Source organism: Dendropsophus ebraccatus, chromosome 1 (assembly GCF_027789765.1).
Source record: "Dendropsophus ebraccatus isolate aDenEbr1 chromosome 1, aDenEbr1.pat, whole genome shotgun sequence".
Taxonomy (NCBI): domain Eukaryota; kingdom Metazoa; phylum Chordata; class Amphibia; order Anura; family Hylidae; genus Dendropsophus; species Dendropsophus ebraccatus.
This window is the reverse complement of record NC_091454.1, coordinates 58,173,947-58,243,967: the sequence shown is the minus strand read 5'-3', so window position 1 is coordinate 58,243,967 and position 70,021 is coordinate 58,173,947. Positions and strand designations below refer to the sequence as shown.

Genomic DNA, 70,021 nt, shown 5'->3' with positions numbered 1-70,021 from the left:
TGAGTGACATCCCCGTATACTCTGCATAGACTGAGTGACATCCCCGTATACTTGGCATATACTGAGTGACATCCCTGTATACTGTGCATATAGTGATGACATCCCTGAATACTGTGCACATACTGAGTGAAATCATTGTAAACTGTGCATATCCTGAAGTGACATCCCTGTATACTGTGCATATACTGAGTGACATCCCGTATACTTTGCGTATAGTGAGTGACATCCCCGTATAACCGTGCGTATAGTGAGTGACATCCCCCTATACTGTGCCATATAGTGAGTGACATCCCTGTAAGTACTGTGCATTAAGTGAGGCATCCCCGTACACTGTGCATATAGTGAGTGACATCCCTGTATACTGTGCATATACTGAGTGACATCCTGTATACTGGTGGCATATAGTGAGTGACATCCTTGTATCTATGCATATAGTGGGTGACCATCCCCGTATACTGTGCATATACTGAGTGACATCCCGTATACTGTGCTATAGTGGAGTGACATTCTTGTATACTGTGCATATAGTGAGTGACATCCCGTTACTGTGGCATATGTGGAGTGACTCCCCAGTTATTGTGCATATAGTGGAGTGACATCCCCGTATACTGTGCCTATAGTGAGTGCATCCCAGTATATTGTGCATATAGTGAGTGGCATCCCTGTATTACTGTGCATATAGTAGTGACATCCCGATACTTTGCATATAGTGGTGACATCCCTGTATACTGTGCATATAGTGAGTGACATCCCCGTATACTGTGCATATAGTAGTGACATCCCCGATACTGTGCATATAGTGAGTGACATCCCCGTATACTGTGCATGTAGTGAGTGCATCCCCGTATACTGTGCATATACTGAGTGACATCCCCGTATACTGTGCATATCTGAGTGACATCCCCGTATACTGTGCATATACTGATGACATCCCTGTATACTGTGCATATAGTGGATGACATCCCTGTATAACTGTGCATATACTGAGTGACATCCCTGTATACTGTGACATATACTGAGTGACATCCCTGTATACTGTGCATATACTGAGTGACATCCCCCGTATACTGTGGCAATAGTGAGTGACTCCCCGTATACTGTGCATATAGGATGACATCCCTGTATACTGGTCATATAGTGAGTGACATCCTGTATACTGTGCATATAGTGAGTGGGCATCCCTGTATACTGTGCATATACGGAGTGACCTCCCCGTATACTGTGGCATGTAGTGGAGTGGCATCCCGTATACTGTTGTCATATAGTGAGTGACATCCCCTGTATACTGTGCATCTAGTGAGTGCATCCCCGTATACTGTGCATATAGTGAGTGACATCCCTGTATACTGTGCAATACTGAAGACATCCTGTATACTGTGCATAGTGAGTGACATCCCCGTATACTGTTTCATATGTGAGTGACTTCCCCGTATAATTTGCATATACTGAGTGACATCCGTATCACTGAGCATATAGGGATTGACTCCCCGTTACCGTGCAATATAGTGAGTGACATCCCCGTATACTGTGCATATGTGAGTGACATCCCGTATATTTTGCATTAGTGAGTGCATCCCTGTATACTGTGCATATAGTGAGTGACATCCCCGTATACTTTGCATATAGTGGTGACATCCCTGTATACTGTGCAATATTGGAGTGACATCCCCGATACTGTGCATATAGTGAGTGACATCCTTGTATACTGTGCATATACTGAGTGACATCCCCGTACACCTTGTGCATATAGTTGAATGACACCCCCCGTATACTGTGCATATAGTGAGTGACATCCCCGTATACCGTGCATATAGTGAGTGACATCCCCGTATACTGGTGCATATAGTGAGTGACATCCCCGTATACTTTGCATATAGTGAGTGGACATCCCTGTATACTGTGGCATATACTGAGTGACATCCCTGTATACTGTGCATATACTGAGTGAGATCCCTGTATACTGTGCATATACTGAGTGACATCCCTGTATACTGTGCATATAGTGAGTGACATCCCCGTATACCGTGCATATAGTGAATGACATCCCCGATATACTGTGCATATAGTGAGTGACATCCCCGTATACCGTGCATATAGTGAGTGACATCCCTTATAGGCTCGATTTCACACGTAGTAAAAGTGTGCGTCCGTATGTACGGTAAAAATGTAATGCGGCCGTATATTTGATGTTTCGTGTGTATGCTGGGAAGTATAGGATATGCGGCTGCACAGTGCACACTCCGTATGATTTCTCTGGCCTGATTGTATCCGGGTCCCGTAAAAAATGAGCAAGACCATTATTTCCGGGCCGAATGGTCCAACGACGCGTAGGAAGTAACATTCGGGCCTGACGGAACCTCTGATTACTGCCGGATCATCTGGAGTCTCATTAGAATATTCATCAATGCGTAACGCCCCTTCAGTTTAAAAGGCCCAGTGAATGGGCTTCACTAGGTGACCATCCTTTTAGGTGTCCCGATCTGGAGCGATGGCACGGCGAGCGTAGCATGGTGGTGCTGGTCCGTGGGCGACGTGGTTCCTGCAGCGGGACATTGATGTTTCCACGCCTGATCGCAGAGTAAGTTTGATCGAAGAATTACCCTCATCTTTCTAGAATGTTTTACTTCGAAATTAGGATGTGTATTCTCTCTTTCTGTGTATCTATTTATCCCTCTCTCTCTATCTATATATCTATGTAATATATGTCTAAATAATATGTAATGTATGCGAACCCAATACATATCTCTGTTTATATTTTATGTGATGTGTTAAATGTTTTACTTGGACTTAGAAATGCACATGGTCGTCTCGGCCAACCAAAACGCACCTAAGCCACATGTAACACACATATGAATGTCAACACTGTTAGTGGTCTTAATATAATCGTTTTAGTCATGCGACACGGGCGTGGGAATGTGGCCTGCAAAAAACCACAAAGTATCGTCATGTGTTTCCTTATCTGCTATAGTATTAATTTCTAGTGCAGTTCCCATATCAAACCACTACTTACATATGTCGAATTTAGTATCCCCTATTGAGTGTAGGGTTGTTGTATTTCTTACATGTATCAATTGTATTTAATACATGACATGTGTACAAATGTAGACAATTTTTCTGCACAAATCAGTATAGTGCGTTTTTGATGCGTTTTTTGTGTGATATAGTGCATGTGAATCTGAGTAAGGCGTGCGCACTACACAGTACACAGTATAGTCAAGTAATGGTTTGTGGAATATAGAGCAAATCGAGTCGAGCAAGGTTGCGTTTTTGATGCGTTTTTTGTGTGATATAGTGCATGTGAATCTGAGTAAGCGTGCGCACTACACAGTACACAGTATAGTCAAGTAATGTTTGTGAATATTGAGCAAATCGAGTCGAGCAAGGTTGCGTTTTTGATGCGTTTTTTGTGTGATATAGTGCATGTGAATCTGAGTAAGCGTGCGCACTACACAGTACACAGTATAGTCAAGTAATGGTTTGTGGAATATAGAGCAAATCGAGTCGAGCAAGGTTGCGTTTTTGATGCGTTTTTGTGTGATATAGTGCATGTGAATCTGAGTAAGCGTGCGCACTACACAGTACACAGTATAGTCAAGTAATGTTTGTGGAATATTGAGCAAATCGAGTCGAGCAAGGTTGCGTTTTTGATGCGTTTTTCATGTAGCTCGTTTTGCACGTAGTTTCATGTTATTGTGTGCTCCTCCCAGAATGTTCGACCTAATGCTATACCTAACCTTACATGTATTTAATTATTAAAATATATTTTTCACTCTATATCAGCGACTGTTTAATACATAAATGTTGACCATAGTTATTACAAAATGTCGAGATCTCTAACCATAGTCGTTGGGACATGTTTTATCCACACACTAAGATAACCAAACACCACACACACACCAGAACAAACACCGCAGCAGTGAAATAGTTAGCTTCACTCGTTTGCACATGTGTTCATGTATTTTCTAAACAATGTGGATTTGCTCTTTCATCAGGTGTGAATGCAAAGCTGGCATTGATCTGGTCTTGTGGCCTACTAATTAGTGCTAGTTAAGATCCAAAGCCTTTCCTAAATTCAATCATTAGACACCAATCTTGGTATGTTTTCAGAAGTGTGTTCAAAGAGTTCTGGCATTCCTTGGTTTAGTGAGTCTTGGCTCAGTGTTATTAGGTTGTGTTCCTTAGATTACACAGGTGGTCTGTTGGAATCCCAACACCACTCTATGTAATGTCATAATGGAAAACATGTTCTTATTCTAATCGATGTAGACACACAGAGAGGTGAAAGTCAGATGGAGATGTCTAGTGATTTCTGTCTTTCTATATAATTGTTCAGGTGCGGTCCCGTCCCCATTTGTGGGACTTGACTGTGCGTGGCTACCAACGACCGCGTCCTGCGTCGCGAGACGTGGGAGAGTATAGGCGGCTCTGGTAGTCCCACAGTGGGGCGATGTGACGGACAGCGAGCAGCTGCGGATGGGTATGTCGTGTTGTCAAATAATGTATGACATAAAATTGTGAGAACAATGTCCGATATTTCTACAAGACCGTCGAAATATATATCAATTATTACAATCTATCTATTTCTAATAAATCTTTGCTTTTGTCAGTCCGAGCAGTGGAGACACGCTGGTCTAGTGTCAGGGACCAGTACCAACGGGCGATACGCACGGAGGAGAGGGGTGGGGAGCCGATCTCCATGCGCTATGCGCCTTTGTTGGATTTTATCCCGAGCCGCAGTCAACGGGCAGTAAGTATATTTTTCTTATTCCATAATGTATATAGTATCATATAGTGTCCAATATGTAATACAATCAGCTAAAATTTTATATGGGAGTAATGAATTTTAATTCTGCCTTTGGTTGTTCAGCAGAACCTGTCCATACTCACTAGCAGATAATCTCATCCGATTTCACCAATCTTCCTCTTTATGTATATGTTTTATAGGAATGTGCAGACAATTATCTTATGTATCCCGATAATTTGACAACATACACTATTGCCATTCTTTATAAGGCCCTAGTTGTGTCATGTTTGTTAGCCTCATGCTGTGTATGTGACTGTCCAGAGAGGGTTAATGTATCCTGACCAATCACAATAGTCCCCTTTGCTCACACTCAGAACAAATGCTTACACACCACTCTGACTCGTGCTTCAACATCCTGTCATTTCTCTAAAATATGTTATTTCTGTCATGGCGCTAGAACAACATCTCGTGATTTTGCAGATCACGGTCACTCCCTCAGTTGTTTAGCGTGTGCTGTAGGTGGCAGAGCCATAAGCATGGTGAATGAAATGGCTGTTTCTATGCAGCGGATAATGTTTTTTGTGTCTACAGTACTAAGCAGTCCGAGAGCTGTTCTCCGGCCCACACTATTCACTTCCTTTATACTCAATGCTGAGCGGCCTGTTGCTCTGTCACTGTCTCAGTGTGGCCTGCGGGATCTATGACAGGTACACAGGCCTCTTACTGGCCGCTTGTGTATCTGGTCACATGACTAACTCAGGCCCCTCTCCCTGCTGGGCCACATTAAAAAACACTTGTTGTTGTGTTGTCACCAGAATGGTTCCATGCCCACAACATGCTCTGAAGATGAGAGCATTGTTTACACACTCAGAAAGGGGAACATTTTGGGCAAATGTTTTTTGGTTTAAGTTTATTAGAAAACACTAATGTGAATGAGTTAATATAGTTGTATGTCCTAACATAGGATGCTCATAGTACTACATAATGTCTTCGTGTTACCAAAACACACATTTCGACATACTGTATGTTATCAAAACTTAAACATTCGATATATGAAGTACCTTTATGAATGTGTCCATATTAGCTAACCTTTCTGTCTCTCCACAGAACCAGTGGCAATTTCTCAGACCCACCGGGAGGACAGGATGCTGCTGGTTCTGATGTTGCAGCATCACAGCAGGAGGGGGATAGTGGCACGCCACCGCCATCACAGGAGCCTGGCAGTCCTACTCTTTCTGAGGGCACGGAGCCGATGCCAGGACCTTCTGGCTCGACTTCCATGCACGAAGAGGAGGAGGCTGCAGCACCATCAACATCTGGTGCAGGTCCTAGTGGTGTGCCCCTGGCAGCTCGGCCACGTCAGCCACTCACGAGGCCCACTACTACCACCACCAGGAGGCGTCGGGAGCAAGAAGAACCTCATTCAGCACTGAGTGAGTTGGATCAAATCTGTCGTCACTTTGTCAGGCGGTTTGATGGAGGAGATGATCAGAATGATTTCTTCTGCTACTATCTGGGAGTCCGTTTACGGAATCTCCCTACTAATCTGGCACGTAGTGCGCGGATGGTTACAGAAGTGCTGCTGTCGTGTCACGAGCAGATTGACCCCGATACTTTCCCCGACCCTTGCTATGTGGGCGTCCTCCTACAATCTGTGTATGGGTTACACTCACGGAGGCCACATATCCCGCCGGAGGGCTTTCTTTTCCCCGAGACCACTGCGCCCCCACCTGTGCCCCCACCTCTCTCCCCCCTTGTCCCCCCAGCATTGTCCCGAGAGCCACCTGGTGCCATGCCCCCTCCATCTGAGGGTACTAGGGCCGTTCCTAGGCGCCAGCCACGGCGTGGACGGCGCTCTCGGCCATCTCGTTCCTCACGACGTTTATGATTTATACTATGTGATGTATGAGGCAATACATCATAATAATTTTTTTTTTATTTTTTAATTTTTCTATTTTTTTTTTTTTTTTTTTTTCTTTGGTTTATGGCAAGTGGTCTCCTTTTTCAGGCCCAGAGAGGTCATTTTGTGTTAGGGTAGAGTAGGGTCCATGTCCCTGAGGACACCTTACCGGGGTGACATGGTACACTCTGTTTGAAAAAAACAGTTTGCTAAGATCCTCATTTAAAAGAATCTATAGAAAAAAGTAAAATCATAATGTTTGACTCAGCATCTTGCACAGAAGGTTGATTTGTGAAATGTATCCTTTTTTTTAACCTTTATACACAATAATGTGTTTAATGTGATATTTCAGACAGAACATGCTGAGTTTGGTGTAAAATTCTTTGAGATATAATATTTAATTCAACATTATAGTATTTTAATGATCAACAATAAATCCAAACTAGATTTGGACTGGAGAAAACAATGCTACATTGTGTGTGTGTGTAAGTCGAATAGTTGACATTCTTCCACACACATCTGCGTTGTTCTCTCTCGATTGGGAGGTGTAATGTAGTGATTTGGCTCAAGGTTACTAAAGTACCGCGCGCTTACACAATGTACTGTATCCTATAATAAACTCCCCATTTTCACACATGGAGAGGCCTAAAGCCTTGCCAAGGATACATCAAGGATCTATTCACATGTTTTCACTTTAAAAAGCAAAAAATTTTCGATTATTATGTTTGTATTGGTTTGGCCTTTGCGCATAGTGCAGTTAATGGATGTGTTCACGATATATATGTAACATTTCCCCCAAGTCTCATGCTTTTATTAACATGTTGTGTCACTACGCTAATCATTGACTCAGTGTGTGCTGGATGAATATCTGATAGTCTGCTCCTAGACTGGCCCACGAGATCGGCCTTTGGGAGCCTGCAGCAGAATGCAATGATCTGTCTGCAGTAAGCTGCAGCTTCATGCGCCCTTCCCCCTCTGTCCTAATCTAACTTTGACTTTACTATAGTGACATCATATTGCTTGGCAAGTCTGAGAATGTTTTGTAATACAATTCCTTGTGTATTTATATAATCTCTCATTTTTTCAACCTCTCCCTGAAAAAAGCTTAGCTGGTTGTGCACTTTGTTTCGCGTAATGATTTGCATTAAATGCGACATGCCTATTTTAGCCATGTATACAGATGTCAACACTTTATCAGTCTGAATACAAAGCCTCTATTTCATATGGTAATTCACAATTTCTTAACCCTGTCAGTAACCAAAGTGAAAACTAACGTTGATTTCTAGTCAACAGTGGGCTTTGCCGCCAAGGCTGGTTATTTGCATATGTAAATGAGTGTGTTCGCTCACATATGGACATAGTGGCTGGGCTGATCCACCGGTTCGGTAGCTCCAATATAGAATGGATCACAGAAATAGTGGGGCACAAGCGGCAAGCAGGTACGACATGGTGCAAACAAAGGGGTGTAAGGAATGAATCTAGGAATAACAAACGTGAGGATGAGTCATCGGACGACGGTTTCCAGCACCTGCCTCAGGCCTTCTCTTTGGGTGACGCTCCAGGCTTCATCTATTACCCGGATATGCCGCAGATCTGCAGGAGATGCAGCAAGAAGGGTCATCAGGCGAAGGACTGCAGCGAAGATTCCTGTAGAGTCTGCCGAGTGCCGGGGCATGGGACCAAGGACTGTCCGAAGGCAAAAACCTGCAACCTCTGCGGCCATGCGGACCACAGCTACAGGGCCTGCCCCCAGAGGGAAAAGAGAACGTGGGCATCCGTGGTTGCCAAAGCTCCGACCGGCCAGCAGCCGGCCGTAGCCCAAGCAGCGCAGAAGCCCAAGGAGAAGGAGAAGAAGAAGGAGGGTAAGAGGACGACGGCCCCTAACCCTCCCCCCACCCCCGCCCTCCCTACCCCTTCCCCCTCCCCTCCTTCCCCCCCTCCCCCCTCTCCCTCCCCGCCCACCCCCACTGAGGAATCCCTCCCCTATCCCATTGCCTCAGTGGGTCCCCTGTCCCCCGCCCCTACCCCCACCCTCCCACCCCACTCCCCCAACCCAGCAGCACTAACCTTCCTCCCGCTGCTGTGGTTCTCTCCTTGGAGGATTTTCCCCCTCTTGTCCCCACAGTGGTTCCCGACAGGAAGAGGAAAGTGAGGGACAGCCCATCGGCTGAGACCTCCAAGAAAAAGATCATCGAGGTCTGCGAAGATGACCTCCCGGAGGAAAGCGACATGGATCAGGTGGTGGAGAATCTGGTCGACGAACCGGAGGCTTTCGACTTCGAGGACGTCCCAGAGAATGCACACCTGAAAGAGGCGCTGGAGGAGTGCATACGGGAATGGGGTCGGGCCGGCGGGCCCCGAAGAAGAGGATCCGCCCGACCGGAGTGGTATCGTATGAGTCTGTGACTAACCCTTTTCTTTCTCCCCATGGCTAATCTTTCCATCTTTAGCTTAAATGTGCGGAGTATGAGAGATAGGTCTAGATTCCAGACAGTTCTTTCGTTTTTAAATGCTCAGTTGTGCGATGTGTATATGTTGCAGGAATGTGCTCTGTCCTCTTCTAGGTCCTACAACCATCTGGCCAGGCAGTGGTCCCACGGTCCCTCCTACTGGTCCGGCGGGGGCGACTGTAAGTCCGCAGGGGTCGCCATCCTGATCAGGGGAGGCAACTTTACACTTGATTCTGTTCAGGAGCTTGTCTGTGGCAGATTGCTAATTGCAGACGGCTCTTGGGCGGGGGAGCCCGTAAGGCTCATCAATGTGTATGCCTCTCCTGAGAAGGGTGCGCGTCTGGAACTATTCCAGGCCCTGCGGGCCCAGCTCGCAACCTCCAGGGCTGTAGTGTTGGGTGGGGACTTCAACTGCCCCATTGAAGCGAACGGACGCAGTTCTGGGACATCTGTCAAGTTGGATGTCACATCCAAACTGCTCATCGAGATGGTGACTGAAGCATCCTTGCAGGACGTTGTTGGGTCCATCGGGAACGGCTCTGTTAATTATACATGGAGCCGCCCCGATGGCTCGCTCCGTTCTCGGATTGACTTTGTGTTTGCCTCTCGAGCAGTCAGGCAGACTAGGCACTCTATGGTTCCCTGCTTCTTCTCTGACCACAGGGCCATTCTGTTTCAAGGGGTTCTGGGCCATGGTTTCCCATCTGGCCCAGGCTTTTGGAAGCTGAATTGTGCTCTGCTGGCTCAGGAGGAGGTTCTGGAGGAGCTTAGAGAGGCCTACATCGTATGGCGCAACGATAAATGTATGTTTGAGCGTGTTAGTGATTGGTGGGAATTTGTTAGGTTCAATTTCGCAGTTTCTTTCAGGCCAAGAGTCGTCAACAGGCGTGCGGAAGAAAGAGGGACTTCAGGAGGCTGCAGCGCGAGCTGCGGTCACTGCAAGACCTTCTCCGGTGCGGCTGGGACGTGAAGGAGGAGCTGGAGGAGACCAAAAAGAGCTTGCAAAGGCACTTTGAGGAGGAATCCAAGCGAATCGTCTTCCGTTCCAAGGTGGAGAACCTGGAGAAGGGTGAGAAATGTAACTCGTTCTTTTTCAGGAAACTCCACGCCGGCCACACGCCCCTGACTGAGCTGCGGGATGAGACCGGAAGTTTGCGGAAGGGCAAAGAGGACGTGATGGGGGTTGTCACTAGCTTCTACCGCAGCCTCTACGCCCCGAAGACCACCGACTCCGAAGTGGCCGACGAGTTCCTGTCAGGTATCACTAACGTTGTTGATCCCGCAGGTGCGTCGGCCATGGACGCCCCCTTGACGGTGGGGGAGCTGCTCTCTGCCGCTAAATCCTTTAGGCCTGGCAGGACCCCGGGCAGTGATGGTCTCCCAGCGGAGCTCTATGTGGCGCTGGGGGATCTCATTTGCCCGGACCTGTTGGAGCTGTACGAGGAGATGGTGGTGGAGGGCAGAATGCCTCCGTCGTTGAGGGAGGGTACGATCACGATCCTGTATAAGCGGAAGGGGGAGAGATGTGACTTGAAAAATTGGCGTCCCATCTCTCTCTTGAACGTGGACTACAAGATCCTCGCCAAGGTGCTGGCCAACCGGCTGAAGAAGGTCATCGGTCAGGTCGTCCATCTGGACCAGACCTGTGGCATTCCCGGCCGCAGGATCGCAGACAGCCTCGCCCTAGTGAGGGACACGGTCCATTACATCCAAAGCCGCCGTGCACACGCGGCCCTGGTCAGCCTCGATCAGGAGAAGGCTTTCGACCGGGTCTCTCACGAGTTCATGGGCAGGGCACTGCGTAGGTTAGGACTTGGTGATATGTTTTGTCGTTTTGTTAACTTGATGTATTTTGATATTTTCAGCAGGGTACTGGTGAACGGCTGGAAGACTGACCCCTTTCCGGTTCTTTCTGGGGTCAGACAAGGCTGCCCTCTCTCACCTCTCCTTTTTGTTTGTGTTATAGAATCCTTCGCGGAGGCTATACGGCAGAACGGAGAGATCAGAGGGATCACCGTACCCGGACCCGATCGACACGAGGTCAAGTGCTCGCTGTACATGGACGACGTGACCGTCTTCTGCGCTGACCAGCGTTCGGTGACCGCACTCGTCCAGACCTGCGAGAAGTTCGGAAAGGCTTCAGGGGCAAAGGTCAACTGCGGGAAGTCGGAGGCTATGCTCTTCGGGGAGTGGCACCTGGCTTCCTCCGCCCCCTTCCCGTTTACCATCAAACCGGACTTCATCAAGATCCTTGGAGTCTGGTTCGGAAAGGAAGGCGCGGCCCTCAAGTCCTGGGAAGAGCGATTGGCTAAGGTCAATACGAAGATCGGGCTGTGGAGCCTCAGACACCTCACCATTGAGGGCAAAGCATTGGTCCTGAGGAACGAGTTCTGCCTGTGCTCCAGTACACCGCACAGGCCTGGCCCCCCCATGTCACCGTCTGCAGGGCCATCACCAGGACCGTGTTTCGTTTCATCTGGGGCTCCAAAATGGACAGAGTGAAGCGCTCCGTGATGTACAAGGAACCCCGCAAGGGCGGAAAAGGTGTTCCGGATATCCCTACCTTGCTGCGGGCAGCCTTCGTATGTGACTGTGTGCGGAGGACTCTGCAACAGAAGAATGGCTCTGCGGGCAGGTCCATGTCTCGCCTGTTCCTCCTCCCCCTCTGGAGGGGTCTGAGCTGGGACAAGTGGGACAGCTCCATCCCTTACAACTGGCACACTCCCTGGTTCTACGGGGGCGTCGTCAAGTTTGTGAGGGAACACCAACTGGAGGGACTCAAGCCCGACTTGTGGAAGCCAAAAACTGTCCACAAGCTCATCAGAGCACAGGACTCTATGGAGCTCGTTCCAGGGCTCGCTGCGGCCACCGCAGAGACTGTATGGACAAATGTGGCTTCGGCAAAACTGACCAACGGGCACAAGGACTTGTCTTGGATGGCCATTCAGGGGGGACTGCCTTTGAGGTCATTCATGCATGCCCGCAACCTGTGCAAAACGCGGTACTGCCCCCGGTGCCCCTTCGTGGAGGAAACATCTTTGCACCTCTTTTGGCAGTGTCCGTTTGCTCAGGGCCTGTTGGACGCCCTGGAACTTGAACTCAGTGACTGTGTGCCCAGGAACAGGCTAACGCACTGCGCGGTGCTGTACGGCCTGTTCCCTGGGAATTTCGGCGATGAGGCAACCCGGGAGGCCTGGCGCCTTATGAACTGTTTTAAGGACGCTATATGGCTTGCCAGGAACCGCCTCATTCTGAAGAAGGAGAGGATGTCCTTTCTGGACTGCCGCAGGCTGGTCCACAGCCTGCTCAGAGACTATTCCATCATGGACAGATCGGACCAGGAAGAAGAGGATTGATACCCCTCTCCTTCCCCCTCTCCCCTTGTGTTGTGTTGTCTTTCAATAAAGCTTCGGGCCTGTGATTTCCCCTCCCTACCCCCCTCTCTCCCACCCCCCTTACCCCATCACTTGTCTGTATTGCTTTATTGTTTGTTGTTTTAGGATTGTTAAGGTATGCTGGAATGTTAGTGTAGCGGGTGGTATGATGTATAGCGTAGGGAGCCTGTGCTGTATGTTGTACCATGGTGCTGAGTATGTAGTGTCTTATTTATTGAACTGTGCTGCGTCACAGTTTATGTATGCCTGACGACGACTGATTGTAATAAAGATATTAAAAAAAAAAAAAAAAAAATAACAAACGTGTTGTTCTGTGGTCATTTCATGGCTGCGCACCAGTTTTCTCCTTCTGGAGATTACACCTTAGTTTGCAGTTAACTGACGACCAGTGAGTGCCTGGCCTGAGGGCTGGGTATGAGGTATCGTTGGTACAGGTGTGCTCTCGGCCTTGTCAGAGAGTGGACATGTGTCCTGGACCTTTGCAGGTGCCTTTTGGGCCGGAAGGGAAAGGAATGTTGTGTTCGTGGTCCATTTCTTGGAGAAGTGGCCAAATGTTATATAGCATTGTTAGTGCATGTATCTGAGTGCCACCCTGCAATGTGGCTAGTTGCACCTGTGTGATGAGAGCAGGATTGCCATTTGGCCTTGACATAGGATGATAGAAGAAAGGAATTATTTATTTGAAGCTTAGCCATGAGAGAAATATTGTTTGCCACACATTTCTCACGGTCTTATTTTGTAATTGTCCTTGTATATTTTTAAATATAACTCAAAATACAGGGATGAATGTAACAACTGCTTGTGCCCAGGCTTCACCTAGGCCGTGTCCGTGACTGGATGGAGATAACAAATGTATCATTTTGAGTTCCTATGTGTAGAAGCCAAGGTTATTTAGGATGTGTCTGCATTGTAAGAATCGGCACTTTGAAAACCGTCGCTGGAAGAAGAAGTGATTTGGACAACAAAGCCGGAGTGATTCATGGAGCCCGAGATGTATCCTGATCGGTCTGTTATAGCCGTCGGCCAGCTGATCAGTGAAGTAAGTATTTTCTGGAGCTGTTGGGAGTGCTTTATACATAGATAAGATCATCGATAGAAAGATTTCGATCGTCCTTTGGACTCGGAGAAGATAGTTGTGTGGCCGTGACTTAATGTATGACTGTCATTTGTTGTGTGAGTCACATTTACATACATGTAATTTACAAGTCTTGTATTTTATATCGGTTTGTGTGATGTCCAAAAGTCACATCTGTTATTGCATCCTGTTTAAGTGGGAAATAATTTTGTGAAAACAAATCGATTATGTAATGATCAATAGATGCTAGATAATATTTATTTTATGTGTACGATTGTCTATAGTAATTTAGTGGCACGATACATCGCTCCGAGTAGTTTATGTAAGTACGATTGTGTGTAATTCCTATGTGTTTGCCATCAGGGGGCGCTTGAAATCGAGCAATGACTGCATGAGTCTTTTCAGATGTGTGTGTCTCCTCCAAATCTGTGAATGTGTTAGCTCTTTCGGACCATGTAACGCACATCGTATTTTAGGCGAGATTTGTAAGTAATGGCTGGTCGAGGAATTTTCCTTGTAATAGCACATGTTGTTGGGCAAACAGGGCGTGACTTAGGATTGCTCTTAGCGAGATGGCCGTGCAGCGAACTCTCTCCCTCCTCCCTCCTCCCTCCTCCCTCCTCCCTCCTCCCTCCTCCCTCCTCCCTCCTCCCTCCTCCCTCCATGATGGTTGTTGGCGGCACATACATAGTAGAAATCCTCCCATATAATGTGCTGATAGTGTCATCATAAGGAGGTCGCTTAAATAGTACGCAAATCACGCACAAGATCCGGCGCAGGCTGATGATGCTATAGGCTAGCGACACAGCGGGGACACGCCCCCTCTCTGTAGTACATGCACGTCATCAGTGTGCGTAGCGGGGTTGTTGTTTAGCCGGAGTGTTTGGTGTGCTGTGCTAATTATGTTCACTGCTCGGCTAATGAGTATTTAGTCTTTTAGCGCTGCTCTGCTTTGTACTTTGTCAGGCGTTGTAACGTCGGAAGCACACACAATCCGCAGCAGCCACGTTCAAAGAGGCGTGGCCGACCATTAAGGCACTTGTAGTGCAGCGGCTTACGACGTGACAATGCCGGACAGAAATGGGTAAGCTGAGCATCGTTACATGGTGTCACATAGCAATTCGCCGAGCACACGACACGCAATAGTTAACCCCCCCCCACCCCCGCTACGCCCAGTGCTGAGGTGGCGAGACTACAGAGAGGAGGCGTGTCCCCCCGTGTCGCTATCCGATCCCAGACCCCCGCGCCGGATTGTGGCCTTCCATTCCCTAGTAGTAAGCACATATATTTTTGCCAAATACTATGAGGACATGATGTGAGTAGTAGTGTACTGTGTATATGATATGTGGCGCCAGCAAACATCATGGAGGGAGGGAGTTGGCTGCAGGTGAAGCTGGAGACCCCACCCACATAAGTGACGTACTATTTACAATCAAACATGGCGTGTAGCATGTGAAATGGGTGTAGTAGCTATGACCTTATTGACTAATAATTTCTAAGACGTTACTGTAATTATTTTGGATTTTCAGGTCCATGCTCGGCCAGTGCTATGGGACGGCCCTGCGCCTGGGTACAGAAGCCGGCTAACACGGAGTGCCGCATGGAGGGAGGTTGCCCGGATTGTATACCCAGATTGGGACCAGCATACTAGATTACAGCAATGGATAATTGGTAAGTTGTTTAGCCACTGTGGCAAACCATTAACTCGAGTGTTATGGTCAACTGACGCTGATATATTCCTAATGTGTGGATGCTTTTGTTTTAAGCTAACTATGTGGAGACCAGGTGGTCCAGTGTGAGGGACAGATTCATCAGGCAGCGACGGCAGCTGATGAGGCGTGGGGCCTCCCAAGAAGAACTGGCCGCTTTGCCTTTTGCCCCAATGCTGCGTTTCATTTTGAATTCCCCCAGACGCCGCAGGTAAGTGTGTGTGTTAATTGCATGTGTCCATGGTAGGAGCAGATGATGACGGAAGTAGCTCAGTGTCTTATGTGTGCAGACATAGACATGTGTTAGATTTGTATAGATTGTATACATCGAGGCTCCAGCAGGGGGAGCAGTATATTTAGTGAACACTTTAGAGTAATCTCGATTTCGGTAAGATGAGCCGCCCCCTGCTGGACACAAGATAACTAACAAATGCAGCCTGGCCTAACCGCTTTTCGAACAGCTTTTGCTCCCTCCAGGATCTAATCCAGAACATGAAATGCCATTTATGCCAATAGCGTGGACTGTCTTCATAATGTTTAAACAATGTACGCAATGTGTCCATAGAGTAAACTAATGTTCCACTCGGGTGGCCTTGTGAAGACCCACATTTTGGGTCAACAGTGTGTGAATATATTGTAAAAAGTTCTAGTGTGCCACCTCCTACATAGAAAATAGTGTGAAAGCAGGCAGAGTGTAATCCTGCATTGGATGCCTCCATTTTAGTTATCTGGCTAAATATGTCCTTAAACAAAAGTGCCATCTTAGATAGTGACCAGTGTTGTTTTCTCCTCAGACCACAAGTAGTTCAGCAACCAGCAGAGGCCTCATCGGATGAAGAGAATGAAGAACCTAATCTGGCAGAGGGGTTGGCCAGGACTCCACCACCAAGATGTCAAGGGGGTCCGGTGGAGCCTGGCGAGAGAGAGTGACATGTGCCTTGACCGTCCAACAACATTTGTGTTTGTTCCGCACTCCCTCTCCTCAGCTACACCAACACCACCCCTTGTCTGCTACACTGTAGGGCCTTAGTGCCAACCGCGCCTTACTAGCATTAATAATTTCATAACATTTGTGCGCACCAGGACCACATCAATAACACACTGTTTAGAAGGTCTGGCATCACATTAGCTAGGGATGACAATAACAGCTTGGGGGGATTGTGATGTCCCTTTTAGTTTTGTGGTGCCAGAATACAGTCAGGCTGGCTGTGTCCTTCACATATTGCCCACACTATTGCCTCTGCACACTATTCTAACTTCTGTCAACATGGTCCAAAGTAGTCTCCACACACCCTCGCCCACATCCACCCACACACACTATCATGTGAATGTTTTATTTTTGGACATGTAATAAATCCATTGCGACATATCTTGTTTCCCGAATTCTTATTTTTTACTTGTTTATGTTTTAGTGTTTAAGGGTTAAAAAAACAAATGATTATTGACTGCCACTAAGGAACTACGAAATACGCGTAAAAATACTTAGTGCACTTTGTTTGCATAGAAAGCTGTATTGAATGTTGCTATTGTGTCTTATTAAATTTTGTGGTATGCTTTACGTTAGTAGAAAATTAACACATGCTGGATGTCCTTCAGGAGGATATTTCTAATCATATGTGAGACATTGCTGTATGTGTTAAAATGAATGTGTCATGATAGGAAATATTAATGTAGTTAAGTATTTCATTTATCAGGCCAACACTCTCCTGCTGTGGCCACTTCCTGCCTTGGCCACAGATGGCAGCAGAGAGCACTGTCATACATGACAAACAAGGAATCGCAACATTCACTACATGTTCGTAGTAGGTTCACAATACGTGTATTTGAGTCAGTATATTTTGGTCAGTATTGTTAACAAAACCAGTAGTGGCTTAAAAACACAAAGGCTGTGTTCACACAATGTAGAAATAGAGTGGCTGTGCGCCATTTAAAGTGAAATATTGCTAAGTTTTTTTCAAAGAATGGATGTTATTTTGAAATGTCCTTAATTAGTGTTTTAATGGCGCACATCCACAACATTACAACATTGTGTCGAGATCCTTTGGGTGTTTAGAATCCACTCCTGTTTTTGTTAGCTATACAGAGTGAAATACACGGATTGTGAAGCCACTAGCGAAGATGTAGTGAATGCTGCGATTACTTGTTTTTCAGGTCTGAGCCTGCTCGATGCTGACATCTGTGGCCAAGGCAGGAAGTGGGCAGAGCAGGAGAGGCTTGTGATGAGCACTAAAATATTTTGGGACATTAATGTTCTTATCATGACACTATCATTTCCACATAGAGCTCTATGTCCGATGGGAGTAGAAATCGCCTCCTGCAGGACATCCAGCATGTGGTCATTATGTACAAAGTGGAGGATATATAAACGTACACACAATAAACTACATAATGTAGCGTTTACACAGGCAGATTGATGTGATGGATTTTGGATAAGAAATCCAGGAGATGACTGTAGACAAGGAACAGGTGATCAAGTAAAGAGCGAGATTTCTCATCTTTTAATACACTCTTCTGTGTTTTACTGAAAAGAAATGGATGATAAAAGATTATTTTTGAACCGCTACCTAAGTAGACCACATCCAGCTGGCGCACCTGGGTGATGTGTGGAGGGATATATGTGGTGTGTTAATAGTGATTGTTAAGAAGTGAGATGGACTGTGGCACTAGAAGATATCAGATCCTGTTACATATCCCACACTAGAAAGTTAGACATATAGTGCGCACCCTGCTGGTCACTCCATAGGAAATGCACATGTTTTGATCACATCAATCTTTCAGCACACTAGGTTCAAAGGACTATACAATTAACATTAGCAGGATGTGACCATGCTCGATAATTACTGGCCAGTAGTATATCGAGTGAGGTTATGTGTATTTTCGAACACTACTATGTGTGAACACACAACATGTTTTACATACATTGAAAAGGCAGACACATTGTTTAGTCGAATAAGAAAATATATTTTTGGTTTTAGTAAAAAGAGAAGGAAAATTAAATATCAACCAATACATGGGGTTCAAACAACAAAATAAAATAAAAAAACACACATCCCAGAGACAGGTGACATACATGCGGGAAAACATCAGTCCTGTGGCCGTGGCTCATAAGGGAGGCTGTGAAAGGGGCACGGGCACGGCGCCTTCAGGAGTCATGAAGTAGTCAGCAAAGAGGTTCCTGACCACTATCCCGCGGTTGAGTTGTCTCCCTTGGCCATAGTTGATAGGGGCACTAAAAGCTGGCAGTGTCTCCACGTTCACCTCCGGGGTGGGAGCATAGTCCCGAAGGTAGTTGTGGAGAACACAGGCAGCTTTAATGACCATGTCAACTGTGGCCAATTTCAACTGCAGGGCAGTGGTAAACACTCTCCACTGACTAGTCATGATTCCGAAGGCGCACTCCACGAAGTTACGTGCCCGGCTCAGCCTCCGGTTAAATAGTCTCCCCCGTTCATCCAGCCCTCTCCGTGGGTAAGGGCGCAGCAGGTTGTTCAGTAAAGGGAAGGCTTGATCCCCTACCATGACGAATGGAGCGGGATGCGTGGTACCCGGAAGAGGAGTGGGAGGAGGTAGAGTCACGTGATCTAAGAGTATGCGCCGCCCAAACTCTGATCTCAGTAGCGCCCGGGAGTCCCCAGTACTGCCATAGGAGCCGACGTCGATGGCAAGGAAACGATACGTGGAATCAACAACCGCGATCAGGACCACAGAAAAAAATTTCTTATAATTGAAATACTGTGATCCTGATCGCGGTGGTTGCTTCACACGTATGTGCTTACCATCAACCGCCCCTATACAGTTGGGGAAATTGGCCACAGACTGAAAGCCTGCTGCTGACTGCAACCAAATCTCCCTGGTCGGACTGGGCATCACGATGGGCTGCAAATGCTCCCAGATCACGGCGCACGTGCACCTCACAATTCCAGAGATGGTGGACGTACCAACCCGGAATTGGAGGTGCAACGATACATAACTCTCCCCTGTCGCCAAGAATCTGTGAAAAAAATAAAAATAGTATTTTATGATTCTATTTCACATTCAGCTACATATTTAATTATTACATATTTTAACACTATATTAGATTTAACTACAATTACCTGAACAAATAGTTCGCATTAAAATAAAGCATCTTCACCTTAACGTTATGAGCAGACGTCCCACAGGAGGGATGGATTTCCGCATGTAGGTGTCCTGTCTCTGGAGATGTGGGGTCAAAATGGAAAGTAAATTATCAAAGGCCTCCATAGGCAGGCGCACGAAGTCCTGGAACTTGTCAGGATGTCTGCAACAAATTAAGAAAAATATTGATCACTAATATTACACACAAACACACATCATAGGAAGATGTCATACGGTTTACAAATGTTGAAATTAACATCAAACGTTGTAAGGATAACCAAAAAACATAATAAAATTATGGACTTTGGGGTAAACATTTGGGGACAGTAACCTTTACATTTGCAATATTACATTCAAAGATTTGCCGACTTTGATGTATTCAAATCGACATACCGTCGCAAATCATCATACAGGCAACCAATGTGGCCCCGGGTCTCCCTCCGCACATTGATGGGGTGGACCCAATATCGCCGTCCCACCTCCTGCAGACGGCGCTGCTCTGCGTCTTTTAGCCTCTGAGAAGATTTTTAAAAAAATGACATTTATTATTTTTTACACATCTCAATTAGTCACAAAATTATTACACAGTTGCATTTAAGGACCTTTGGTCAACAGTACTTAAGGGAGCTTGCATAAACAATACATTTAAATCAATGTTTTACGGATTATAAGCCTAAACAGTTTGTAAGGCTAGTTTTAAATAAGTTACATAAAGCTTGAAAAAAAAAAAAAAAAAAAAAAAAAAAAAAAATTCTAAACAAATATATAGAGACTTACACACAAACGCAGGTAATAATTACGCATCTTCCACAGGATCGAAAGCACCACGAGCTGGTGCTTGCGGCGCAGCCTCATACGCCGGGCTGGCCCATAGGGCGCATTATTAGCGCCATCAGACATCTTTGTTTTTTTTTTTTGGCATTCAAAACACTACAAGCATATGGGCGTACTTCGCGAGTGGGCGGAGATTTTATAGGGATGTGGGTGTGCTTATTTGGCCCGGGGGCAGATTCATGAATCAAATACATGCTTTTGAGCGGGGCCAAACAAGCCAAGACACATCATGACACTACGGCCGGACTCTTACGATAAGACCGTAAGTGCTTTTCAAATACAGCCGCCAGACCACCCGGAGATGTACGGGACAGAAATTTTTACGCCCGCACTGTTACTACGTGTGAAACCGGCCATACTGTGCATATAGTGAGTGACATCCCCGTATACCGTGCATATAGTGATTGACATCCCCGTATACTGTGCATATACTGAGTGACATCCCCGTATACTGTGCATATAGTGAGTGACATCCCCGTATACTGTGCATATACTGAGTGACATCCCCGTATACTGTGCATATACTGAGTGACATCCGTGTATACTGTGCATATAGTGAGTGACATCCCTGTATACTGTGCATATACTGAATGACATCCCCGTATACTGTGCATATACTGAGTGACATCCCCGTATACTGTGCATATACTGAGTGACATGCCTGTATACTGTGCATATAGTGAGTGACATCCCTGTATACTGTGCATATACTGAGTAACATCCCTGTATACTGTACAGATACTGAGTGACATCCCCGTATACTGTGCTTATAGTGAGAGGCATCCCTGTATAATGTGCATATACTGAGTGACATTCCCGTACACGGTGCATATACTGAGTGGCATCCCTGTATACTGTGCATATACTGAGTGGCATCCATGTATACTGTGCATATACTGAGTGGCATCCCTGTATACTGTGCATATACTGAGTGACATCCCTGTATACTGTGCATATACTGAGTGGCATCCCTGTATACTGTACATATACTGAGTGACATCCCCGTATACTGTGCATATAGTGAGTGACATCCCCGTATACTGTGCATATACTGAGTGACATCCCCGTATACTGTGCATATACTGAGTGACATCCCTGTATACTGTGCATATAGTGAGTGACATCCCTGTATACTGTGCATATACTGAATGACATCCCCGTATACTGTGCATATACTGAGTGACATCCCCGTATACTGTGCATATAGTGAGTGACATCCCTGTATACTGTGCATATACTGAGTGACATCCCTGTATACTGTGCATATAGTGAGTGACATCCCTGTATACTGTGCATATACTGAGTGACATCCCCGTATACTTTGCATATAGTGAGTGACATCCCTTTATACTGTGCATATAGTGAGTGACATCCCCGTATACTGTGCATATAGTGAGTGACATCCCCGTATACCGTGCATATAGTGAGTGCCATCCCCGTATACTGTGCATATAGTGAGTGACATCCCCGTATATTGTGCATATAGTGAGTGGCATCCCTGTATACTGTGCATATAGTGAGTGACATCCCCGTATACTTTGCATATAGTGAGTGACATCCCTGTATACTGTGCATATACTGAGTGACATCCCCGTATACTGTGCATATAGTGAGTGACATTCCCGTATACTGTGCATATAGTGAGTGACATCCCCGTATACTGTGCATATAGTGATTGACATCCCCGTATACTGTGCATATAGTGAGTGACATCCCCGTATACTGTGCATATAGTGAGTGACATCCCCGTATACTGTGCATATACTGAGTGACATCCCCGTATACTGTGCATATACTGAGTGACATCCCCGTATACTGTGCATATACTGAGTGACATCCCTGTATACTGTGCATATAGTAAGTGACATCCCTGTATACTGTGCATATACTGAGTGACATCCCCGTATACTGTGCATATACTGAGTGACATCCCCGTATACTGTGCATATAGTGAGTGACATCCCCGTATACTGTGCATATAGTGAGTGACATCCTTGTATACTGTGCATATAGTGAGTGACATCCCCGTATACTGTGCATATACTGAGTGACATCCCCGTATACCGTGCATATAGTGAGTGACATCCCTGTATACCGTGCATATAGTGAGTGACATCCCCGTATACTGTGCATATAGTGAGTGACATCCCCGTATACTGTGCATATACTGAGTGACATCCCTGTATACTGTGCATATACTGAGTGACATCCCTGTATACTGTGCATATAGTGAGTGACATCCCCGTATACTGTGCATATAGTGAGTGACATCCCCGTATACCGTGCATATAGTGAGTGCCATCCCCGTATACTGTGCATATAGTGAGTGACATCCCCGTATATTGTGCATATAGTGAGTGGCATCCCTGTATACTGTGCATATAGTGAGTGACATCCCCGTATACTTTGCATATAGTGAGTGACATCCCTGTATACTGTGCATATACTGAGTGACATCCCCGTATACTGTGCATATAGTGAGTGACATTCCCGTATACTGTGCATATAGTGAGTGACATCCCCGTATACTGTGCATATAGTGATTGACATCCCCGTATACTGTGCATATAGTGAGTGACATCCCCGTATACTGTGCATATAGTGAGTGACATCCCCGTATACTGTGCATATACTGAGTGACATCCCCGTATACTGTGCATATACTGAGTGACATCCCCGTATACTGTGCATATACTGAGTGACATCCCTGTATACTGTGCATATAGTAAGTGACATCCCTGTATACTGTGCATATACTGAGTGACATCCCCGTATACTGTGCATATACTGAGTGACATCCCCGTATACTGTGCATATAGTGAGTGACATCCCCGTATACTGTGCATATAGTGAGTGACATCCTTGTATACTGTGCATATAGTGAGTGACATCCCCGTATACTGTGCATATACTGAGTGACATCCCCGTATACCGTGCATATAGTGAGTGACATCCCTGTATACCGTGCATATAGTGAGTGACATCCCCGTATACTGTGCATATAGTGAGTGACATCCCCGTATACTGTGCATATACTGAGTGACATCCCTGTATACTGTGCATATACTGAGTGACATCCCTGTATACTGTGCATATAGTGAGTGACATCCCCGTATACTGTGCATATAGTGAGTGACATCCCCGTATACTGTGCATATAGTGAGTGACATCCTTGTATACTGTGCATATAGTGAGTGACATCCCCGTATACTGTGCATATACTGAGTGACATCCCCGTATACCGTGCATATAGTGAGTGACATCCCCGTATACCGTGCATATAGTGAGTGACATCCCCGTATACCGTGCATATAGTGAGTGACATCCCCGTATACTGTGCATATAGTGAGTGACATCCCCGTATACTGTGCATATAGTGAGTGACATCCCCGTATACTGTGCATATAGTGAGTGGCATCCCTGTATACTGTGCATATAGTGAGTGGCATCCCTGTATACTGTGCATATAGTGAGTGACATCCCCGTATACTGTGCATATAGTGAGTGACATCCCCGTATACCGTGCATATAGTGAGTGCCATCCCCGTATACTGTGCATATAGTGAGTGACATCCCCGTATATTGTGCATATAGTGAGTGGCATCCCTGTATACTGTGCATATAGTGAGTGACATCCCCGTATACTTTGCATATAGTGAGTGACATCCCTGTATACTGTGCATATACTGAGTGACATCCCCGTATACTGTGCATATAGTGAGTGACATTCCCGTATACTGTGCATATAGTGAGTGACATCCCCGTATACTGTGCATATAGTGATTGACATCCCCGTATACTGTGCATATAGTGAGTGACATCCCTGTATACTGTGCATATAGTGAGTGACATCCCCGTATACTGTGCATATACTGAGTGACATCCCCGTATACTGTGCATATACTGAGTGACATCCCCGTATACTGTGCATATACTGAGTGACATCCCTGTATACTGTGCATATAGTAAGTGACATCCCTGTATACTGTGCATATACTGAGTGACATCCCCGTATACTGTGCATATACTGAGTGACATCCCCGTATACTGTGCATATAGTGAGTGACATCCCCGTATACTGTGCATATAGTGAGTGACATCCTTGTATACTGTGCATATAGTGAGTGACATCCCCGTATACTGTGCATATACTGAGTGACATCCCCGTATACCGTGCATATAGTGAGTGACATCCCCGTATACCGTGCATATAGTGAGTGACATCCCCGTATACTGTGCATATAGTGAGTGACATCCCCGTATACTGTGCATATACTGAGTGACATCCCTGTATACTGTGCATATACTGAGTGACATCCCTGTATACTGTGCATATAGTGAGTGACATCCCCGTATACTGTGCATATAGTGAGTGACATCCCCGTATACTGTGCATATAGTGAGTGACATCCTTGTATACTGTGCATATAGTGAGTGACATCCCCATATACTGTGCATATACTGAGTGACATCCCCGTATACCGTGCATATAGTGAGTGACATCCCCGTATACCGTGCATATAGTGAGTGACATCCCCGTATACTGTGCATATAGTGAGTGACATCCCCGTATACTGTGCATATAGTGAGTGGCATCCCTGTATACTGTGCATATAGTGAGTGGCATCCCTGTATACTGTGCATATAGTGAGTGACATCCCCGTATACTGTGCATATAGTGAGTGACATCCCCGTATACTTTGCATATAGTGAGTGACATCCCTGTATACTGTGCATATACTGAGTGACATCCCTGTATACTGTGCATATAGTGAGTGACATCCCCGTATACTGTGCATATAGTGAGTGACATCCCCGTATACTGTGCATATAGTGAGTGACATCCCCGTATACTGTGCATATAGTGAGTGACATCCCTGTATACTGTGCATATAGTGATTGACATACCCGTATACTGTGCATATAGTGAGTGACATCCCCGTATACTGTGCATATCGTGAGTGACATCCCCGTATACTGTGCATATAGTGAGTGACATCCCTGTTATTGTGCAGATACTGAGTGACATCCCCGTATACTGTGCTTATAGTGAGAGGCATCCCTGTATACTGTGCATATACTGAGTGACATTCCCGTATACGGTGCATATGCTGAGTGGCATCCCTGTATACTGTGCATATACTGAGTGACATCCCTGTATACTGTGCATATACTGAGTGGCATCCCTGTATACTGTACATATACTGAGTGACATCCCTGTATACTGTGTGTATAGTGAGTGGCATCCCTGTATACTGTGCATATACTGAGTGACATCCCCGTATACTGTGCATATAGTGAGTGACATCCCTTTATACTGTGCATATAGTGAGCGACATCCCCGTATACTGTGCATATAGTGAGTGACATCCCTTTATACTGTGCATATAGTGAGCGACATCCCCGTATACTGTGCATATAGTGAGTGACATCCCCGTATACTGTGCGTATAGTGAGTGACATCCCTGTATACTGTGCGTATAGTGAGTGACATCCCCGTATACTGTGCATATAGTCAGTGACATCCCTGTATACTGTGCATATAGTGAGTGACACCCCCGTATACTGTGCATATAGTGAGTGACATCCCTGTATACTGTGCATATAGTGAGTGACATCCCTGTATACTGTGCATATAGTGAGTAGCATCCCTGTATACTGTGCATATAGTGAGTAACATCACTGTATACTTTGCATATAGTGAGTGACATCCCTGTATACTGTGCATATACTGAGTGACATCCCTGTATACTGTGCATATACTGAGTGACATCCCCGTATACTGTGCATATAGTGAGTGACATCCCTGTATACTGTGCATATACTGAGTGACATCCCTGTATACTCTACATATACTGAGTGACATCCCTGTACACTGTGCACATACTGAGTGACATCCCTGTATGTTGTGACTATACTATGTGGGGGCTGGCTACACAGAGACCTATACTATTTGGGGGATGGGATACAAGAAGGGGGGAATAATATGTTGTGGCTATACTATGTGGGGGCTACAAAGGGGGATATACTATGGGCGCTACACAGGGGAAAGGGCTATACTATGTGGGGGGGCCTATATTATGTGGGACTGCACAGGGCATCTATATTATGTGTGGGGGGCTATATGCCTGACTACTATCTGGAGGTACATATTGGGCCTGACTGCTTATGTGGGAGCACAGAGGGGGCACTGTTACTGTGTAAAGCAATGGGGAATATAAGGTTATGATGAGGTATAAGGTTAGGATGATGCTGGAGCATGGAGCCTAAAGTGTTTGTCCTGCAGATTCTGGGGAGACGAGTCATGGCTGGAGAAATCTTCATGATGGGCTGAGCCAGATGGAACGAAAAGAAAAAAACAGACAACTTTGACTACCAAAAAGTCACTTATGATTCATGTAGGAAGACGCCTCCTGTAAGTCACTGGATGTAACTGCACAATCGTGCATAATCACTTTTTGGGTGCATTCACACGTACAGGATCTGCAGCAGATTTGATGCTTGGTTCCGTCATTTAGTAACAAAGCTATTTGCAGCATCAAATCTGCTGCAGATCCTGTATGTGTGAACGTACTCTTAAGGTCTGTAGATCCTTTGTATAGCTGGATCTCTACCTCTATTTGGTCACTGCTAGAGATGAGTGACCTTACAGTAAGTTTAGGTTCACATGAACCCAAATGCTCTGAACTTCATCTCTAGTCAATGCTGAGGTAGAATATTGCATTTTATATATTGATGGTATAAAGGGAATATTAATAGACAGTACAGCAGTATTATCCAGTCACTGTATGGTGATGACGGCTGTGGTCATGGTAGTATTTGTCCTGTGTATACTCGTTTTATTGGTAATACTTGTGTTTGTGTAGTGGATTTTATTCAGTGAGAGCATAGTGGTATTAGTCATGTTGTAGTGATGATGGTAGTTGAGGTATTATCTTTTACTTGTATACTGTAATAATGGTAGTATCAGTCTCTTTATAATAGATTGGCCAGTAACAGTAATGATGATATTCGCTTCCTGTATACTGGTGTTTTTTGGTAACTATAATAGCTATTTAGAGATATACAGTATTATCATGCATAGAAAATTGTCTTACCAGTGCTAACATTATACAGGAAATGTGTAATATTATTTTACATATGCTAAAAATTTCCCTAGGACCCTATTTATATATATTATCACTGCTGTAACCTGTTGTTGCATAATAGATAGATAGGAGATAGATAGATAGATAGATAGATAGATAGATAGATAGATAGATAGATAGATAGATAGGAGATAAATAGATGATAGGAGACAGATAGATAGATAGATAGATAGATAGATAGATAGACTTGGCACCATTTCTGTAAATAAAAATGAGTTGCAACACAACACAACACAACACGACCTAAGTGTGATATGGTATGTGGGCTGGAGGAGTGTGAGTGCCAGGGCTGATTTTCAGTCCCAGTCCGGCCCTGTTAATCCGCCCCTGATCACTAGTAGTCTGTTTTTAATTATACTGGCCTGGAATCGATCAACTGCTGCCTCCTCCTCAAGTAGCCTCTCCTTGATAATCCTGGCCTGGAATCAATCAACTGCTGCCTCCTGCTCCTGAAGTAGTCTGGTTTTAATAATACTGGCCTGGAATCGATCAACTGCTGCCTCCTTCTCATATAGCCTCTCCTCGATAATACTGGTCTGGAATCGATCAACTGCTGCCTGCTCCTCATCAAGTAGCCTCTCCTTGATAATCCTGGCCTGGAATCAATCAACTGCTGCCTCCTGCTCCTGAAGTAGTCTGGTTTTAATAATACTGGCCTGGAATCGATCAACTGCTGCCTCCTCCTCATATAGCCTCTCCTCGATAATACTGGCCTGGAATCAATCAACTGCTGCCTCCTCCTCCTTAATTAGCCTGTCCTCCATAATACTGGCCTGGAATCAATCAACTGCTGCCTCATCTTCCTCAAGTATCCTCTCCTCCATAATACTGGCCTGGAATCGATCAACTGCTGCCTCATCCTCCTCAAGTAGCCTCTCCTCAATAATACTGGCCTGGAATCGATCAACTGCTGCCTCATCCTCCTCAAGTATCCTCTCCTCGATAAGACTGGCCTGGACTCAATCAACTGCTGCCTCATCCTCCTCCTAAATTAGCCTCTCCTCCATAATACTGGCCTGGAATCGATCAACTGCTGCCTCATCCTCCTCAAGTAGCCTCTCCTCAATAATACTGGCCTGGAATCGATCAACTGCTGCCTCATCCTCCTCAAGTAGCCTCTCCTCGATAAGACTGGCCTGGACTCAATCAACTGCTGCCTCCTCCTCCTCAATTAGCCTCTCCTCCATAATGCTGGCCTGAAATCAATCAACTGCTGTCTCATCTTCCTCAAGTAGCCTCTCCTCCATAATACTGGCCTGGAATCGATCAACTGCTGCCTCCTCCTCAAGTACCCTCTCCTCAATAATACTGGACTGGAATCAATCAACTGTTGCCTCCTCCTGCTGCTCAACTTGTCTCTTCTCAACAATACTGGACTGAGAGGCGAGCAATTTACTGCTGCCTCCTCCTTGTTCTCGACTTGTTTCTTCTCAACAATACTGGCCTGGGTGCAATCAAGTGCTGCCGCATCCTCCTTGTAAACTTTTTTTTCCAATATTTTTTTTTCACTATTTTGGCACTTTGAATCACTATATTGTATTAATTTTATTCCTATTATTATTATTTTATTTTATTTTTGGAAATTTTTTCCCCACTTTTTTTCATTGTAATATCAACTGCAACTAAAGCAAACTATACCCTATCACACTCCCACTATTGTAGCTGCAATTATTCAGCCGTTAGAGCAAGGTTCGTTTTCGGTTCGGTTCGGACCGATCCGAAATTCACGAAAGTTCGCCGGATCGAACCGAACTTTTCAAAAGTTCGCTCATCCCTACCGGCTAACTCTAGGCCCCGACTTAGTAATGGATTCCGTCTATTAGACGGCTTCCACTACTAAGTCTATAAAGTAAAGAAATAAAGACAAGACACAAGTGAATTTTTTTTTAATTCAAATAAACCCCCCCCCACACCTCTCATTGACCATTTAATTTTTTTTTTTAAATCCAAACAACTGCTGGTCATCGTCGTAGTCCACTGAATCCGACGTAATCCACAGGATACCGATATTTGAAAAACAAAAAGGGAGAAACACACAAAAAACACACAAACAGGAGCACAACACCCATCATTGTGAGCGGTGTTGTGCACCTTACAGTATGCAACATCTTTACAGGTCGCTGCTTAGAGTCTGGCCCCCAAGGGGTTAAGGGAAGATGCATTGCATCCCCCTTAACCCCTTGGGGGCCAGACTGATGTCAGACTGCACCCATCCTAGCAAGGAAGGGGTTAAGCGACCCCCCTTCCTTGCTGGGATGGGTGCAGTGCTGGGGAGGGGGTGGGGAGAGCTGTATACTCACCCCCATGTGTCCTCTTCGCTGGTCCGCAGCACAATGAAGTCACTGTGCTGCGGACCCGCTAATTATATGTGCGCTCAGCCGATCAGCTGAGAGGACATTTGATTCAAAATGTTTCTTCTAATAATGCTATTGTGATAGCATAATTAGAAGAAACATTTGATGTTTTAATTAAAGTAAAGTATTAATTATTACAGTGAGCTCTTTTACCGGGAATATGAATTAACGGCTTTAAAAGAGCTTTCTGTAATAATTAATATTTAATTAATATAACACATTTTCGTTGTAATAAAATTAGTTTCGTTGTTCAATAATTTAATTTAAACGAATCCATACTTGTGCAATTAAATATACTGTAAAAAAAAATATATATATAAATATACATTTATTTATACATACAGTATGTCAGGATGGTATCTCTGCAGAGCATCATGCGTCCCTCTGCTCGTGCTGTTCGCCGAGAAGGCACTGATTTTCTTGTATCCTGTTTCTGTGTTTTGTTTTGCTGTGTGTGAACTCTGGTTTATTGCTCACCTGGGTTGGGAGACACACCCGACTTCACCTGCTGAGTTCTGTCTGGCCATGTCATGGTTAATCTGTGTTTTGGTTCTGCTGTGACTGACAGGTCTTCCTGCCAGTGGATCTGTTTTGTTCTCAGCTGTCTGTGCTTGGAGATCAGGGGGATGGTCCAATTATGTTCTGGATCAGAACCCTGGCCTCCTATATAACTACCTCAGTCTTGGATATCATTGCTGGTTATTGAGCTTGTCTCTGCCTGGTTCTGTGTTTGCTATTCTTGCTCTGTTTATTCTGACTCTGCTTTGTATTTCTGACCTTTCCTGCTTGCTGCCTGCCCCTGACCATACTGCCTGTTTTTTGACCTTGCCTTTGGATTGTGATTTTGTACTTTTGCTGCCCGATTGTTGTGACCCGGACTGTCTACCATTCTTTATTGTGTTTTGTCTGTCTGTCTTGTCCTTGTGTCCCACCTAGCCAGTGCAGGGACTGCCGCCCAGTTGCTCGCCGCCATCTTAGGGCGGATTGTGGCAAATAGGTAGAGGACAGTGGGCGGGGCTGAGCTTAGGGCTCACTGTGTTGTCTTGTCCTGCTGTCCGGTTCCTAACAGAATAACCAGCCATACTTTTTTTTTTTTTTTTTTTCCTCTCTCCACCTTGCTATGGACCCCATGAAAGCTCTGGTTGAGCGATGCAAAGTCTCAACCAGCTTGTTCTGGACCTTACGCAACGGGTGCAGCAGGTAGAGTCTTTCCTGGGCCAAAATGCCATGTTATCTGCTGCTGTTCCTCCAGTGCAGCTTCCTGGTTCAAAGGCGAGAGAAGGGCCTTTCGAATCTTCAGAGAGGGATGTAAGTTGTTTTTCAGACTTTGTCCCCGGTCCTCTGGGGATGAGAGCCAGAGAGTGGGCATAGTTAGGTCACTCTTACAAGGACCTCCGCAGGAGTGGGCCTTTTCTTTGCCTCCAGATGCCACTGAGTTATCTTCTGTAGATCAGTTTTTCTCTGCATTGGAGTTACTCTATGATGAACCTGACAGGGCAGCAGCAGCTGAGAGGCAGTTGACAGTTTTGAGACAGGGCAAGCGACCGGTGGAGGAGTATTGTGCAGAGTTCCGCCAGTGGTGCGTTCCATCCGGATGGAATGATCCAGCGCTTAGATGCAAATTTAAGCAGGGGTTATCTGATGACATTAACCCTTTAAGGACAGAGCAAATTTCGATTTTTGCGTTTTCGGTTTTTCCTCCTTGTGCATAAAAGGCCATAGCACTTGCATTTTTCCACCTAGAGACCCACATGAGCCCTTATTTTTTGCGTCACTAATTGTACTTTGCAATGACAGGCTGAATTTTTGCATAAAGTACACTGCGAAACCAGAAAAAAATTCAAAGTGTGGTGAAATTGAAAAAAAAAAAAACGCATTTTGTTTATTTGGGGGAAATGTGTTTTTACGCCATTCGCCCTGGGGTAAAACTGACTTGTTATATATGTTCCTCAAGTCGTTACGATTAAAACGATATGTAACATGTATAACTTATATTGTATCTGATGGCCTGTAAAAAATTTAAACCATTGTCAACAAATATACGACACTTAAAACCGCTCCATTCCCAGGCTTATAGCACTTTTATCCTTTGGTCTATGGGGCTGTGTCAGGTGTCATTTTTTGCGCCATGATGTGTTCTTTCTATCGGTACCTTGATTGCGCATATACGACTTTTTGATCGCTTTTTATTACAATTTTTCTGGATTTGATGCGACCAAAAATGCGCAATTTTGCACTTTGGGATTTTTTTGCGCTGACGCCATTTACCGTGCGAGATCAGGAATGTGATTAATTAATAGTTCGGGCGATTACGCACGCGGCGATAGCAAACATGTTTATTTATTTATTTACTTTTATTTATAACCTGGGAAAAGGGGGGTGATTCAGACTTTTATTAGGGGAGGGGGCTTTTTACTAATAATGACATTTTTTTTTTAACTTTTACACATATACTAGAAGCCCCCCTGGGGGACTTCTAGTATAAGTGCTTTGATCTCTCATTGAGATCTCTGCAGCATAGATATGCTGCAGAGATCCATGAGATAGGCACTCGTTTGCTTTCGGCTGCTGCAGCCGGAAGTAAACGAATGCCGAGCCGGGGACGGCGCCATCTTGGAGCGGTCCCCGTCCGGCTTCAGTTACGGAGATCGCTCCTCCGGGATAACATCCCGGAGGAGCGATCTCCCCACTAGACACCAGGGATGACGCTGCGTCCGGTAATCGGATGCAGCTGTCATGTTTAACAGCTGCATCTGATTACTGTATTAGCGGGCACGGCGATCGGACCGTGCCCGCTAATACCTACGGTCCCGGGCTACACGCGGCACCCGGGACCGGCGCGGCGGCCCCGCTCTGAACTCCCTTACCGGCATCAGGGCGTAAATTTACGCCCGATGTCGTTAAGGGGTTAAGGATGCCTGGACAGGACATCCAGATCCTTCCACCCTAAAGCAGGCCATGAATTTGGCTATTCGCATAGACCGTAGACTCCGTGACAGACATAGGGAAAAAGTAGGCTCTGACCCTTCTAAGACCTCTGTCCCCTGCTCTGTCAAACACTCTGTTGTTATCCCTGATATTCATGAGGACGAGCCCATGCAGCTGGGACTATTGGACGCCAGGACCAGGCGAGAACACCGGAGACACAACGGTCTGTGCTATTACTGTGGTGACAGTAGCCACTTCATCAGTTTCTGCCACAAGCGTCCCAAGCGGCAAGAAAACCTGCACCCAGATCATCAGCGTTCAGGTGACTCCCAGGAAGGTCACTTGGGCGCACAGGTACCCTCCGGCGAAATAAACATTGCTAGTTCTACTGTAACTGATTTGCCTGTATCTGATGCCAATTTATCATGTTCTTCGGCTCGTCCTGTCAGTAAGCCTGTTCTCCATGCCATGGACTTTTCTTCTGATGAATGGGAGTCAGATGGCAATCTTCTAAGTGAAGTTGAGTCCTGTGAGGGTCCTGAGGCCCCTCGTAAAAGGGGGGGTACTGTCAGGATGGTATCTCTGCAGAGCATCATGCGTCCCTCTGCTCGTGCTGTTCGCCGAGAAGGCACTGATTTTCTTGTATCCTGTTTCTGTGTTTTGTTTTGCTGTGTGTGAACTCTGGTTTATTGCTTACCTGGGTTGGGAGACACACCCGACTTCACCTGCTGAGTTCTGTCTGGCCATGTCATGGTTAATCTGTGTTTTGGTTCTGCTGTGACTGACAGGTCTTCCTGCCAGTGGATCTGTTTTGTTCTCAGCTGTCTGTGCTTGGAGATCAGGGGGATGGTCCAATTATGTTCTGGATCAGAACCCTGGCCTCCTATATAACTACCTCAGTCTTGGATATCATTGCTGGTTATTGAGCTTGTCTCTGCCTGGTTCTGTGTTTGCTATTCTTGCTCTGTTTATTCTGACTCTGCTTTGTATTTCTGACCTTTCCTGCTTGCTGCCTGCCCCTGACCATACTGCCTGTTTTTTGACCTTGCCTTTGGATTGTGATTTTGTACTTTTGCTGCCCGATTGTTGTGACCCGGACTGTCTACCATTCTTTATTGTGTTTTGTCTGTCTGTCTTGTCCTTGTGTCCCACCTAGCCAGTGCAGAGACTGACGCCCAGTTGCTCGCCGCCATCTTAGGGCGGATTGTGGCAAATAGGTAGAGGACAGTGGGCGGGGCTGAGCTTAGGGCTCACTGTGTTGTCTTGTCCTGCTGTCCGGTTCCTGACACAGTATATTTATTTTAACAGTATATTTAATTGCACAGTGATGGAATCGTTTTAATTAAATTATTGAACAACGAAAGTGACTTTATTACAACGAAAATGTGTTCTATTAATTCAAATATATTAACCATTAGAGGTGTCGGCATTATTGCAGAGGATCGCTAACCCCGTAATGCTGATTCCTCTAATACTGTTTCCCTGCTTTCCAAGATGCATTCCAGAGGTGTTTGCATCACTTTTTAAAGATGTCTTTGATTTTATTTGTTATTGTTATTTTAACCAGATTCGTTACGAACTTTCTCAAAGTTCGGTTCGGTGATGAATCGAACTTTTTGCAAAGTTTGTAACGAATCTGGTTCGTTACGGTTCGGTTCGCTCATCCCTAGTTAATAGGTTGGACAGTACCATTAAACTTGGTAATGTTAATGATAGTTTGACATAAGGAAGGGACCAAAATGGGCAGTTGTGAATTATCTATAAATATGTCTATATCTTGAATCCTCTAACTTCACTCTTTCTTCCCGTTAGGGCAGTGAGGATATATGTAAGAAGATACATCAGTCCTACATTCTACAGCTGAGCACTAAGCATTGGTGATATTGATATTAAAGGAGAAGTCCAGCAAAATTTTTTATCAAAGTATTGTATTACCCCTTAAAAATTATACAAATCTCCAATATACTGTACACTTATTACAGGAAATGCACATGAAGTTCTTTTTCCCCTGGAGAGGGACACTGAGGGACACAGGGCACTGGAGGGACACTGAGCATCCCACTGCCATCATCCTCTCCAGCAGCCACAGCCCGCAGCCTGGGAGTCGGGTCGTGACATCACCATGTTATCCAGGAAGTGAAGCCTTGATGCAGCAGTAAGTACAGGGAAAAAAGCACTTTATGTGCTTTTCCCGTAATAAGTGTACAGTATATTGGTAATTTGTATAACTTTTGGGGGGCAATATAATACCTTTATAAAAAAATTTTGCCGGACTTCTCCTTTAAATATCATTTCTGGACAGCAACGGACTGCAGGTTGATTGATAGTAATTCAAAGGGCTATGTTCTTGGTCAACAATGAATTATCTCAGCTGAAAGTATCTGTGGGAGTGATGCTCATAAACCTCTAAATGTATATGTCCATGATCTTAAATCTGGTGTCAGTATTTGAACCAATAGAAAGGATAGTCACAATAACTGACAAAGATGGGCCCTCAGGATTGTAATGTGGACATGAATTTTTTTTTATTTTCACTGTCCATAATTGTTTCAGTATACTTACCTCATCCTACTTGTCCCGGCATATATTATTCATTGTAAGCCTAAGGCAAGAATATGTTTTCTAAGTCTGCCCTCTTGTGTGACAGACTCCGACATAAATGCCAGCCACATTATACTAAGTCCCGACACATGCATAGTACACAATAAACATCAGGCTTTGTTTGGGGGCATCCAGAAAAAGAGGGGGCCCTTTTTGTCTCTTGCCTCTAAGTGCAAGCAGTGAGGCACAACTCTCTAATAGCCTGAATTGAGATAAAATCTTGCAAACCGCAGCCACTCCTGTATAGCCCCATCAGGCTACAATGCAGCAAAAAATCTTCACTGCAAGAGAACACAGGTAAAACCTGTGACGAGAAGACCCATGCAGTGGGTGGTTACAGTATATTTTAAAGAAATTAATAAAAAGTGATCAAAACGTTTGATGTACATTAATATGATACTAATAGGAACTAGAAAACATGGTTCAAAAAATGACACCCATACAGCCCCATAGGTGAAAAAATAAAACCATTATAAGAGTTAAAATAGAGCAATATTAATCATAATTATTTGCAAAAAAAAGTTTTGCAGTAAACAATTAGTAAAACATTAGAAAAGCTTTGTAAACATGTATATCATTGTTTTCGGACTGATGTATATAATAATTATCTCATGTCATTATGTAGACACGGGAACCCCCCAAAAACTTTTCCAATTTTCCTCCATATATAATATTTTAGGGGTTCTGTAACTTGTTAACAGACATGTTGTCAGTACAAATGTATTGATTCCTAATTTTTTTTTTTATGGTTTATTACATTTTTACCATTAAATTAATTATTTATTTGTGTTGCCATATTGTGAGAGCTGTAACTTTTGACTCACAGAGTTAATGTTTTTGTGATACCATTTTTGGGTACATGTGACATTTTGTTCACTTTTTCCACTCTATTCATTTTGCTAAGTTTTTTTTTTTTTCTTTTTTCTGCTCTCGAAGTTGTTTTTTTTAAAGTGTCACTGTCGTGATTTTTTTTTTTTTTTGCAGAAATCAATAGTCCAGGCGATTTTAAGAAACTTTGTAATAAGGTTTATTAGCCAAAAAATGCATTTTTATCATGAAAAAGCAGTTTGAAGCTCTCCCCCCTGTCTTCATTGTTCTCCTATGGAGAGAGCTAAAGAAAAGACCAAAACAGGACAACAAAGAGTTAATCTACATTCACCACTGACCTGTCTGAGCTCAGATTACAGCTGTCACCCAGCTCTGTGCCTGTAATCCTCTGTTATCTGCTTTCTGCTGTCAGCTAACTCCCTCCTTCCTCCTCCCTCCGCTCCATCCTCCCCTCTCCCTAGAGCAGACAGGCTTTTTACATGCAGATAATGGCATATTTGGCTAATAAACCCAATTACAAAGTTTCTTAAAATCACCTGGACTATTGATTTCTGCAAAAAAAAAAAAAAAAATACGACAGTGACTCTTTAACAAGGAAATTGGCATTGTTTTCATGCCAAATCCTTGTGACTATAAGTCATAGGAACATGCTTTAACCCTTTAACCTCTTAAGGACATAGGACGTACCGGTACGTCCTATGTCCTCACTTGCACTTCAAAGCGGGGCCGCGCGGCGGCCCCGCTTTGAAGTGCCGCGATCCCGGGTGCCGCGTGTAGCCCGGGACCGCTGCTATTAGCGGGCACGGTCTGATCGCCGTGCCCGCTAATTAGCTAATCGGAGGCAGCTGTCAAAGTTGACAGCTGCCTCCGATTACCGGAGGCAACGTTTCCCTGGTGTCTAGTGGGGGAGATCGCTCCTCCGGGACCTTGTCCCGGAGGAGCGATCTCCGTTACTGATGCCGGCCGGGGACGCGTCCAAGATGGCGCCGTCCTCGGCTCGGCACTCGTTCGTTTTCGGCTGCAGCAGCCGAAAGCAAACGAGTGCCGATCTCATGGATCTCTGCAGCATATCTATGCTGCAGAGATCTCTATGAGAGATCCAAGTGTATATACTAGAAGTCCCCCAGGGGGGCTTCTAGTATATGTGTAAAAAAAAAAAAAAAAGTGTTGTTAATAGTAAAAAGCCCCCTCCCCTAATAAAAGTCAGAATCACCCCCCTTTTCCCAGGTTTTAAATAAAAGTAAACAAATAAATAAATAAACATGTTTGCTATCGCCGCGTGCGTAATCGCCCGAACTATTAATTAATCACATTCCTGATCTCGTACGGTAAACGGCGTCAGCGCAAAAAAATCCCAAAGTTCAAAATTGCGCATTTTTGGTCGCATCAAATCCAGAAAAAATTTAATAAAAAGCGATCAAAAAGACGTATATGGGCAATCAAGGTACCGATAGAAAGATCACATCATGGCGCAAAAAATTACACCTTGCACAGCCCCATAGACCAAAGGATAAAAGCGCTATAAGCCTGGGAATGGAGCGATTTTAAGGAACGTATATTGGTCAACAACGGTTTGAATTTTTTACAGGCCATCAGATACAATATAAGTTATACATGTTATATATCGTTTTAATCGTAACGACTTGAGGAACATGCATAACAAGTCAGTTTTACCCCAGGGCGAATGGCGTAAAAACACATTTCCCCCAAATAAAAGAAATGCGTTTTTTTTTTTCAATTTCACCACACTTTGAATTTTTTTCTGGTTTCGCAGTGTACTTTATGCAAAAATTCAGCCTGTAATTGCAAAGTACAATTAGTGAAGCAAAAAATAAGGGGTCATGTGGGTTTCTAGGTGGAAAAATGCAAGTGCTATGACCTTTTAAACACAAGGAGGAAAAACCGAAAACGTAAAAACGAAAATGGGCCATGTCCTTAAAGGGTTAAGGACAGAGCCAATTTCGATTTTTGCGTTTTCGGTTTTTCCTCCTTGTGCTTAAAAGGCCATAGCACTTGCATTTTTCCACCTAGCGACCCACGTGAGCCCTTATTTTTTGCATCACTAATTGTACTTTGCAATGACAGGCTGAATTTTTGCATAAAGTACACTGCAAAACCAGAAAAAAATTCAAAGTGTGGGGAAATTGAAAAAAAAAAAACGCATTTTGTTTATTTGGGGGAAATGTGTTTTTACGCCATTCGCCCTGGGGTAAAACTGACTTGTTATATATGTTCCTCAAGTCGTTACGATTAAAACGATATGTAACATGTATAACTTTTATTGTATCGGATGGCCTGTAAAAAATTTAAACCATTGTCAACAAATATACGTCACTTAAAATCGCTCCATTCCCAGGCTTATAGCGCTTTTATCCTTTGGTCTATGGGGCTGTGTGAGGTGTCATTTTTTGCGCCATGATGTTTACTTTCTATCGGTACCTTGATTGCGCATATACGACTTTTTGATCGCTTTTTATTACAATTTTTCTGGATTTGATGCGACCAAAAATGCGCAATTTTGCACTTTGGGATTTTTTTGCGCTGACGCCGTTTACCGTGTGAGATCAGGAATGTGATTAATTAATAGTTCGGGCGATTACACACGCGGCGATAGCAAACATGTTTGTTTATGTATTTATTTATTTACTTTTATTTATAACCTGGGAAAAGGGGGGTGATTCAGACTTTTATTAGGGGAGGGGGCTTTTTACTATAACAACACTTTTTTTTTAACTTTTACACTTATACTAGAAGCCCCCCTGGGGGACTTCTAGTATAAGTGCTTTGATCTCTCATTGAGATCTCTGCAGCATAGATATGCTGCAGAGATCCATGAGATCGGCACTCGTTTGCTTTCGGCTGCTGCAGCCGGAAACAAACGAGTGCCGAGCCGAGGACGGCGCCATCTTGGACGCGTCCCCGGTCGGCTTCAGTTACGGAGATCGCTCCTCCGGGACAACATCCCGGAGGAGAGATCTCCTCCACTAGACCCCAGGGAACGGCTGAATCCGGTAATCGGATGCAGCTGTCATGTTTGACAGCTGCATCTGATTACTGTATTAGCGGGCACGGCGATCGGACCGTGCCCGCTAATACCTACGGTCCCGGGCTACTCGCGGCACCCGGGACCGGCGCGGTTCAGAGCGGGGTCGCCGCGCGGCCCCGCTCTGAACTTCCTTACCGGCATCAGGGCGTAAATTTACGCCCGATGTCGTTAAGGGGTTAAGGGTACAAACCCACACACCATATACGCAGCAGATGCGCAACAAATACGCAGCAGATTTGATGGTGCAGATTTGATGCTGTGTTCAATTATTTAGATCTAATCTGCTGCGTATTTGCTGCGTATCGCAGCAGTAAATACGCTGCGTATACGGTGTGTGGGTTTATACCCTAAGGCTAGGTTCACACTCTGTATCTGTGCGGCTGTATTGCGGGCGGTAAATCATCGGCCGTATTTTTCCGGTTCATGCGTACGTTGGAAAGTATACAATATACGGCTGCACAGTGCTCACTATGTATGAATCTACGGCCCGATCGTAAACGGACCCGTAAAAAATGAACAAGACCATTGTTTGCGGCTGGAAATGCGGCCGTGGATTGACAGGCGGTCCGTACGGAGTACTTCAAAAATAGCCGGCAATGATGCCGAATGCCGATGCCTCTAATAGTTAATATATTAAAGTAATAAAACACATTTTCTTTGTAATAAAGTCCCTTTCGTTGTTCAATAATTTAATTCTAACGAATCCATCATTGTGAAATTAAATAAACTGTTAAAATAAATATATATATAAATAAATGTATATTTATATATATATATTTATTTTTTGACAGTATATTTAATTGCACAATGATGGATTCGTTTAAATTAAATTATTGAACAACGAAACTGATTTTATTTAAACGAAAATGTGTTTGATTAATTAAATATTAATTAGTACAGGAAGCTCCAGTGTGTTTCTCCCTTTTTGTTTTTCAGATATCGGTATCCTGTGGATTACGTCGGATTCCGTGGACTACATCGATGACCAGCGGTTGTTTGTTGTTTTTTTTTTATAAAATGGTCAATGAGGGGTGTGGGGGTGTTTTTATTTGAATAAATTTGAATAATAATTTGACCAGCAGGCTGGTAAGATTTAGGCTGGGGAGGGCCTAAACCAATGGCTCTTCCCACCCTGGTGTTACCAGGCTGCTGTTTGGTTTTTAACCCGTCTGGTTATAAAAATAGGGGGGACCCTATGCGTTTTTTTTTTTAACCCTTTAAGGACAGAGCAAATTTCGATTTTTGCGTTTTTGGTTTTTCCTCCTTGTGCATAAAAGGCCATAGCACTTGCATTTTTCCACCTAGAGACCCACATGAGCCCTTATTTTTTGCGTCACTAATGGTACTTTGCAATGACAGGCTGAATTTTTGCATAAAGTACACTGCGAAACCAGAAAAAAATTCAAAGTGTGGTGAAATTGAAAAAAAAAACGCATTTTGTTTATTTGGGGGAAATGTGTTTTTACGCCATTCGCCCTGGGGTAAAACTGACTTGTTATATATGTTCCTCAAGTCGCTACGATTAAAACGATATGTAACATGTATAACTTATATTGTATCTGATGGCCTGTTAAAAATTTAAACCATTGTCAACAAATATACGACACTTAAAACCGCTCCATTCCCAGGCTTATAGTGCTTTTATCCTTTGGTCTATGGGGCTGTGTCAGGTGTCATTTTTTGCGCCATGATGTGTTCTTTCTATCGGTACCTTGATTGCGCATATACGACTTTTTGATCGCTTTTTATTACAATTTTTCTGGATTTGATGCAACCAAAAATGCGCAATTTTGCACTTTGGGATTTTTTTGCGCTGACGCCATTTACCGTGCGAGATCAGGAATGGGATTAATTAATAGTTTGGGCGATTACGCACGCGGCGATAGCAAACATGTTTATTTATTTATTTATTTATTTACTTTTATTTATAACCTGCGAAAAGGGGGGTGATTCAGACTTTTATTAGGGGAGGGGGCTTTTTACTAATAATGACATTTTTTTTTTAACTTTTACACTTATACTAGAAGCCCCCCTGGGGGACTTCTAGTATAAGTGCTTTGATCTCTCATTGAGATCTCTGCAGCATAGATATGCTGCAGAGATCCATGAGATAGGCACTCGTTTACTTCCGGCTGCTGCAGCCGGAAGTAAACGAGTGCCGAGCCGGGGACGGCGCCATCTTGGAGCGGTCCCCGGACGGCTTCATTTACGGAGATCGCTCCTCCGGGATAACATCCCGGAGGAGCGATCTCCCCACTAGACACCAGGGATGACGCTGCGTCCGGTAATCGGATGCAGCTGTCAACTTTGACAGCTGCATCCGATTACTGTATTAGCGGGCACGGCGATCGGACCGTGCCCGCTAATACCTACGGTCCCGGGCTACGCGCGGCCCCGCTCTGAACTCCCTTACCGGCATCAGGGCGTAAATTTACGCCCGATGTCGTTAAGGGGTTAATAAATAAATAATTAAAAAAAAAAAGTCATAGGGTCCCCCCTATTTTTATAACCAACCGGGTTAAAAACCAAACGACAGCAGCCTGGTAACACCAGGGTGGGAAGAGCCATTGGTTTAGGCCCTTTCCAGCCTAAATCTTACCAGCCTGCTGCAGCTCGGTCCAGGAGCGCCAATTTTGACGCTCCGGGACCACTGGCACCCGGCTCTTCCCAGTGCCCCTGGTGGCATTGGGTACTGGGGTAATAATGGGGGGTTAGTGTTAGCCATTTTATACCGGCTAACACTAGGCCCTGATTTAGTAATGGATTCCGTCTATTAGACGGCTTCCACTACTAAGTCTATAAAGTAAAGAAATAAAGACAAGACACAAGTTTAAAAAATTTTTTTATTCAAATAAAAACACCCCCACACCCCTCATTGACCATTTTATTAAAAAAAAAAAACAACAAACAACCGCTGGTCATCGACGTAGTCCACGGAATCCGACGTAATCCCCAGGATACCGATATCTGAAAAACAAAAAGGGAGAAACACACAAAAAACACACAAACAGGAGCACAACGCCCATCATTGTGAGCGGTGTTGTGCTCCTTACAGTATGCAGCATCTTTACAGATCGCTGCTTACAGTCTAGCCCCCAAGGGGATAAGGGAGGATGTATTGTATCCCCCTTAACCCCTTGGGGGCCAGACTGATGTCAGACTGCACCCATCCCAGCAAGGAAGGGGTTAAGTGACCCCCCTTCCTTGCTGGGAGGGGTGCAGTGCTGGGGAGGGGGTGGGGAGAGCTCTATACTCACCCCGATGTGTCTTCTTCGCTGGTCCGCAGCACAATGAAGTCACTGTGCTGCGGACCCGCTAATTATACGTGCGCTCAGCCAATCAGCTGAGCGCACATATAATTCTAAATGTTTCTTCTAATAATGCTATTGTGATAACATAATTAGAAGAAGCATTTGATGTTTTAATTAAAGTAAAGTGATGATTAGTACAGAAAGCTCTATTGCCGGCAATATGAATTAACGGCTTACTGGAGCTTCCTGTACTAATTAATATTTAATTAATAAAACACATTTTCGTTGAAATAAAATCAGTTTCATTGTTCAATAATTTAATTTAAACGAATCCATCATTGTGCAATTAAATATACTGTCAAAAAATAAATATATATATATAAATATACATTTATTTATATATATATTTATTTTAACAGTTTATTTAATTGCACAATGATGGATTCGTTAGAATTAAATCATTGAACAACGAAAGGCACTTTATTACAAAGAAAATGTGTTTTATTGATTTAATATATTAACTATTAGAGGCATCGGCATTTGGCATCATTGCCGGCTATTTTTGAAGTACTTCGTACGGACCGCCTGTCAATCCAGGGCCGCATTTCCAGCCGCAAACAATGGTCTTGTTCATTTTTTACGGGTCCGTTTACGATCTGGCCGTAGATTCATACATAGTGTGCACTGTGCAGCCGTATATCGCATACCAGCGTACGCATGAACCGGAAAAATACGGCCGATGATTTACCGCCCGCAATACAGCCACACAGATACAGAGTGTGAACCTAGCCTAAAGGTGTATTGTCATTTTAGAAAGATATCTCTAAGGTTGCATTTACACGTTCAGTGATTTTCCCGGTCCATCATTGTGGTCTTGCTACCTCTGCGATCTGTGCAAAACAGTCAGTTTTTCATCTGTTTTGCATCCGTGTCCGTTTTTTTCACGGATCTGTTTTAAAGCATTTTAAATTACATTGATTACATCACATGCATGTTTTTCACAGATAAACACGGATGTCACATCCGTGTACATCCGTGAAAAACACGGATCTCATTGATTTCTATGGGGATTCCGTTCCATGCTTACTTATGACATGTCCTATTTTTAAACGGAACGGATCACAGACCCATGAAATCACTGAACATCTGAATAGCCCAATAGAAAGCAATGGGCTGTAAAATTGTATGAGTGCATGGACAACTTTGTGTGAATGCAGCCTTAAGGCCCTATTCCACGGAACGTTTATCGCCCGTATTCGGCCGATATTGGCAGCTGTGGACGTTAATCGTCCCGTGGAATAGAGTGCAACGATCAGCCGACATCGTTCATGTCGGCTGATCGTTGCAGTCGCTTGTTTTTCAACATGTTGAAAAACAAGCGACTGATATAGCAGCGATCTGCTGCCGTCGCTCCATTTAATAGGAACGTCAGCAGCAGACGCTGCTATATCCTATGGGCTGCCCGGACGATCTAGCGATCCCCTGGGCAGCCCCCCGCAGCTCGCTGCCGCCGCGATGAATAGCAGCAGCAGCGAGCGGGGAACGAGGAGCAAACGAGCGCTGCGACCGTGTCATAGGGGCATTAGCCACAGGATAGGGGCTAATTAGCAAAGATAGAAGACTGATTCGGAGAATGCAATGTATCCCTGATAGAGCAGAGTGCACTGTGTGTGTGTGTGTGTGTGTGTTTGTGTCCATGTTCACACAACATTTTTTCAGCTCTGTTTAAAATTACGTTCGTCATTTTGAGTCTAACATAACTAACGTTATTTGCCTGTATAGCCTTCCCTTACTGCAATGACGGCTGTTGGTACATTATTCTAGTTTGGGTTACTAATTGCCCTTTGGGTGTGTCTTAATTGAAAAGTGCATTGAATTTAATAGTAAAAACGAAGAAAGAACAGTGACAAAAGAAAAACTATGTGTGAACGACTAATAAAAAATGTCCTCTGTTTGCAAAAGACGTCCGAAAATTATGATCATTATTTTGATATCCACGGCAAAAACATTTGTTATTCAATACATTGTGTGCATTGAATGTCCGTCTTTCCATTGACTTGCATTGCATTGCAGTCAGTTAAATTGCGGCAAAAACGAAACGTTATTTTAAACAGAAAAATCATCTGCCTTTTCTCTATTTTTGACGTTGTGTGAACAAAGCCTGTGTGTGTGTGTGTGTGTGTGTGTGTGTGTGTGTGTGTGTGTGTGTGCAGCCAGCGCTCAACAAAGTTCGGAATCCTGAGAGATAATGAATGTAGCTCTGACCATGCAAGTATAAATCGACTCCATTCACTCAGAAGATGGTTGTACAAAGAGTGAGCAACAAAGAGCAACGGTCGGCCCCTGCTTCGTCCTCAGTATCGCTATGTGTAATACAGCCTTTAGACAACTCAAGTCCCTTGGCCTGGGGAGATTTGCAAAAAACATTTGCATCAGAAATATCTTATTATCCGTGTTTATTTTCTAACAAAACAGACTCCTTGCCAAAAGAAACACTCCAAGCTACAATTGGGAAACTTATGAAACTAGGCAAGGATCCAAACATACCTCATAGCTTCAGACCCATCTTCTTTCTAATTGTTTACACAAAACTGTATGCAAAACTAAGGCCTTAAGGCTACCTAATATTATAACCTTGCTTAAGAAACTTGACCAAGTTTGAAGGGAAGGTAGGCATTTGATGGTGTTCACACATGTGTTTACCTAATCAAATGTATTTTTCAACAAATGCCACTATTCTTTAAAAAGACGCCATACCCTGAGCAAGCTGTGATTTTGCTAAACTCCCAATGAGCCTAAAAACACCACTAAAGTGTCAAACATACCCAAGGTGAAACACTGTGTTAGTATGGTGTTTGATATTTTCCTTTGGAGTCAGCTATCATCTGGCTGCAGCATTTTTGACACCAGGGGAAGCATGCCTGGGTGCATCTAACACGACAATGTAACATCATTGCGCCACTAACACAGCCACTTAACAATACACTCCAAACACAATATAACCTCTATGTAAAGATGAAAAAACACCAGAAAACCTTCTTGCCTTTAATTTAGCATGGACTGAAATTTAACCCCTTAAGGACCGGGCCTGAAATGGCCTTAATGACAAATTTTATAAATATGACCTATGTCACTTTATTCATTTATAACTTGGGAGTGCTTTTACCTATCCTGCTGATTCTGAGATTGTTTTCTATTGACATATTGTACTTTACATTTCTGGTAAATTGAAGTGTAGCGCAGTTTCTCCCGAGTATGGAAATACCCCACATGTGGACATAAAGTGCCAAGCGGGCGCAGGACGAGCCTCCAAAGGGAAGGAGCGTCAATTGGCGTTTGGAAGCTGTATTTCACTGGATTTCAAGGGCCATGTTGCATTTACAAAGCCCCCATACAGCCAAAACAGTGAAACCCCCCCACAAGTGACCCCATTATGAAAACAACACCCCTCATGGAATCTAACAAGGGTGCAGTGAGCAAATGGACCTCACTGGTGACAGGCACAAATGTGTAACAATGTAACGTGAAAGTAAAACATTTCTTTTTTTTTTCACTTTCACGGCACAAATCCTCACTGCATCCCTTGTTAGATTCCTTGAGGGGTGTAGTTTCCAGTTTCACTTGTGGGAGGTTTCCACTTTTTTGGCAGCACAAGGGCTTTGTAAATGCGACATGGCATTCACCATCCATTCTAGCCAAATCCAGCCTCCAAAATGCAAATGGTGCTCCTTCCCTTCGGAGGCTTGCTTTGCACACACATGGCATTTTATCTCCACATGTGGGGTATTTACGGACTCAGGCGAAATTGCTCTACACATTTTGTGTGTTTTTTTGTCTTTGACCCCTTGTGAAAATGAAAAAAGTCAAGGCTAGACCAACATTTTAGTGTAAACAATTTAATATTTTATTTTCATGCCACATTGTTCCACATATTTGCCAGTCACTATTGGGGTCCATATGCTCACTGCACCCCTTGATACATTCCTTGAGGGGTATAGTTTTCATAATGGGGCCACTTGGGGGGGTTTCAACTGACTTGGCAAAAAAGGGGCCTTTTAAATGCGACATGGCCCTCAAAATCCATTCCAGCCAAATACAGCCTCCAAAAGCCAAATGGCTTTAGAGGCTCGTCTTGCGGCCGCATGGGGCCTTAAGTCCTCATATGGGGTATCTCCGTAGTGAGGGGAAATTACCCTACAAATCTTATTTTGTTTTGTCTTTTAACCCCTTGCGCAAATGAAAAATGTAATGACTAGATCAATGATCATTTTTTACACTTAAACATTGGCCTAGCCGCAATTTTTTCATTATCAGAAGGGTTTAAAAGAGAATTAAAAAAAAAACACGTAGAGTAGCTTGTCCCGAGTATGGAAATACCCCACACGTGGACATAAAGCGCCATCCAGCTGCAAGATAAGCCTCTAAAAGGAAGAAGCGCCGTTTGGCTTTTGGAGGCTGGATTTGTCTGGAATGGATTTCAAGGGCCATGTCGCATTTACAAAGCCCCTGTGTTGTCAAGACAGTGGAAACCCCCCACAAGTGACCCCATTCTAGAAACCACTCTCCTCAACGAATCTAACAAGGGGTGCAGTTAGTATAGGGAACCCACTGGTGACGGGCACAAGTGTGGAACAATGTGACATAAAAGTGAAAAATTTAATTTTTTCCACTTTCATGGCACCAATGAACCCCTTCTTAGATTTTTGAGGGGTGTAGTTTCCAAAATGGGGTCACTTGTGGGGGGTTTCCACTGTCTTGGCAACCCAGGGGCTTTGTAAATGTGACATGGCATTCAGCTTCCATTTTAGCCAAATGGCGCTCCTTCAATTTTTTTTTCATTTCCACAATGGATTAAAAGCGAAAAAACAAACAAACACAAAACGTGTAGGGTAATTTCCCCTGAGTACGAAAATACAAGTACATGTTGACATAATATGCCATATGGGCACAGGGCAAGCCACCAAAGGGACAGAGCACCATTTAGAGGCTGGAATGGAGGATGGAGGTGAAACGCCTGGAGTTGTGGATCCACTGAACCATCACTAGCGATGGCACTAACCTCACCAAGGAACAGAGTCTAAGGGGCCGCTGGTTTTCACCAGAGCCCGCCGCAAGGTGGGATGGGCTTGCTGCCGCAGGCGACCCCCAGGTCACTACCCCTGGCTTGGTTGCTAGTGACGGCAGGCGAGGCGTGGCAGGAGCAGTAGGAAGGAGAGGTCTGAAGGCGTAATCGCAGGTGGCAGACAGTACTCAGGAACAATAGGAAGGCAGTGGACAGGAACTAGGGACCGGGACAGCGGACAGGAACAAGGAACAAGGACTGAGGTCAGGAACAAAAGGGAGCTGGGCCAAACGCTATGGGAAGCATGTAGAGGCTCCAACACCTGTGGTGGGGCAGGGCTGGGATTTATAGGAGAGTTTGTGAGCAGCAACCAATTAGGGGTGGACTGCCCCTTTAACTGTGAGACAGCCGGCGCACGCACGGCACAGCGACGGACAGGAGCGGGGCGAGGCGCCCCCAGGGGCCGAAGTGGCAGCAGCGACAGGTCCCTGCATGTGGACACCGGCAGCTGCAGGACAGGATGAGGGGGTGCGGCGGCGGTCCGTAGCGCGGGGCACCGCAGCAGCCCTGACATACCCCCCCCCTTTGGCCTCCCCCTCTTTCTAGCCTGCAAGAATCCCTTGAGAAGATCCCGATCCAGGATATTAGACTCTGGTTCCCAGGATCTCTCCTCAGGACCAAAACCTCTCGAGTCCACTAGGAAGAAACGTCTTCCTCTGACAGTTTTCATGGCCAGAATGTCTTTAACAATGTAGACGTCATCCGAGACGGCTTGTGGAGCAGAGAACGAAGATTTATTGGAGAATCGGTTGAGGACCACTGGCTTTAATAGGGAAATATAGAAGGCGTTCTGGATCCGCATAGTAGGGGGTAGACGGAGTTTGTAGGTGACTGGGTTGATGCGTTTTAGCACCGAGAAAGGACCGAGGAATCGAGGACCCAATTTGTAGCTGGGAATCTTAAGTCGGACATATTTGGCTGAGAGCCAGACTTTGTCACATGGGAGAAAGTTTGTGGCAGGTCTCCTTTTCTTATCCGCCTGGTCCTTCATGCGGTCAGATGCCTTGAGCAAAGATTGTCGAGTCTGTTCGCAGATTCCCAGACAACAATTCCTCCACGGCTGGGACCTCGGAGGATGGAGAGAGAGGCAGAGGAGGACGAGGGTGAAGCCAATAGACCACATAAAAGGGTGACTTGCCTGTGGAACTCGAGTCCAGATGGTTGTAGGAAAACTCTGCCCATAGAAGTAGGCTGGACCAGTTGTCTTGGCGAGCTGAGACAAAATTACGTAGATAGTTGTCCAGGATCTGGTTGACCCTCTCCACTTGCCCGTTGGTCTGGGGGTGATAGGCAGACGAGAAGTCCAACTTCACTTGGAGCTGTGAGCAGAGGGTATGCCAAAACTTTGAAACAAATTGTGAGCCTCTGTCGGACATGATGTGAAGGAGAAGACCATGTAAGATGTGTTGAAAGAACAACTGGGCAAGACGGGGAGCAGATGGAAGTCCAGGAAGAGCCACAAAATGAGACATCTTGGAGAAGCGGTCAGTGACCACCCAAATGACTGTGTTTCCCGCAGATGGAGGCAAGTCTTTGACAAAGTCCATGCCTATGTAGCACCAGGGACGGCTTAGAACTGGCAAGGGCTGTAATAGGCCGTCAGGACTTAGTCGGGAGGACTTGTTTTTGGCACAGATGGTACAGGAAGCCACAAAGTCCTCGACATCTTGGAAAAGGCTGGGCCACCAGTAGTGGTGGGAGATCAGTTGCCCGGTCTTTTGGACTCCAGGGTGCCCAGCCACCAATGAGGAATGTCCCCACTTCAGAATCCCTCTTCGAAGCGCAGGGCGAACATAGGTCTTTCCGGGGGTACTCCCTGAAGAGCCGAAGTGGCGACTGGCATCAGACGATCGGGAGGTATGATGTGGCGAGGAGAGTCCTCTTGTCCCATGACATCAGATGCTCGGGAGAGAGCATCGGCTTTCATGTTCTTCTCAGCCAGACGAAAATGGATAACAAAGTTGAAACGTGAAAAGAAAAGTGACCACCTGGCCTGCCGGGGATTGAGGCATTGGGCCGATTGGAGGTAGAGAAGGTTCTTGAGGTCCGTGTAGATGTTGACCGGATGCCTCGCCCCTTCTAGGAGATGACGCCACTCCTCCAGTCAGGGGCGTAGCTAATGTCTCCTGGGCCCTGGTGCGAGAGGCCAACTTGGGCCCCCCCCCCCCCCTTTCACGACCAAGTGATGCTATTGGTGTGTGTGTGTGTGTATATATATATATATATATATATATATATATATATATATATATATACACCAAGACAGATATTACCAATAACACCAGCATATTGGAAGAGAAAGTATTATCACCGTACATATTAACGCCATACTGTTACCGACCAAATCCTGTATACTGAGACCAATATTACCAGTAATACCAGTATATAGGAAGGAAACATTACTGCCACACCACAACCACTACCATCACCACCATATTGTTACTGACCAAATCCAGTATACTAAATCACCTCATCCAGTCATATAGAGGTGGCCCCAGCTGTACACAGGTTCTATACATCATATACATTACAGTGAAGTTATATCAGGTGACTCACAGGGGACGTCTTCTCTGATCAGAGTTCTTTCCTTTCCATCTTCTCCACCTGTCCTGGGCCATTATGAGTACTTCTCCGAGCCACGAATCCACAGAATCTGCCAGACAGACATATTAGGCTCCTCACACTGGCACCATCCTCATCTCTATACACACTGCACATCTGTATTGGCCCCTTTACACCCTCATTTAGTGGGTAGCCCTGACTCTATGTGGCCCCCTAATAATATATGCCCCCCTCTGTGTATTCCCTCTCCCCCTATGTTGCCCCCCCCAAATAGATGGCCCCTCTCCCCCCATGTTGCCCTCCTTATAGATGGCCCCCTCTCCCCCCCACCCTCCCTTATAGATGACCTCCTCTCCCCCCTCCATATAGATGGCCCCCTCTCCCCCCACCCTCCCTTATAGATGGCCTCCTCTACCCCCTCCCTTTATAGATGGCCCCCTCTACCCCCTCCCTTATAGATGGCCCCCTCTACCCCCTCCCTTATAGATGGCCCCCTCTCTCCTCACCCTCCCTTATGGATGGCCCCCTCTCCCCCCCTCCCTTATGGATGGCCCCCTCTTTCCCCCGACCCTCAGATGCCCCCCTCTGATTGATCGGGAGGGCCTCGCAGGGCCCCCCCCTCGTGGCGGGCCCGGTCGCGGTGGCGACCGCGGTAGCTACGCCACTGCCTCCAGTGCCAACTTAATCTCCAAGAGTTCTCGGTCGCCAATAGTCAGGGCCGTTTCTGTCATGAGGCAGACTGAGCTTTCTGCCTCAGGCGGCAGATTCTTTACTTCACTAGGGGGCGGCACAATCCCTCACTTTCACTTTCACCCGGTCTGCAGGCACATCACCAGGCACCTCTGCCTCCTCCTCAGGCCCCCTCTCTGTAGCTCAGTGATGGACAGCCTTGTCACTGGGGGCGGCTGTCTCCTAGCTGGCTGGCTGTCTCTGTCGGAGCAGAGAGAAGGGGAGGGAGGCCCAGCACCACAGTAGAGCTGACTGGAAGCTGTGTGTGCCCTTTCCCCTCCCATACAGCCTCATCTCCTGAGCCCTCCACTGCTGGCCTGGGATGTGACATCTGCTGGAGGAGACAGACACAGGAGGTTAGTGTGTGTGTATACAGCATATATATATATCACGATATACCACGATATACCACGATGGGTGCGACCAGGGTAGAGAAATGTGGGATAAACTGCCGATAGTAGTTGGCAAATCCTAGGAGGCGTTGGATAGCTCTAAGTCCCACGGGACGTGGCCACTGGAGAACAGCTGAGAGTTTGGCTGGATCCATCTGTAGACCTCGATCGGAGACAATATACCCAAGAAACGGAAGGCTGCGCTGATGGAAAACGCACTTTTCCAGCTTGGCGTACAAATGATTGACCCGTAGTCTTCGTAGGACCTGACGTACTTGGGTCACGTGAGTCTGCTGGTCAGGGGAGAAGACCAGAATGTCGCAGAGATAGACGATGACGCAGACATAGAGGAGGTCACGGAATATGTCATTGACGAATTCCTGGAAGACCGCTGGGGCATTGCATAGGCCGAATGGCATGACCAGGTATTCGTTGTGCCCATCTCTGGTGTTAAAAGCGGTCTTCCATTCGTCTCCTTCACGAATACGGATTAAATTGTACGCTCCCCTGAGATCCATCTTGGATAAGATCCTGGCTCCACGGATATGGTCGAATAGTTCGGGGATAAGCGGAAGAGGATATCGGTTCTTGACAGTCACTTTATTTAGGCCCCGGTAGAATATGCATGGGCGGAGAGAACCGTCCTTCTTCTGCACAAAGAAGAATCCTACGCCAGCAGGGGTCTTGGATTTGCGGATGAAACCCTTCTGTAAGTTCTCCCGGATGTAGGAGGACATGGCCTCAGTCTCGGGTACGGAGAGAGGGTACACCCGACCTCGTGGAGGAGAAGTTCCAGGAAGGAGGTCTATGGGACAATCGTAAGTCCGGTGAGGGGGTAGAGAGTCTGCCTCCTTGGCAGAGAAGACATCAGCCAAGTCTTGGTATTCCGCCGGTAGGCCGGGTAGAGGGTTGATGAAGTCAGGTGACGTCATAGAGCACTTGGGCTGAGGAGGCTTCAGACACCGGTTTGGACAGTCCAGACCCCAACTGAGAATCTCCCCGGTTCTCCAGTCTAGCTTAGGGGTATGTAATTGCAGCCAAGGAAGGCACAGCAGGATGTCGGAAGAGGAATGGCGCAAGACGTAGAAGGAGATCTTCTCCTGATGTGAAGCGCCTACCTGGAGGACTAGAGGTGCAGTCTGGTAGTATACAGCTTCGGTGAGAGTCTCGCCCATGACCGAGGAGATAGACAGGGATCGGGCTAGCTGGGTCACGGGTAGCCGCCATCTTTGGACCAATGTGGCTGCAATGAAACTGCCTGCAGACCCATGAAGGCATTAGTCTGGTGAGTTTGTCCTGAGGGTGTCTGGATGGAAACGGGCATAGACAACCTTGGAGAGGTGGCATTCACAACTAGGGAGGCTTCTCTCACCGGACCTAGGTGCGAGCATTTCCCGGACGCTTGAGGACGTTGGGGACATCTCGCCGGAAGTGATCAGGGTCACCGCAGTAGAGGTAGAGATTCAGCTCCAGACGACGAGTTCTCTCATCAGGCGTCAGGCGAGCTCGTTCCACCTGCATAGGAACCTCAGGAATCGGCTGGGACACAGGAACGACAGGATTCTGGAAGAACGGCGCCAGCTGGTGATGGCGACGGGACAGGCTTAGTCGCCGTTCTTGCCGGACCTCCTCCTCTCTCTCAGAAAAACGAGTATCGACCCTGGTGGCCAGTAGGATGAGTTCATTCAGGGAGGTAGGAAGGTCTCGGGCGGAGAGCATGTCCTTCGCCCGAGTGGACAGGCCCTTCTTGAAGGTGGCTACTAGAGCGGCCTCATTCCAGTCTAGCTCTGCTGCCAGCGTGCGGAATTGGATGGCATAGTCGCCAACGGAGGAACTTCCTTGTGAGAGATTGAGTAGAGCAGTCTCTGCTGAGGACGCACGGGCAGGTTCCTCAAAGACAGAGCGAAACTCTGCCAGGAAGGTTCGGAGATTGGCAGTAATCGGGTCATCTTGGTCCCACAGTGGCGTGGCTCAGGCCAGGGCCCTACCCTCCATAAGGCTGATGATGAAAGCCACTTTAGAGCGTTCAGTGGAGAACTGGCTGCTTAAAAGTTCAATGTGCATGGTGCATTGAGTCAGGAATCCTCTGCACAACTTTGGGTCACCACCGTATTTGCTCGGGAGAGCCAGTCGAGGTTTCGAAGAGGCAGCAGGAGGTGGTAGTACGCTGCTGTAAGGCGGCAGTCAATTGCTGGATGTGCTGTGATTGCTGCTGGATCTGCTGAGCCTGTTGGGCGACCACTCTGGCTACGTCACGGATGTCAGGCACCTCGCCGGGATCCATGGTTGGAGCCTAATGTAACGACTGAAGTTGTGGATTCACTGAACCATCACTAGCGATGGCACTAACCTCACCAGGGAGCGGAGTCTAAGGGGCTGCTGGTTTTTACCAGAGCCCGCCGCAAGGGGTCGCTACCCCTGGCTTAGTTGCTAGTGACGGCAGGCGAGGCGTGGCAGGAGTAGTAGGCAGGAGATAGTGCAAGCAGAGGTCTGAAGGCGTAATCGCAGGTGGCAGACAGTATTCAGGAACAATAGGAAGGCAGCGGACAGGGACTAGGGACCGGGACAGCGGACAGGAACAAGGAACAAGGACTGAGGTCAGGAACAAAAGGGAGCTGGGCCAAACTCTATGGGAAGCATGTAGAGGCTCCAACACCTGTGGTGGGGCAGGGCTGGGATTTATAGGAGAGTTTGTGAGCAGCAACCAATTAGGGGCGGACTGCCCCTTTAACTCTGAGACAGCCAGCACGCGCGCGCCAAAGGAGGCGGGGACGCGCGCGCCGGCCGGCACAGCGACGGACAGGAGCGGGGCGAGGTGAGGCGCCCCCAGGGGCCGAAGTGGCGGCAGCGCCGGGTCCCTGCTTGTGGACACCTGCGGCTGCAGGACAGGGTGAGGGGGTGCGGCGGCGGTAGCCTGACAGGAGGCCATGTTGCATTTACAAATCCCCTGTGCTGCCAGGACAGTAAAAACCCCCCACAAGTGACCCCATTCTTGAAACTATACCCCTCAAGGAATGTAGGGGGTGGGGTGTAGTGAGCATATGGACCCCACTATTGACGGGCACATATGTAGAACATGTGCTGTGAAAATGAAAAATAAATTTTTTTTAATTTTTACGGCACAAATATGCCAATCACCAAGGGGTTCATATCCCCACTGCACACCTTGTTAGATTCCTTATGGGGTGTAGTTTCAAAAATGGGGTCACTTGTGGGGGGGTTTCACTGTCCTGGCTGCACATGGGCTTTGTATATGCAACATGGCAAGCCTCTAATGGGAATGGGGGCAATACCTATTTAGTTTGGGGAAAGGGACAATTTTAATTTATTTGTGGGTATTATGACAATTATTAGTTTATAAGGTTGAAAGGACAGTAGTCCATTAAATTCAACCTGTGTTGATCCAGAGGAAGGCAAAAAAATTGTTGTTAGGCAGACAACAGTAGCCTCATCACAGGGAAAAGAAATCCTTCCCGACTCCAAAATGGCAATCAGAATGATCCCTGGATCAACGTGGCCCGTGAAATAGGAATAAGGGAAAGAGTTTAGAAAATTTTGAACTCCAATGACATGTGGTACACCTTGAAGCAAGGGTGATCAGGCCGGGGAGATCAGCACAGGGGTCACACTGGAAAATAGTGTCCTTCCTGATCCCCCTTTTACGGCACACTCTGCACTTCTTTTGGGATCTCCCCTGTTTTCCAGTGTGAGGGACTTTACCCGGAAAATGTTGTCCTGGTAACATACGGGGTCCTTCATATCCAGAAGCGCTGGGGCCCGCTCCATGGCTGCCAAATATTAGGGCTCTAATTACTGCTTCCTGGAATTCAAGGTATTTCCCTGGGTACCCGGCATATTGCTGTTTGGACAAGATGTGCGGCCACCTTTTTGTACCATGTTCTGGTCTTCCTCGTGGCATTATATGGTTTGAGGACTTGATCTGAGAAATCAACTCCTCCCATATAGTGATTGTAGTCTAGAATACAATCAGGTTTGTGCGCCACAGTTGTGGTACCACGGAGGGGGTGGTGCTATTCCTGTGAATTGTGGTCAAAATAAGGACATCACGTTTGTCCTTATATTTGACCAACAACATATTTTCACAGGCAAAGGCCCTGCTCTCCTCTTTGGCATTGGTTGTCTTACTTGGGAGGCCTAGTTGATTTTTCTGAATCGTGCCGCAAGCTACAGTAGCTCGGGCAGCGAGGGACCAAAACAGGGGGATGCTGGTATAAAAGTTATCAACATACAGGTTATAACCTTTATCCAGCACTGGGAAGATCAGTTCCCAAAGGATCTTCCCACTAACTCCGAGGATGGGGGGGGCATTCTGGGGGTTGGATTTGGATGTCCCTACCCTCATATAGTCTAAGGCTATGTTCACACTATGTAAAAATACAGCCGTTGTTGCCATCGGCAATGAATTGCGGCCCTAGGAAACCCTGTCAGTTCACACAATGAATCGAGCGGTTCTGGACGCTTGCTTCATTGTGTGCTGTGGGAGGTTCTGATGTGGGCGCGCGCTGATGCGCCTGCATCAGAACCCTACGGCCGGAAAGATTATCCGGCTGGTACTTAAGTCATGGAACATCTGGTCTCATACGTAGTGTAAACATAGTCTAAATCTGTAAGTGTACCTTGAGATACTCTCACAGAGTTTGTAGTATTTCACGCCATACCGCAATCTCTTATTGGGAAGGTACTGGCGGAAATGAAGTTTTCCTTTGAGGCTCAGGAGGGACTCATCTACTGAGATGAATTTCTCTGAGATATACATCTCAGAAAATTTAGATAAGCAATGATCTATGACCGGCCGTACTTTGTACAGGCGGTCACATAAGAGATCATCTCCTGGAGGCCTTGCACTATCATTATAATGCAAGAATTTTAGAAAGGCTTCAAATCGAAACCGTCCCATAGCCATACTTTAACCCCTAGACGACCCAGGGCGTATAGTTACGCCATGGAAGTCTGTCCTCAGACAACCTAGGGCGTAACTGTACGCCCTGGGTGTTTTTCCCGCTATGAAGCGTGCTCCGTAGCGGAGCGCGCTTCATAGGAGGTGGGGGCCGGCTGCAGTGAGCAGCCGGGACCTCACCGGCAATGACACGCTGCAGCGATCGCGCTGTCGCGTGTCATTAACTCCTTAAACGCCGCGATTGCTGCGCGACCGCGGCGTTTAAGTGTAAGTGACAGGGGGAGTCCAGATCGGTAAAACGGACTGCCGGAGGTCTCTCACCTGCCTCCGTGCGGTCCGGTCGGCCATCTGCTACACTGAGCCTGCACAGGCAGGCTCAATGAGCAGATCGCCGATAACACTGATCAATGCTATGCCTATGGCATAGCAATGATCAGTATAAAAATCCAAGTACTGGATGTAAAAGTCCCCCAAAGGGACTTCAAATGTGTAAAAAAAAAAAAAGTTAAAAACACTAACACACTACCCCAAAACCCCTCCCCCAATAAAAGTTGAAATCACCCCCCTTTCCCATTATATAAATAAAACATATAAAAATAAATAAACAAATAAACATATAATATACCGTAGCGTGCGTAATTGTCCGATCTATTAAAATATAACAAGCGTCATTGCGAACGGTAAACGGCGTACACGGAAAGAGGGGAAAAAAGTGTGCGGTTTACCGATTTTATGTTACATTATATAGAAAAAAATTTATAAAAAGTGATCAAAACGTCTGATCTTGACAAATATGGTATTAATAAAAACTAGAGATCGTGGCGGAAAAAATGACACCCCATACAGCCTCATAGGTGAAAAAATAAAACCGTTATAAGCGTCACAATAGTCCCATTTTATTTATAATTAATTGCCAAAAAAAAGGATTTCATTTAAAAAAAATATATAACATTAGAGAATCTGTGTAAACCTGCATATGGTTGTGTTCGGGCTGACCTATAGAATAATTGTATCATGTCGCTTTTACCATATAGTGCATTACGTAGACACAGGAACCCCCCAAACGTTACCATATTGCATTCTTTTTTGCGATTCCACCAATTTATATCTTCATAAATAATATATTTGGAATTCCATCATACATGTTATGGTAAAATGAATGACGCCATTAACAAATACGCCCTTACATGGCCTTGTAGATAAAAAAACTGAGAGTGCTGGAGCTCTTAGAAGGGGAGGAGGGAAAAACGGAAACACTAAGATTAAAATTTGCGCAGTCCACTGGGTCATTTTGGGCCTGGTCCTCAAAGGGTTAAAGTGGGGTATTATATATAATATCCCCACGCCAGTATTGCCACATTGTGTTTTTTTTTTTTTTTACTAGGCCCATGTGCAGCAAGAGCCCATAAATCTTTTTTATTTCGGCTGCATCAACAGAGGTCCACGCCATGCGCCTAGCAAAAGAAGAGGAGGGGTTCTGGGCTGTAATTTGGTGCACATACAATTTTGTTTGCGCCACCATCAAATTTATAAGGCCTTTTTCTCTGAGGCCTGTGGAGTTAATTTAAATTCCTGCTTGTGCTACAAATCCAGGAATCTGGGGCTCATAATTTTGGGGGGTTGGGGTCCAGATGGAGTCACTTGTCTGGGGGCGGGGGGCGGAATGGAGTCACCTGTCTGGGGGTCGGGATGGGGTCACCTGTCTGGGGGTGGGGGCAAGATGGAATGACATGTCTGGGGGGCGTCCTCCTTGGATGCCTACATGGGTATTCATCATCACTGGATGATGATGATGATGATGATGATGAATATAAATTGTGGAAAGAAGGATCCCCCCCATTCATCCTCACTGGCTGTTTCAGTGTCGGAGGCAATAAGAGTACATGCCTCCTCCGCCAAAAACACCCTGTTGCCCATTTTTAGATGGGGAATGGTATATGGGGGTATGTAAATGTGTAATGTAGAGTAGCTTATGTAGTGTAAAACTTTATTCCAAGTAGTGTAGTGTAATGTAGGCTACAGTAGTGTAGTGTAGTGTTTTTTAACAGTAAGAAAAAAAAACTATGCCAAAAAAGGAGTGGTTGATAAATGCCGCACTTTTGTGCGATACTTATCAGCAGACAGTGGCCGTAGGATATGGGTGAATTTTTTTTTTTTCAACCAGGAGTGGGAAAAAAAACCTACACCAAAAAGGAGGAGTTGCTGATCAGCGACGCACTTACGTGCGACTCTGATCAGCATTCAGCAGCTGTAGGGCAAGTCCAAAAAAACAAAAACAAAAAAAAACTACCTGAGAACCCCAGTTACTGATCAGTGTACAGTATACACTGATCAGCCACTAGGGGGCAGTTACACGAATCTTGAGGAAGATTGCCGGAAACAGCCGAAGATAGACAACGGGGAGCCAAAGAGCCGAAGATAGACAACGGGGAGAAGAGGACGACGTGGGACCGCAGGATTTTCGCTCTGGACGCCTGGATCAGGGGAGTATGGCACACTACACCACACACATCTGCTCTACACACCTCAGGTAAGTAACTAAGGTGTGTAGATTCAGGTACAAATATTGACCGTCATTGACCGGCGGGGTCTACCTTCTACCCCCACCCAAGATTGCTGCCCTTGGTTTTGTCAGGATTTCTGCAACCCTTACAGACTACCTCGTCCACCTTGGGGTGTTGTGGTCTTCTAAAATCCCTGGGCTGGCAAGCAGGAATGACCTAAAAAAGACAAACAGAAAAAAATAGCAACATGAAAAACAATGAGCTCAAGCACAGCTGAGGTGCTGCACAATATGCAGCAGACCTGTTAGTGCCTCTGGTGCTAAAGTTGACAGCTGCCTCCGATTACTGGAGGCATCCGTTCCCTGGTGTCTAGTGGGGGAGATCGCTCCTCTGGGACGTTGTCACGGAGGAGCGGTCTCTGTTACTGAAGCCGGCCGGGGACCGCTCCAAGATGGCGCGGCCCCCGACTCGGCACTCGTTTGTTTTCAGCTGCAGCCGAAAGCAAACGAGTGCCGATCTCATTGATCTTTGCTGTATAACTATACAGCAAAGATCTCAATGAGAGATCAAAGTGTATATACTAGAAGTCCCCCAGGGGGGCTTCTAGTATATGTGTAAAAAAATAAAATAAAGTGTTGTTATGAATAAAAAGTCCCCTCCCCTAATAAAAGTCTTAATCACCCCCCTTTTCCCAGGTTATAAATAAAAATAAATAAATAAATAAACAGGTTTGCTATCGCCGCGTGCGTTATCGCCCAAACTATTAATTAATCACATTCCTGATCTCGCACGGTAAACGGCGTAAGCGCAAAAAAATACCAAAGTGCAAAATTGCGCATTTTTGGTCGCATCAAATCCAGAAAAAATTTAATAAAAAGCGATCAATAAGTCGTATATGCGCAATCAAGGTACCGATAGAAAGAACACATCATGGCGCAAAAAATGACTCCTCATACAGCCCCATAGACCAAAGGGTAAAAGCGTTATAAGCCTGGGAATAGAGCGATTTTAAGGAACGTATATTTGTTAACAATGGTTTGAATTTTTTACCGGCCATCAGATACAAGAAAAGTTATACATGTTACATATCATTTTAATCGTAATGACTTGAGGAACATGCATAACATCAGTTTTACCCCAGGGCGAATGGTGTAAAAACACAATCCCCCAAATAAAAGAAATGCGTTTTTTTTTTTGTTTTTGTTTTTTTTCAATTTCACCACACTTTGAATTTTTTTCTGGTTTCGCAGTGTACTTTATGCAAAAATTCAGCCTGTCATTGCAAAGAACAGTTAGTGACGCAAAAAATAAGGGCTCATGTGGGTTTCTAGGTGGAAAAATGCAAGTGCTATGACCTTTTAAACACAAGAAGGCAAAAATTAAAATGCAAAAATCTAAATTGGCTCTGTTCTTAAGTGGTTAAAAGTGCACGCCCTTTTATAAGCCAATTGTAGTCGCTGCTAGCCTGAAGAAAGTTTATTTTGGACAGGGTTTGCACCAGCAGATATCGTTAGTATCGTGTAGTATCGGTCTGAATCCCCTCTGTGCCTCCTACTGAGCTTACGTAGTTTGCTATGTGTGAGTGGCCACGGAGGCCCTGATGATATGCCCCTAAACACTAGGCATTGTTGGCCCACGCACTTGTCTGTTGTTTATGCCTGCACCGTCATTTCCCTGGCCCCATTCTCATCACTTTGTGCTAGCCTTCCGCTTTTCAAAAGTTGGTATTTTTTAGATCAGGGATATATGTCCTGCACAAAACTGTTAGCTAACAGTAGCTTTACCTAAGCAAACACTGGTGTAGACAGTATAGGTAGAAAAGAGGACGTATAATGCTAGTAGATACTTGGCTTTTTTAAATGCATTTACTTTTTTGTTTCTTTGTTTTTTGCTCTGCACAGAGCGCTAGGTACTGCACTGGGACAATTTTTAGCTAACAGCAGATAAGTAAACATTGGGGTATACAGTATAGGTAGCAATGTAGATGTATACCACTAACAGATATATTGGCTTTTTTTCTTTCTTATTGTTTGTTGTGTATTTTAGTTTTTTTGCTCTCCGCAGAGTGCTATGTACTGCACTGCGACAATTTTTAGCTAACAGCAGCTAAGCAAACACTGATATATACAGTACAGGTAGTAAAGTAAACTTATAAAGCTTTATTTTTTTGGCTCTGTGTAGAGCGCTATGGACTGCACTCTGACAATTTATAGCGAACAGCAGCTAAACAAGCAGTGGCGTATACAATATAGTTTAAAAAAAGTATTTGCTGACGGCATACGTCCATTTTTCTTTTTTTTTTAAATATGCTCAGAGCACTATGTACTGCACTGCGACAATTTATAGCAAACAGCAGCTAAGCAAGCAGTGGTGTATACAGTATAGTTAAAAATAAGCACAAGGACAGCCATTTCTGTTCTTTAGGCCTGTGCATATTTTATGTATTCTGTCTCTTTTTTCATTGTGGCTAGCTCTTCTCCTTTGTAAGACCCATGTGATCCAAATTAGCAGGAAGCACCTGTGTACATATGGTAAGTAGAGATGAGCGAAGCGGTTAGGCCGATATGGGATCCGGTTCGGATTTTTCCAAAAGTCCGAATCCGGTTGGATTCGGATTTTTGGAAGTCCGCTCCAATTTTTTTTTCTTGCTTTTTAAAATGCCAGCCACCATTTTAGAAAGCAGGAAGTATTCTGGGCTGGAAAAGCGCTTTCCCAGGATGCCCGAAAAACATCCAATCAGCAAGGATCTTGCACTAGCCAACCCCCTGTGTGACGTGGTATTGCTTTAAGAGGAGCGATCACATGACCGCACGACGCAGTCTGCACAGAGAGAGAGAGAGAGAGAGAAGGAGTCTGTTACTGTACATAGCTTGTCAGTAATAAAACGCTGCTGCTGCTGCTGTACTCTGCTGTACTGACTACTGAGAAGATATTTGTAAAAGCAAAGACCACAAGATTATGAGGAAAGCGGAGAGGAGAAACATATACTGATTGAAAGAGAAAAATAGAGAGGATGAAAGATAGATAGATTAGGCATAGGAGAGCAAAGGGTGCACAGAAGAAAAACGTGCTCCACAGATATACAAGTACTATACTGTCTCCCTTGTGAGAGTGTATATGACATAGGTGTTATCCTGAGGCACAAATATACCTTGTGCATTTGTGGAGAATAAAACTCTAAAAAAAGGTCTCTACAGATATATAAGTACTATACTGTCTCCCTTGTGAGAGTGTATGTGACAAAGGTGTTATCCTGAGGCACAAATATACCTTGTGCGTTTGTGAAGAATAAAACTCTAAAAAAAAGGTCCCTACAGATATTCCAAGTACAATAGTTGGATCCTTGTGAGAGTGTATATGACATACGTGTTCTCCTAAGAAACAAATATACCTCGTGCATTTGTGGACAATAAGGCTGGGATCACACTACGTATATTTCAGTCAGTATTGTGGTCCTCATATTGCAAAGAAAACCAGGAGTGGATTAAAAACACAGAAAGGATTTGTTCACACAATGTTGAAATTGAGTGGATGGCTGCCATATAACAGTAAATAACTGCCATTATTTCAATACAACAGCCGTTGTTAAAATAACAGCAAATATTTGCCATTAAATGGCAGCCATCCACTCAATTTCAACATTGTGTGAACAGAGCCTTTCTGTGTTTTCAATCCACTCTGGTTTTGGTTGCAATATGAGGACCACAATACTGACTGAAATATACGTAGTGTGAACCCAGCCCAAAAGTCTAAAAAAAAGTGCACTACAAATATTCAAAGTACAATAGTTGGCTCCTTGTGAGAGTGTATATGACATTTGTTTTCTCTAGTGATGAGCGAGTACTAAAATGCTCGGGTGCTCGTTACTCGAGCCGAGTATTTCCTGATACTCGAGTGCTCGTTTCGAGTAACGAACTCGAGCATTTTTTGAGGGGAACCAAGTTCGGTAGAGGGAAGGTCGTGTGAAGACCTGTCAACCTCAGAAATTGATGGAAACACAACGGAAATAGACAGGAAACAACAGGGGCAGCATGTATGCATGCCTCTGAGGCTGCCTAATGGCACCATTATACCTAATTTTGTGCAACAGCCTGGTTAAAACAAAGGTAGGCATAGGGACCACCCAAAAACTCAGCCTGACACAGCATGGCATTGAAAACACAGGGAACCATTAAAACAGAGGTAGCTTATCATGAACCACCCAAAAATGATATCAGCCTGATACAGCATAGCGGTGAGGACAGAGTGAACAAGGTAGAAGCGGTAGCCAGTCAGCCTTCCAAAAATTATACCAGACCTAACATGGCAGTGAGCTCACAGAGAACCATTAAAAGTGAGTGAGGAAGAAAGTAAGCCTCCGCAAAATTAGGCCAAACACTGCATGGCATTGAGCACACAGAGAACTGCCGGGATCAGCCGTAGCCAACATGGAGGCCAGGCAGGAGCAACAGTAACCAACATGGAGGCCAGGCAGGAGCAACAGTAGTTAACATAGAGGCCAGGCAGGATCAGCAGTAGCCAACATGGAGGCAAGGGCAGGCACACCAGTAGTCAGCAGTAGTCAACATGGATGCCAGTTAAGGCCCAGCAGTAGCCAACATGGATGGCAGTTAAGGCCCAGCAATAGCCAACATGGAGGCAAGGGCAGGCACAACAGTAGTCAACATGGATGCCAGTAAAGGCCCAGCAGTAGTCTACATGGATGCCAGTTAAGGCCCAGCAATAGCCAACATGGAGGCAAGGGCAGGCACAACAGTAGTCAGCAGTAGTCAACATGGATGCCAATTAAGGCCCAGCAGTAGCCAACATGGAGGCAAGGGCAGGCACCACAGTAGTCAGCATGGATGCCAGTAAAGACCCAGCAGTAGTCTACATGGATGCCAGTTAAGGCCCAGCAGTAGCCAACATGGAGGCAAGGGCAGGCACACTAGTAGTCAGCAGTAGTCAACATGGATGCCAGTTAAGGCCCAGCAGTAGCCAACATGGAGGCAAGGGCAGGCACACCAGTAGTCAGCAGTAGTCAACATGGATGCCAGTTAAGGCCCAGCAGTAGCCAACATAGAGGCAAGGGCAGGCACCACAGTAGTCAGCATGGATGCCAGTAAAGGCCCAGCAGTAGTCAACATGGATGCCAGTAAAGGCCCAGCAGTAGCCAACATGGAGGCAAGGGCAGGCACACCAGTAGTCAGCAGTAGTCAACATGGATGCCAGTTAAGACCCAGCAGTAGCCAACATGGAGGCAAGGGCAGGCACCACAGTAGTCAGCATGGATGCCAGTAAAGGCCCAGCAGTAGTCAACATGGATGCCAGTAAAGGCCCAGCAGTAGTCAACATGGATGCCAGTAAAGGCCCAGCAGTAGTCAACATGGATGCCAGTAAAGGCCCAGCAATAGTCAACATGGATGCCAGTTAAGGCCCAGCAAAAAGGAGGCAAGAGCAGGCCCATCAGTAGTCAACATGGATGCCAGTAAAGGCCCAGCAGTAGTCAACATGGATGCCAGTAAAAGCCCAGCAGTAGTCAACATGGATGCCAGTTAAGGGCCAGCAAAAAGGAGGCAAGGGCAGGCACACCTAGTGAGGCTCCCCAAATCTAGGCCAGACACTGCAGGGCCTTGAACACACAGAAAGCCATTTCAAGTGAGTGAGGAAGCTAGTGAGGCTCCCCAAAACTAGGCCAGACACAGCATGGCATTCAGCACACAGAGAGCCATTACAAGTGAGTGAGGAAGCTAGTGAGCCTCCCAAAAATTATGCCAGACACAGAGAGCCATTACAAGTGAGTCCACCCAAAAATTGGAGTCCAGGGGCTGGGATATGTAGTGGACATGAACCCGGGTGCTGACAGCTAACTGGCAAGCCTGCTCTCACTCACCACTCACCATCAAGAGTACACTTGATTCCTCTCGACCGGGGGTGGTGAGGCCCCACGGCCACGGCTAGACAAAAAAATAAAATAAAACAGCTGGCTGGTTGGCGGGGGCGCGATCGGCGGGCGCCCGGAAACCAGTTCGCTCCTCCGCAGACGTAGTGTGACGTCAGAGCATGGCAGTGAGGACACAGAGAACAATACAGTCTGTTTAGGAGGCCACGGAATTTGATCAAATACACTTTTAATCCTTTAAAGAGTCTCTAAGAGATGGCAAAAGCGGTAGCCTGTGTATTAAAAAAACCTGGTCAATCCTGCCTTCAAAAAGGCTACTACAACATCCAAGGAAGGAAAGAAGCTACTGGTTAAAGGCCTGGTCAATCCTGCCTTCAAAACGGCTAAAACATCCAAGGAAGGTAGAAGGTGCTGTTCATCAGTTTGAGCACCGCCTGTTGGCGCTTACCCACGGCAGTGCTGCTGCTCCTAAAACTAAAATAGCCGTATTATGGATAGATTTCGCCTCACACCCTCATGCAGTTGTGCGTGATAGTCATCTCTTTGGAGATAGGGACGAAGAATAACAAATCAGTCTTCTTAAGAGGCCCCGAGCTAAAAAATGAAAGGACGGCAGAGAACCCCCGCAAGTTGACATCCACAGATTATATGGTTTGAAATGGATAACACAAGGATGCTAAATTAGGATCCACCATTATCACTGTCTGTTCCTTTGAACAGTGGCGTGTATCTTGGAGATACAATAGATAACCAGACAGCCCTGCAAAATTGCACTTGAATTGAAGTCGATTTGATTTAAAAATTTAAATTGAAGATTATAAAATAAAAAAACATAAAGTGGCCATTACCGGCCTTTAGATGAGGCAGGAGTGGAACCTCACAAAAATTAGGCCTGACACAGTAGAGTAAGAGTAAAAAAAAAAAAAAAAAAATAGCTGGCTGGTTGGCGGAGGCGCGATCGGCAGGCCCCCGGCAACCAGTGCAGCTCCTCCGCAGACGTAGTGTGACGTCAGAGCATGACAGTGAGGACACAGAGAATATCGAGGCAAGGCAGGCACACCAGTGGTCTACATGGATGCCAGTTAAGGCCCAGCAACAACGAGGCAAGGGCAGGCACACCAGTAGTCTACATAGATGCCAGTTAAGGCCCAACAACAACGAGGCAAGGGCAGGCACACCAGTAGTCTACATGGATGCCAGTTAATGCCCAACAACAACGAGGCAAGGGCAGGCACACCAGTAGTCTTAAAGGAATGCCAGTTAAGGCCCAGCAACAACGAGGCAAGGGCAGACACACCAGTAGTCTACATGGATGCCAGTTAAGGTCCAGCAACAACGAGGCAAGGGCAGGCACACCAGTAGTCTACATGGATGCCAGTTAAGGTCCAGCAACAACGAGGCAAGGGCAGGCACACTAGTAGTCCATGGTTACAACCATGATTAAGCGCGACAGCGCGAAACGCGTTGGTTTTAACTAATTTTTACTATTAAAAGTTATGTTTTAACTTTATTCCTTTTGCCCTGGGAGTGCCGGCCTACTTGCAACTTCTCTACTATTCCCTTGAATCCAGCGTCTAGCACACGCCAGGACTCGTGCACCCCGCCTATCATTCTTCATTCACCTGGAGCAACACGGCAACTTCGCTTGGGTGAGCTGATCCACATCTCCACTAACTCTCGTTCACAGGCACACTAGTAGTCTACATGAATGCCAGTTAAGGCCCAGCAACAACCAGGCAAGGGCAGGCACACCAGTAGTCTACATGGATGCCAGTTAAGGCCCAGCAACAACGAAGCAAGGGCAGGCACACCAGTAGTTTACATGGATGCCAGAGGTAGGCATATGGACCACAAATCATTTGGTATGAAATGGACAAAACAATGAAGCAAAATTAGGGACGCCAGTAAACTATAGGCCAAGCAGTAGTCGACATGGATGGCAGAGGTAGGCATATAGACCACAAATCATTTGGTTTGAAATGGACAAAACCAAGGTTGACATCTGGCATTCCACAATGGCTCTGCGTTGCTGGTAAACCCTGGCTACCATCTGGAAGGTGGAATTCCACCTTCTGCACGTCGCACAGCAGTTTGTGAGCCGACAGTTGCAAGCGCCTTTGCACTGCCCTAAGGGTGGCATCTGTGGTTGACTTGCGGAAATCGCACAGATGCACCGCACCTTGGTGAGCAGGTCAGCCAAATTGGGGTAGGTCTTAAGAAACAGCTGCAACACTAGGTTGAACACGTGGGCCAGCAGTGAAGTTCTAAGCAGGATGTACTACAAATCCCAGCCATACAGTGTAGTACCCACTAGTTTTTGGGGGCCGTACGGTACAATCTGGCTAGGCCAGCTGTCAGTTACCATCAAGGGTACACTTGATGCCTCTCGACCAGGGGTGGTGAGGCCCCGGCCACGGCTAGACAAGAAAAATTAAATTAAAACAGCTGGCTGGTTGGCGGATAACATTCCATGCATCACGTGACTCTCCACTCCTACCTCCACCACCCTTTCGATTTTCAATTTGAATGTAGCAGTTGGGGTAAAATCCCCCCCACCGCTTTTTTGATTTTGAAATTGACTTTGATCCTTGAGGGTCTGGCAATTGTCTCACCATTACAAGTGAGTGAGGAAGCAAGTGAGGCTCCCAAAACTAGGCCAGACACTGCATGGCATTCAGCACACAGAGAGCCATTACAAGTGAGTGAGGAAGCAAGTGAGCCCACCCAAAAATTGGAGTGAGTCCAGGGGCTGGGATATGTAGTGGACATGAACCCAGGTGCTGACAGCTAACTGGCTAGGCCTGCTATCACTCACCACTCACCATCAAGAGTACACTTGATGCCTCTGGACTAGGGGTGGTGAGGCCACGGCCATGGCTAGACCAAAAAAATAAAATAAAACAGCTGGCTGGTTGGCGGGGGCGCGATCGGCGGGCCCCCGGCAACCAGTCCTGCTCCTCCGCAGACGTAGTGTGACGTCAGAGCATGGCAGTGAGGACACAGAGAACCATTAGAAGTGATACAGAAGCAATACAGTGTAGTGCCCATTAGTTTAGGGGAAGCTTGACGGTGCTATTTGGTATGGGCAACAACTGTACACATTTTGTCACCCCAATACAATGAGCATTGAAGTAAGTTCTATGCAGGATGCACTACATATCCCAGCTATACAGTGCAGTACACACTAGTTTAGGGGGGCTTGACAGTGCTATCTGGTATGGGCAACAACTGTACACATTTTGTCACCCCAATACAATGAGCAGGGCCGTCTTACCCATTGGGCAGGGTAGGCGGCTGCCCGGGGGCCCTTGAGTCCTAGGGGGCCCTCTGCCCTCTGTGACCTGTATTTTTAGCTTCATAAGACGCACTAATAAAACTAAGTGCGTCCTATAAAGCGAAGACGGCTTCCAAGCAGTGCTGAGCACCGCAAGGAAGCCGTCCCGCCCGCCCGCCCCCTCTATTGCCGCTCACTGTGCATATGCATAGTGAGCGGCCCTGAGCGACCCCCTCCGCCCGCCCCTTCTCAGCTGACAGACGATCAGAAGCCCAGGAAAGTGTAATGAACAGCACTTTCCTGTGCTTCTGCTCGGCTCAGCTAAGCGGCGATAGAAGGGGCGGGCGGTCCCGGAACTCACCCGTCCGCCGGCCCCAGCAGCTCCTCTCCCGGCAGCGCACCACTCCTGACATCCTCCGGCACAGGCAGCGGGGTACAGAGACGCTGCCTGTGTCCTGAATGTGTCATGCAGCCGGACACTTCCGGCACAGGCAGTCTCTCTGTACCCCGCTGCCTGTGCCGGAGGATGATTAGAATTGGCGCGCTGCTGGGAGACATCAGCTGCTGGGGCCGCCGGACAGGTGAGTAACTGGTTTGTTGTTTGGGGGGGCACTGGCTACTATGGGGGGCACTGGCTATGGGGGGCACTGGCTACTATATCGGGGGCACTGGCTACTATGGGCAGCACTGGCTACTATGGGGAGCACTGGCTACTATGGGGGGCACTGGCTACTATGGGTGCACTGGCTACTATGGGGCACTGGCTACTATGGGGCACCGGCTACTATGGGGCACTGGCTACTATGGGGAGCACTGGCTACTATGGGGGGCACTGGCTACTATGGGGGGCACTGGCTACTATGGGGGGCACTGGCTACTATGGGGGGGACTGGCTACTATGGGGGGCACTGGCTACTATGGGGGCACTGGCTACAAGGGGGCACTGGCTACTATGTGGGCACTGGCTACTATGTGGGCACTGGCTACTATGGGGGGCACTATATGGGGGGATTGGCTACTATGGGGGGCACTATATGGGGGGATTGGCTACTATGGGGGGATTGGCTACTATGGGGGGCACTATATGGGGGGCACTGTATGCAAAGATGTGGGGTATTTGATGGTGGCGGTTGGGGGGGCCAATTCGCACCTCTGCCCAGGGGCCCATAATGCTGTTAAGACGGCCCTGACAATGAGCAGTGAAGTAAGTTCTATGCAGGATGCACTACAAATCCCAGCTATACAGTGCAGTACACCAGGACCACCAGCCCCAAAATCAAAGAGGAGTACACTGAGCACTTCTTAGTGGTGTGTATGCAACACCTAATGCCTCCTTTCTGTAAGCAGCTGGTCACCACAGTGTGCTGGTTAAATCGCGGTAGTAGCACTGCAACTCCCAGCCAGCAGTCTGTAGTAATAGTATTAATAAGAGCTTTTAAAGGGGTAGTTCACCCAAAAAATGTTTCTTTCAAATCAACTGCTGCCATGAAGTGCCAGAGATTTGTAATTTACTTCTATTAAAAAATCTCAAGCCTTCCAGTACTTATCAGCTGCTGTATGCCCAACAGGAAGTTGTATTATTTCCAGTCTGGAGAGCATGAGAGGTTTTCTATGGGGATTTGCTCCTGCTTTGGACAGTTCCTGACATGGACAGAGGAGGCAACAGAGAGCACTGTGTCAGACAGGAAAGAAAACACCACTTCCTGCTGGACACACAGCAGCTGATAAGTACTGGAAGACTTGAGATTTTTTAATAGAAGTGAATTACAAATCTCTGGCACTTTATGGCACTAGTTGATTTGAAAGAAATTTTTTTTGGGTGGACTACCTCTTTAAGCCCTGAAAAAAGCGGTTTGTTTATATTGCTAGTATATACCCTGCCTACTGGAACACTAAATCCTACACTGACTCTCTCCCTGACCAGCAGCAGCTCTGTCCCTGATCTCTTACAGCATGCTTCTGAAGCGAGCACTTCCGGCGCCGAATTTTATATGGCAGGGTCATCTGATCTGACCAACCAATCGCTGCTATCGACATGTATGGGCAGGGCCGGCGTTAGGGGGGGGCAGACAGGGCAAATGCCTAGGGCCCCCATCCCCCAGGGGCCCCCTGCCCCAGTTACAGTATGTGTCAGTGGCAGGAGTGCACAGACAGCGTCCTGCAGCCTCTGGCAGTGATCCCTGGCTACAGCTGATGGCTGATATCGGGTCACATAGAGGCTGCAGGACCCGCTCTTCTCCGGAGTGTGCTTCCTCCCCTC

General features: G+C 46.0%; 2 protein-coding genes across 3 annotated transcripts; one reads left to right on the top strand and one right to left on the bottom strand.

Moving 5' to 3' along the window:
* Positions 1 to 13,379: 13,379 nt before the first annotated feature.
* Positions 13,380 to 16,608, top strand: LOC138774081 (uncharacterized). 2 transcript variants are annotated; one of them, XM_069954656.1, is made up of 4 exons: positions 13,380 to 13,528; positions 15,094 to 15,235; positions 15,331 to 15,484; positions 16,068 to 16,604. In XM_069954656.1, exons 1-4 carry the CDS (start codon positions 13,469 to 13,471, stop codon positions 16,201 to 16,203), a joined length of 492 nt encoding a protein of 163 aa, XP_069810757.1. In that variant the 5' UTR covers positions 13,380 to 13,468; the 3' UTR covers positions 16,204 to 16,604. The 2 variants fall into 2 exon arrangements, with proteins under 2 accessions (XP_069810757.1, XP_069810747.1); XM_069954646.1 differs by lacking the exon at positions 13,380 to 13,528 and adding an exon at positions 14,604 to 14,838 and having other exon boundaries at positions 16,068 to 16,608.
* A 1,722-nt stretch (positions 16,609 to 18,330) lies between these two features.
* On the bottom strand, positions 18,331 to 19,901 carry LOC138774073 (uncharacterized). Its single transcript, XM_069954634.1, has 3 exons — positions 19,783 to 19,901; positions 19,406 to 19,552; positions 18,331 to 19,264 (listed from the first exon to the last, which is right to left on the bottom strand). Exons 2-3 carry the CDS (start codon positions 19,513 to 19,515, stop codon positions 18,376 to 18,378), a joined length of 999 nt encoding a protein of 332 aa, XP_069810735.1. The 5' UTR covers positions 19,516 to 19,552; positions 19,783 to 19,901; the 3' UTR covers positions 18,331 to 18,375.
* Positions 19,902 to 70,021: the final 50,120 nt, after the last annotated feature.

Excerpts from the sequence above, each read along its gene's own strand:
- LOC138774081 (XM_069954646.1), top strand. The coding sequence starts at position 14,668 with ATGGTGTCACATAGCAATTCGCCGAGCACACGACACGCAATAGTTAAC. Across the intron at positions 15,236-15,330 it reads ATTACAGCAATGGATAATTG|CTAACTATGTGGAGACCAGG; the intron begins GTAAGTTGTTTA and ends TTTTGTTTTAAG. Across the intron at positions 15,485-16,067 it reads AATTCCCCCAGACGCCGCAG|ACCACAAGTAGTTCAGCAAC; the intron begins GTAAGTGTGTGT and ends TTTTCTCCTCAG.
- LOC138774073 (XM_069954634.1), bottom strand. The coding sequence starts at position 19,515 with ATGGAGGCCTTTGATAATTTACTTTCCATTTTGACCCCACATCTCCAG. Across the intron at positions 19,265-19,405 it reads CGTCTGCTCATAACGTTAAG|ATTCTTGGCGACAGGGGAGA; the intron begins GTGAAGATGCTT and ends TTTTTTTCACAG.